The sequence below is a fragment of the Carex rostrata genome, chromosome 26 (genome assembly GCF_964058835.1).
Source record: "Carex rostrata chromosome 26, lpCarRost1.2, whole genome shotgun sequence".
NCBI lineage: Eukaryota > Viridiplantae > Streptophyta > Magnoliopsida > Poales > Cyperaceae > Carex > Carex rostrata.
In genome coordinates, this window is record NC_135943.1 from 6,658,300 (window position 1) to 6,730,388 (window position 72,089).

General features: G+C 36.2%; 2 protein-coding genes, 1 long non-coding RNA gene and 1 pseudogene across 4 annotated transcripts in view; 1 reads left to right on the top strand and 3 right to left on the bottom strand.

Moving 5' to 3' along the window:
• Positions 1-17,556: 17,556 nt before the first annotated feature.
• LOC144544279 (secreted RxLR effector protein 161 pseudogene) lies at positions 17,557-17,913 on the top strand (annotated as a pseudogene).
• Positions 17,914-19,992: 2,079 nt separating this feature from the next.
• On the bottom strand, positions 19,993-22,016 carry LOC144544280 (putative pectinesterase/pectinesterase inhibitor 58). Its single transcript, XM_078292737.1, has 4 exons — positions 21,640-22,016; positions 21,049-21,323; positions 20,531-20,827; positions 19,993-20,393 (listed from the first exon to the last, which is right to left on the bottom strand). Exons 1-4 carry the CDS (start codon positions 22,014-22,016, stop codon positions 19,993-19,995), a joined length of 1,350 nt encoding a protein of 449 aa, XP_078148863.1.
• Positions 22,017-43,241: 21,225 nt separating this feature from the next.
• On the bottom strand, positions 43,242-44,057 carry LOC144544327 (uncharacterized). The gene is made up of 3 exons (XR_013508203.1): positions 43,996-44,057; positions 43,420-43,498; positions 43,242-43,327 (listed from the first exon to the last, which is right to left on the bottom strand). It is a non-coding gene; the product is annotated as an uncharacterized LOC144544327 (long non-coding RNA).
• A 26,750-nt stretch (positions 44,058-70,807) lies between these two features.
• LOC144544249 (protein SLOW WALKER 2-like) overlaps positions 70,808-72,089 on the bottom strand; it is a 7,611-nt gene continuing 6,329 nt past the window's right edge. The window contains exons 16-18 of one of the 2 annotated variants that reach the window (XM_078292700.1): positions 71,811-72,089; positions 71,501-71,685; positions 70,808-71,389 (exon numbers count right to left, since the gene is read on the bottom strand). The exon at positions 71,811-72,089 is cut by the window's right edge and continues 38 nt beyond it. In XM_078292700.1, coding sequence (XP_078148826.1) covers positions 71,076-71,389; positions 71,501-71,685; positions 71,811-72,089 — 778 coding nt within the window. In that variant the 3' untranslated portion in view covers positions 70,808-71,075. Of the gene's footprint in view, positions 71,686-71,810 lie in introns of both variants that reach the window. The other variant, XM_078292699.1, reaches the window with a different exon arrangement.

The following is a 72,089-nucleotide window of genomic DNA, read 5'->3' on the forward strand; positions in this document are numbered from 1 at the left end:
GCCTATTGCGGATGAAATCCACCCGCAGTGCGGGTCAACCCATCCGCACTCGGGACTTAGCCAATTTTTCAGGAAATTCAGCTCAATATAGGAATTTATGAGTGCGGCTGGACCCATCCGCAGTGCGGGTCACTCACCCGCACTCAGCACTTAGTAAATTTTGACCAACACAGCATGAGTGCGGATGCACCCACCCGCAGTGCGGGTCAATCCCATCCGCACTCAGCCTATAAAGTTTCAAAATCTCGAAATTTCGACGCGGTTTCGATTCACACTTAACTTACTTATTTAGGGGAACCTTAATTAAGGTTTAAACTTCTATTTTGTTAACATGATTTATCGATTCCTTCTTTTAAATCATTTGAATTAAATTGTAAAAATTTTGTAACGTAACATTTCTCCCCCCCTTAAAATAGAGTTCAGTCCTCTGAACTAAATTGTGTACCTTAGTCGTTGAATAGTTCTGGGTACTTCTCACGAATGGTTTCCTCATGTTCCCACGTTGCTTCCTTCGTCGAATGGCGTCCCCATTTGACCAGGACAAGCTTAATCGTCTTGCTCCGAAGTTGCTGTTCTTTTCGGTCCAATATCTGCATTGGCTCTTCTTGATAGGACAAGTCACCTTGGACATGCAAGTCGGAGTGATCAATGCAGTGGGATGGATCTCGTACGTACCGGCGTAATTGTGACACATGAAACACCTGATGAACCCGGTCCAATGCTGGTGGCAATGCAAGCTCATATGCCACCGGTCCCATTCGTCTCAAAATCTGAAACGGTCCAATATATCTAGGACTCAACTTGCCTGATACGCCAAATCGGTGCACACCCCTGACGGGTGAAACTCGAAGCCACACGTGGTCCCCTTCTTGAAACTCCAACGGTCTTCGATGCACATCTGCATATTTCTTTTGTCGCTATTGGGCCGACTTAAGCCGACTCAAAACGACTTTCGTCTTTTCGGCAATCTCTTCTAACATCTGAGGCCCGGTAGGTGAATACGTACCTGCGGGTCCCCACCACAGCGGTGTGCGACACTGCTGTCCTGTAAGTGCCTCTTGTGGTGACATTCCGATGCTCGAATGGTAGCTACTGTTGTACGCAAACTCTACCAAGTACAAATGGTTGATCCAAGATTCTCGAAAACTTAAAGCACAGGATCGAAGCATGTCCTCCAATGTTTGTATGGTTCGTTCAGATTGACCGTCGGTTTGCGGATGATGGGCTGTACTGAATCTCAGTTTCGTGCCCATGGCTTCTTGAAAGCTTCCCCAAAAGTGAGATGTAAATCGAGTGTCTCGGTCGGAGACAATGTGCCGCGAACATCCATGGTATTTAAATTGGTATTGCAAGAACAGATCAGCCAACTCTCTTCCGGATGTCTCGATCCGAAGTGGAATGAAGTGTGCAATCTTCGTAAGCCTATCCACTATCACCCATATGGCATCGTATCGCCCAACGGTTCTCGGAAATCCAGTCACGAAGTCCATAGTGATCAACTCAAATTTTCTCATGGGTATCTCCAAAGGTCTTAGTAATCCCGCCTTCTTCCGTCTATCTGCTTTGACTTGCTGACAGACCTGACATTTCTCCACATAGTTTTGCACGTTCCTTTTCATCTTTGGCCACCAGAAATATCGCTTTAAATCTTGGTACATCTTGACTTCACCAGGGTGAATGGTATACCCCGAGTCGTGTGCTTCTGACAGAATCAGATTCTTCAGTTCTGAGTCATTCGGAACGCATATGCGGTCATAGAACCGCAGAATGCCATCTTCGTGGAGTCGGAATGGCGAGTCTGCATTTGACTCGAAATGTTGTCGGAATTTCTGGCACTTTGGGTCCTCTTGTTGTGCTGCTCGAATCTGCTCGTGTAACTCTGGTCGAACCTCGACCGCGGCCAAGATAATCGAGGCAACTGTAGATGTACCTGCACTATTGCTATCTCCAATCAATCGAGATGAGGTTTCCAATGCAAACTCACGGGATGCACCTACGTGCAGATTCATTCTTCTCATTTCCTCGAGAAGATGTGTCTCGCTGGTGATAATCGATGCCAGATTGATCTTACTCTTCCTGCTCAACGCATCAGCTACCACGTTTGCCTTTCCTGCACGATACTGGATATCCAGATCGTAGTCCTTCATCAGCTCCAACCACCTCCTCTGCCTCAAATTCAACTCCCGTTGAGTGAAGATATACTTCAAACTTTGGTGATCCGTAAAGATACGGCACCTTACTCCATACAGGTAATGCCGCCAAATCTTTAAAGCGAAGATCACTGTAGCTAGCTCCAGATCATGGGTCGGATAATTATGTTCGTGTGATCGTAACTGCCGAGAAGCATATGCTATAACATGGTCCTTCTGCATCAGTACACATCCCAAACCAAATCCGGATGCGTCGGTGTAGACGGTATACTCCTCGTCGGTGATGGGCATGGCAAGAACCGGTGCAGTTACCAACCGATTCTTCAACTCCTCAAAGCTTTGATCTTGAGTGGCACCCCACTCGAACTTCACACCTTTATGCAAAAGCTTCGTAAGGGGAGCAGCTAACTGTGAGAATCCAAGTACGAACCTTCTATAATAACCTGCTAGCCCCAGAAAACTACGAATCTCCGTAACTGTTTCTGGCCTCTTCCAATCGGTCACCGCCCGAATCTTTTCTGAATCCACTGCCAACCCTTCACCTGATATCACGTGACCAAGGAAGGCCACTTTCTCAAGCCAGAACTCACACTTCGAAAACTTTGCGAATAGTTGATGATCTCTCAATCTCTGCAACACTATCCGCAGATGTACCTCATGCTCCTCACGTGACCTTGAATATACCAGGATGTCATCGATGAACACCACCACAGTTGAATCTAGCAGGTCATGAAACACTCGCTGCATCATATCCATAAATGCAGCCGGAGCGTTCGTTAGCCCGAATGGCATAACTAGATATTCATAGTGCCCATAGCGCGTTCGGAAGGCTGTCTTTTCCACATCAGTCGGACGTATTCTCAGCTGGTGGTACCCCGTTCTCAAGTCTATCTTGGAGTAGATCGAAGATCCTTGCAGCTGATCAAACAAGTCGTCGATTCGGGGTAACAGGTATCTATTCTTGACGGTCACCTTGTTCAGTTCGCGGTAGTCGATACATAACCGCAAGGTACCATCCTTCTTCTTCACAAACAGCACCGGAGCACCCCATGGAGATGTGCTCGGTCTAATAAACCCGCTTTCCAGCATCTCTTCTAATTGGGCCTTGAGTTCCTTCAATTCTGCAGGAGCCATACGATACAGACTCTTTGAAATTGGTGTCGTACCCGGTACCACTTCTATGCCAAACTCCACTTCTCGTTCCAGTGGTAATCCGACTATTTCCTCCGGAAACACATCCACGAACTCCGACACCACTGGAATCGTATTCATCTCAGGAACTTTCGTATTAGTGTACACTATTGCTGCCAGATATGCAGTTAACCCTGAATCGATCAGATGCCTAACTTCCATAGCCGAGATGCATGATATCAACCCTCCAACTTTTCTACAGTTCAGCATGCACGACATACCACCTTTTGCGGTCACAAAACAAATCCTGCGGTGCGGACAGTCGATTGTCGCGGCATGTCTTGTTAACCAATCCATCCCCAATAGAACGTCGTAACCCGTGATCTCCATAACCAACAGGTCTATCTCGAGATCCCTTCCATCAATTCTGACTTTTCGGTTTCGGCATATGGTTATTTTTCGGTCAGTCGAACCGAAAGGGGTTTGGACACTCAGGACTTGGTTATTGGTTTCAGTTGACCAGTTATACCTTTCTACCCAAGCCTTCGATACAATGGAATGGCTACACCCAGTATCTATCAAACAATAGGCACTCTCATCCGAGATAGAAAGTATACCTGTCATCACATCAGCTCGAGAATCAGACGGTTGCAAGCCTTCACCTTCCTCCAGAGTCCTCGTTGCGTCATATGCAACCTCTGCTATACCGAGTGCATGGGCAGCCACTCGACCTCCAATCCTGCCTCCGCTGGTCTGAGAAACACCTCGACCACGGAATGGTGGTCTACCAGCTCCACGTCCCATGGGCCCTCTGCCACCGTCGTCCCTCTGGAACCTTAGTGCCGCATTCGGACAATCTCTGGCCCAATGCCCCATACTGCCGCAGGTGTAACATGCTTGGTTGCGGCGTCTGCACTCGATCTCAGAGTGTGCCTGATCGCATGAACGGCACCACACTGAAACAAAACCCGGCCGGAGTACCGGTGCTGCTATCTGCCTCGGAGGGGGTCTAGGTGCGCCAAACTGTCTCAGGGGTGGTCTAGCTGTCGACGGTCCTCCCCTTGACCTAAACGATCAGTTTTGATCCTCCCTCTGCTTCACATTCCTCTCTGTCATCTCCGACCTCCTTCTCTTGCTGTGCAACTCCACTTGCTCAGCGTGATCCATCATGGCCTGCAGCTCAGTAGCCATAGGGGTATCCACAATCATCGATATCCCTCCATCCAGTCCATCCAGGTACTGCCTATGGTATCTCACCACATCAGTCTGCACATCAGTCGCGTACCTAGACAAGGCAAGGAACTCATTGTTATAGTCCGCCACTGCTCGCCCACTCTGCTTCAAGTCTAGGAATTTCCTCCGCAGCGCCTCTCGCTGGATGTTACTCAGAAACCGTCGAGTGAACTGTAAGTCGAACCACTCCCACGGAATCTTGGCCTCCTCCCCGACATAACTACGTCGGGCTCCATCCCACCAGAACCTCGCACCCTCCTCTAACCGCTGCTCTACCAGCTCCACCATATCTTGTTCTGGTGCTCTACACAGAACTAGCTTCGCACTCATGCTCGCGAGCCATTCTTCCGCAGCGGCATACTCGCCAGTGCCATTAAACCGAGGTGGATTAAGGTGCATGAAGGAGTCGTACAACCTCCTAAAATCTTCCGGACCTCCTCGGGGAGCCTCCGGTGCCACCTCACGTCTCTCTGCTTGGCGGCCTCTCTCGTAGGCCGCAATCAATCTATCGTCTAGATCTCGGTCCCGGTTCTGCGCACATCCAGGTCCAAGATCAACTCTCTGGACCTCAGGCCCTGCAGATCCGGCCTCGCTCGCATGACCGATCGGCTCGTTCAGTGGATCCTGAATGGGATCACGATTCCTGATTCTAGGTCGTCCCCTACTGCGACGTCCTTCCATAACTTAAATAAGAAGAAACAATTTATTAAGTTTGCATACACTTATCTCATATAACAAAACCAGTCGTTAGCCGTAACGATCCCAAGTATAACGTACCCCACTCACGTATCCTATCAGTCTGGTTAGGGTTTAAACCTTGAGCTCTGATACCACCGAAGAGAGCTGTCACACCCCGCAGCCACGGGTCGTAACAGTCTCCCGCCGTAAGCATACAACGCCGTGTATGCTTACAAGGCAATTAACAATTTAAACCAAACAACACGCAATTCAAAACAAGTTTCTAATATATAATCAGAGTACACAGTCTGGACCGTAAATAATACAACATAAGTATCTCATCCGGATACCAACCATGAGGCCTACCCTAAAACTATACACCAAAATATCTAGGGTCCTGAGATGGTAAGCTACTATGGCCTACTACTCGCGTGCCTCTCCGGAATCAGTCGCACCAGTACCTGTAAAATAACCGGGAGGGTGGGGGTGAGAATAAATTCCCAGTGCGAATTTGCCACAGATAGACTATTGGACTTGCAATCAAACTCCATATTCAACAATGAAACCCAAACAATAACAATGCAAACAGATATATATAATCATAAATAACAGAATGCCAATGCTCGACAACAATTTATCAACCTGAAACACAGTTTACGGAATTTCCAAGATGAATTTCAAACACAACATATATTTGGCTTAACTTGATTCATTAGGGCTTGTAGCAACTACAGATGTTCTTTCGAGCTGGACCGTTATCAAACCCACATCTGTAGGGTTACAGGCGCCTACAGATGGCCAACCAAGCTGGGCCCTTTTATCCGACACCCATCTGTAGCTGTTTGGCTTAACCATATCCTAAGGTCTGGTTACAAGTCACCTATACAGGTCAACTTGACACAAATGCAATCACACGGAATCAAAGTCAGCCATACCGCTCAACTTTGCAATTTCATTCAAATAAAATCACAATCAGCTATCAGCTTTGCACAATTCATTAAACAGGTCAACGGATAGGTCACCGTCACCTTATCCAGCCACCTAAACAGGTCGGTCTGGCAAATTCTAACATGTCAACGCATAAGTCAGCAGCGTCACCTTAATCCAGCCACCTAAACAGGTCGGTCTGGAAAATTCTAACAGGTCAACGCATAAGTTAGCAGCGTCACCTTAATCCAGCCACCTAAACAGGTCGGTCTGGCAAATTCATAAACACAGGTCAACGGATAGGTCACCGTCACCTTATCCAGCCACCTAAACAGGTCGGCCTGGCAGATTCATTCACATCAAGAACAAGTAATAGAACTAATCGAATAATAACCATACCAACATGCCAAGTAATCTTAACCGAACAATTCAATCATTCTCATTTATGCAAGAATCAATATACAGCATGAATTCCCAAAATATGCAACAAGTAATCATTCAACATGACAAACGAATAAACAGTTTAATTCCTGAAAATAAAGTATCAAACAAGTCCAAGAATCCCGCACCTTAGTATGACGAGCGTACCGGTTAATTTAAGGATCGGACGTCTCGTATTGCCTCGCTAAGTCTTGCTCAACTGAGCCTACACCTATATTATACGTATACTTGGTTTAATTTGGATTCAGTGGTCCATACGTTTACTTAGGGTTTGTACAGTCCTAAATCAATTCTTATGTCTTAGTATCGATTCTTTTCGGTTCCTTCTTTCTTATTAAAAATCTCATAGAACGGTGCACAATTGCATCTAGGCCCTCTAGCCATATACCCTTTCACTTTGGTAACCATCAATCACCGTTTCACTACTTTGGTTCTCGGATCAATTCGATTTACCGTTTGGTTAACCCTAATTTGGTCAAAACCTCAAATCAGTCGTTAAATGTTCTAAAAATTCACGATCAGGAAGCAACCCTACCGATTACAAGTCTAATTGGTTGGGTTAAGCAAATCAAATCACGATTATGCCAACTTTCATTTTTGGCACGAAACCCTAGAAATCAGATTTCACAAATCGGAAGAAATCGGGAAAAAAATTGACAAACAAACTAGTAAGGAGTGTAGAGGAACTAGTCCTCGAGTAATTCGAACACAAATCTCGAGTTTAAAACGAGAATCTGAGAAATCGAGAAAATTCGAGGTTTCGAAAGAAAGAAGGAGAGAAAGAAATACCAAATAGGAGAGTTCGGAGAGATCCTCGGCAGCTTACTCGGTTCCGATTTTGATTTCTCGCAACAATCGGAGGTTTGAAAGGAACGGAAAGTTCTCACGTTCTTTCTCTTCTATTTGGGGCGAAAATCACAAGAAATGGGGAATGGTGAAGAGAGAGAGAGAGAGAGAGAAGCTTTGATTTGGGTTTTAGGGTTAAAAATACCCTGAATGCGGATGCACCCATCCGCACTGCGGGTGGCTTGACCCGCACTCAACACTTAGTCGGTTTCCAGAAAATGAGCTTTAACACAGAAGTCATCCGCAGTGCGGGTCACCCATCCGCACTCGGGACTTAGGCAAATTTCAAAAAAAGTCCGAGCCTATTGCGGATGAAATCCACCCGCAGTGCGGGTCAACCCATCCGCACTCGGGACTTAGCCAATTTTTCAGGAAATTCAGCTCAATATAGGAATTTATGAGTGCGGCTGGACCCATCCGCAGTGCGGGTCACTCACCCGCACTCAGCACTTAGTAAATTTTAACCAACACAGAATTGCATGAGTGCGGATGCACCCACCCGCAGTGCGGGTCAATCCCATCCGCACTCAGCCTATAAAGTTTCAAAATCTCGAAATTTCGACGCGGTTTCGATTCACACTTAACTTACTTATTTAGGGGAACCTTAATTAAGGTTTAAACTTCTATTTTGTTAACATGATTTATCGATTCCTTCTTTTAAATCATTTGAATTAAATTGTAAAATTTTTGTAACGTAACAGTAACCCTACAGATGTGGGTTTGATGAAGGGTCCAGCTCGAAAGAACATCTGAAATTGCTACAAGCCCTAATGAATCGAGTTAAGCCAAATATATGTTGTGTTTGAAATTCATCTTGGAAATTCCGTGAACTGTGTTTTAGGTTGATTAATTGTTGTCGAGCATTGACATACTGTTATTTATGATTATATATATCTGTTTGCATTGTTATTGTTTGGGTTTCATTTTTGAATATGGAGTTTGATTGCAAGTCCAATAATCTAAACTATGACAAATTTCGCACTGAGAATTTATTCTCACCCGTACCTTTTGGGTTATTTTCAGGTTTATTACACGGATACAGCAGATGAGGATATTGATAATGCATATAAAAGATCCACTGCCTTGCGTATATATATATGTCTTAATAAACATACGCGGCAGGCTGTCAGACCCGAGATTTGGAGTGTGACACACGTCCTTTAACACAGCGATACAAATTAAATTAAACCAAAATTTGAAAAAAATAATTGTTATAACATAGACCATTTTCTTCTTTAAATCCTCCAAAATATTCTAGGAAGAATCATGCTATATGTTACAACTATTTTTTATTTGTTAATTAGTTCTACATGCTAAAGTTGATGTGACATCAAAGGATTGATCACTTTATAATTTATATTATCCATTTATACCACAAAACCGCATTTATTATGCGGCAAAAGAGTTTGGAACTAAAAGAACTTTAAAATACAATTGGAAACCCTTTAGTGCCACATTTCAAAGATCCTTTCTTTTTCTCACAAAGTAGTGATTTTTGTTTGGACCTAATTTATCCACGAGACATTCACATAAAAAAGCTCAAAACTTAAATATATTCAATATTACTGTGCATTTTTTGTGATTTTAGGTGATCTCTAAGTCAATCTGCGGCCCTCCATAAATGAGCCGCAGATTTTGCTGTTTGCCCGGATAAATATGGAAATTCTCAAAATCTAGAGTGTTTTGGTTTATCTTTTTTTTTTTTGTGCTACAAATAAAAATTTCGGTGAAAAAAGGAATGACAGCAAAATTCAAATACATATTAGAGTTTTTTAGAACATACATATAAAATTAAGAAGAAATTATTATACAGATATCAAGGACTAAATAGAAATTAAGTTAATTTTACTTTGTAAACTTATACACTCGTGTAATAAAAAATTATGAGAACCAATATGAATATTTAGAAAGCAATTTCAATAAAATATTTTTAAATTAGAAATTGTGCTACATCCTAAACATTGATAAATGGATGTCATATTTGCTTCACCTGCATAAGAACTATATAAAGAGGGATAATAAAATAAAACAGAAAATATAAAGGGAGAGAAAAAGACGATTTTGAGCGTGGAAAGATAGTACTTACTTTTGACTGAAAACTTTTTTTCCCATGATTTTATCTGATTTTTGTTTTCATAGGTTTTTTCAGTTGTTTTGCAGACTGCCAAACATATAAAGATGGATAATAAAATACCAAAAAAAAAAAAGATGATTTTGAGCGTGGAAAAATAGTACTTACTTTTGACTGAAAATATTTTTTTTCCCATGGTTTTATCTGATTTTTGTTTTCATATGTATTTTCAGTTGTTTTATAGACGGCCAAACATATAAAAGGGATAAAATACAAACGGAAAATACAAAGGGCGAGAAAAAAAAAACAAAGATGATTTTGAGCGTAGAAAAAATTTCAATGGTTTTCTATGATTTTTGTTTCCATAGGTTTTGTCAGTTGTTTTATAGACTGCCAAACATGTTATAAAACATATTTTTACACATTTGAACACGTCCTTTATTTCTTTAGTCGAGATAATTAGTAATATTATTAATGCCAATCGTTAATTTGATATACCGCATGAATTTACACAATCGTAAATTTCATTCAGAGGTAACGTTTATTTTTTTATATAAAAAAGATACTTGATTTTTCTTATATAAATGTACAATACTCGGAAAAATAGCTGATCTTTTGGATGGATATAATTTAAATTATTAGAGTCAAATATAAATGAGATCAATCATATTAAAATTTCTTGTGTAATTAAATGGGATAAATTTTACAATACTTATAGCATATTATTCAAAACTATATAGAAAATAAGATACAAATAAAAAGAAAAAAAAGTTGAAAAAAAAATGAGGAATTGATCCTATTATTTCTACATAACTCCACCATTGTTGTTAATTAAACTAACATGCAGACTAAAAAAAAAAAAAAAACTAATAATCATAATACAAAACTTTCCAAAAAGGATGCTTGTGGAATTTATAAATTTGAAAAGCTTAAACAGCAATTTTTTTTAAAACAACAGTATTAACCTCCTTTCCTTTTCGCAAGTAGTTTACTAAAATCATAATCGTTTACAATAGTGCTCTTTTAGAAAATAAAAAGATACCATTTTATGATAACTAAAAGTATTTCAATAATATCTTTGATATGAAAGATCACAGTTTAGAACTCAACATCAATAAAAATATATAAATTTTTGTAAATTTATATTAAAATTCAACATCAACAAAAAGGAAGAGTTAGGTTTTATTTTTATAAAAAAAAATTATAAAAATAAAACCGAACTCCTCCTTTTACTTGAAATAAAAAGGCAGAGAATATAGAGTATAAACTAGAGTAGAACAATTCTCTTTTTTGCTACCTCTTCCTTTCTGTAATTGGCATCTTTGCTCCCACAAGTTTGGGCAAAAAAAAAGTGCGGCTGATGAGTTCTGATTTGGCTAGATATCCTTACAATGATTTCCGAATCTCTGTGCGTTGGGAATTATTCTTTGGGTCTATCCTCCAGTCAAGTAATATGCCAAAGAGTAGGGATGCAAACGGATCGGATAATATCCGACCGTATCTGTGCATCCGTATCCGAAAATTAGATACGGATATCCGATATCTGAATATCCGTACGGATATAAATATAATTTTGAATTTTAATTATCCGTATCTGAATAATAGACATATACCATGTACTTTCTCATGATAAGTTATAAAAATGTTTATATATATATATATATATATAGAGAGAGATGCTAATATGCTTTCGGTAGCATATGGACCGAAGTCCTACCGGTCCAACTTCAATTTTTCCAAATCCAAACGGTCGATCTGAACCGTTCATCTTGTTCTCCATATTAATATGTGCTTGGAGACCAAATTTTACATTTTTCTGAATTTTTTTACTATTTATTAAGTATTTTACAAAATTGTTGATCCAACGGTGACTCAACAAAACAGTAAAATCAGCAGCCACCGTTGGATCAACAATTTTGTAAAATACTTAATAAATAGTACAAAAATTCAGAAAAATGTAAAATTTGGTCTCCAAGCACATATTAATATGGAGAACAAGATGAACGGTCCAGATCGACCGTATGAATTTTGAAAAATCAAATTTGGACCGGTAGCACTTCGGTCCATATGCTACCGAAAGCATATTAGCCACTCTCTCTCTCTCTCTCTCTATATATATAGAGGTAGGCTAATATACAATCAATTGTTCCTGAGGTCCCGTACAACCAAGTCATTTTCCGATTTTTAAAGTCCAAATGATCGATTCAAACCATTCATCTTGTTCTCCATATTAATATGTGCTTGGAGACCAAATTTTACATTTTTCTGAATTTTTTTACTATTTATTAAGCCACTTTGAAAACCGCTGATCCAACGGTGGCTTAACAAAACAGTAAAACCAGAAGCTACCGTTGGATCAACGATTTTCAAAGTGGCTTAATAAATAGTAAAACAATTCAGAAAAATGTAATATTTGGTCTCCAAGCACATATTAATATAGAGAACAAGATGAATGGTTTGGATCGATCATTTGGACTTTAAAAATCGAAAAAGAGAAATAGAACACTACCACATTAAATGGTAATAATGGCATGTTTCAATTTTGGCGATTTTTTGTTTTTCCAATTTTAGTTGCTAATTTCATTCCAATACGCCTTTTACTATGAAGTCCTAATTTTTTTTTTAACAAGTTTTCAGCTACAGAGTATGGAGATATTTGATCAAGTTATCCAATAAAAATGTATAATTTAGAGAATTTTAGTAATTTAATATTTTTAAATAATTAGGTGATATATGTTAATGACCATAGAAGTGTTTTCCTCATAGAAATGACAGTGCAGTACTGCAGTTTATGAATATTGTAAATACTAAATTTTAAAGAGTAATTTTGCAAATGAAAAAAGTAGATTTCATATGGAGTTCAGTCATGCTATAAAATAGCCCATAAAAATTTACACAAAAAATTGCGGCCCAAAAGCCCAACTTCTAAGGTGCAGTTTCATTCAACAGCACTGATAAATTTAGGAAGAATTTACGGTGTGCCCATGTAAACTTTAAATAGTTAATATTCTCATAAAAATATTATAATATTGAATTTCTCCATAAAAACGAACATTGTTTCACTTAACATATTATTAGTTATCTTAAAAATTAAATTGACAAATATATCCTTTCAGTCTGCTCTTCTTCTTTATCTCTTTTAAAAATTAAATTGACAAATTTCATACTGTCAAGTATGACATATAACTATAGAACAACAAAAATATTAGTATGAGATACATGTTGATGTCTTAATTGTGTTGGACTGTTTCACGGTGAACCATGTAGAAGCTTGTGCGTGGTGTACCATGCTCCGGGTTCAGTCGACATGAGGGGTCATTTGCGCTGAGTTAATCGCGCAGCGATATATCCCTTCTTCCGGGTGATATTGGCGTGCTATGAGCCAAGCCGCTGATGACTTGGCTTGCGCAGTTCTGGAGGGATGCATCGAGTCTATGGGGATTGAAGGGGTCGAGCAGTGCTAGGGTGCTGGGTTTTAACTCAGCCCGTCTTTTAATTGAGTCCGGTTTACCATGAACCTTTTCTCTGACCATCTTGGTTCACCAATCATAGCTTAGTGAATCGTGTCCAGCCATCCTGGGATTTTAGCGAAATTTCCTTTGTTTCACTGCCTTGTAGGTCCACGGTGTCAGGTCTTTGTTTGGACGCTCCAACTTGTACAAAGGTTGGCCAGTGTAATTGCTATGGGAACCCAGAGCCACGTGCCAACAATCAGAGCTTGCCATTTCGTTTAATTTCAAAATTCCACAAGTCTTCAACCATTTTGAGTTAGGAAATGCATGACATATCAAAATTTATGGTTATTTGAGTAGATTTTAACCATGGACTTCATTTTGTGATATTTGGCTCCCATCTTTTGGTTTGACATATTAATTGGCCTATTTTGGTTTAATTGAATGTCATTTTATCCAAATAATCAATTTCCAACTTTTTAGTGTTAAACAACATCATCAAGCGTGCACCACAACCTAACAAAATGAGCATCTGAGATCTCCAAAATTAACACTCAATGAAACAATTAATGGAAAAAACACAATTCATACACTGTTCATACTGCGTTTGTCCAATGTTGTATTCTTTAATATGCATCTTTGAGCCTAATTTGATACTTTTATCATTTAGTTTACAAAAAACAACATTTATTTAATCCTCATACAAACCTTATATTGGTTAATTAGTATTTCTCTCTAATATCTAAGGTTAGGGACAATTTCAAAATTCAAGTCCTTGATTCAATGATCAATAAATGATAAAACATAAGATACAATAGTCAAACTATTGACTTCTAGGTCACAACACTAACACATAATTGGGAGGAATGTCATTTCATTGTGCAGAAATGAGTAGTACTAGGACATGCGATTTCTGAAGAAGGTTCATAAGTGTTTAGGATGGTCCCATAATTCACATTCTAGGAGCACTACGAGAAGCATGTTATTTTCAAAAGGCTAGATTGAACTTGTTAGGCATTGTTTAGTCTAGAATACGCAAAACCTAATCTACCAATTACATTTGTGATAGAGTATTTCAAATTGTCACATATACAGTAAACGAGATTTTATTTATGCTTGAAACTATACCATAGGAGAGATGTGTTTTTGTTGTGATATAGAAAAAAGTTAGTAGATAAACAAATGTGGAAGAAAAAAAACTATCAGAGTACATGCACAATATATCTATTTGTGCTTCTTTTTATATAATATTCATTTGTTTTTTGTATACATAATTTTTTTTTTGTAGTACATATTACATAATCGATCAACAAAATTTATCATATATTACTTGGAACAAATCTCATGTTGGAGCTAATGTGTACAACCCAACCCACCTCACCAACTTACCTCAAACATAAGAAATTAGCTCAATTTTAAAAGTTTAATTCATAACAAAAAGAAAGAGATAATTGAAGGAGCTCATATGCATTTTTATGCTTCGTAGACAAAATTGAAGGGATGATTATGTCACAATAATTCGCGCAGGAGACCATTGAATCTAGAGCATCGCCGAGTGAAGATTTGGTATTATCCTTGTATTGTTTCGAAGGCTTCTTGGAAATTTGATGGAGAGCTTCAGATAGATAATTGAATGCTCTAGTGTACTCAATTTGACAGCAGCTGAGGCCTTCTTTGAGATGAGAATATGTCTTCTCCGCAAGTAGATATCTTACGTGTGACATTATATCTGTTGTATTTTTAATTGTAAGGTTTATGCTATTCTGAAGAAGACTTGTTAAGTTGGCTGATGAGCTTTTTGGGTCAACCTGTAAGGATGTCAAGCAAAAATCATGAGATACACTTAGTTGATGACTTACTCTACTACAAGTAGAGGACAGAGAAGCGTCGGTGAAACATGGAAGAGAAACAAACGATGTAAGAAGCAAGATAACAACTAAAGGAGAACGAAAATTCATGTTTGAAGCAATCATTTCGTGTAGTTTGTCGTTCAATATGAATAAATTAATGTTGTAGGTACTTTATTGTGTTTATATAGCAATATTCTATTTAACTGCTTACCTTCTTCTTTCTATTTTTGGCGGGTTTAGTGAACAAAATTAGGAGCTATTGAATAAGCCAACTATTTATCCATAAATATCTACACAAAATATGCATGTCCAATAGTTTTAAAATTTATACCAACGCATATTCTAAGAATACTTGTATGAGAATTTGTTGGGCCGCTAATTTTAGACAAAATTGTTTGTTCCAATATAATGGGCTGGCTTTAATGAATCTTATATTTTGAAGCAACAATTTGTTGCACTTAGAATTAGAATGGACTTGTTTTTGCACAACTAGTGTCCTATCTCTCATGATTTTTTATTAACAATATGTGACCAAGATATACATACATAAATTAATGTCAACCTCAATATAAGACTTTTAATTACGACATCTTAATTATTAATTCATTCATTTTATAAAAGTCAGCAATAAATGTAATTCGTTACTGATAGGGGTGAAATAAGTAGTGATTTTTTCTATCACTTGATCTAAAATATTGCCATTTATCGAATTACAATTGCTTATTTTTTATAGAATCAGATTCCTTTTTGTTATTTTACTTGATCATAAAGAATTGCATATTTTTGACGATATTTGAGCTAAAACAGGCATAAAAAAAGCAATTCTAACACTTAGTCTCAGGCGTGTGGATGCCCTCATCCGCATGTGACCCATAGTGATGCCACGTAGGAAGTTATGCCCTCCGTACGGTTTACACATGAACTGCATGCGACTCAGGCATCCACACACAGAAATTGCCAGATAGCAGTTACAGCTCTAATTTGCCAACCAAGGCCTATATATGCATCTGGATGCTTAGAGAACATATCTCTGGACTACCATTCATCATTCCATACTAGCGAGCATATAATATTAGGTTAGAACTAGGGTTTTCTCTCATGGAGGCTATGCAAAGGATATATTAGTAAAATAGCGAAGTCTCCATTAGAAGAGAAGGAAGAGGCAATATCTGAAGTCGGTGTGCATGAGAGAAGAGACATCATAGGTGTTCTCCTTCTATCTCTCTCTATTGCTCCCTTTCTTTATGTCTTTTGTCTCTTTTGTTGTTGAACCTGCCATGAGTGGCTAAGCAACCATTTTCTAGGGTAAAGACATGTAATCTTGAATTACTATGAGTTTAATCTAAGGTTTATTTATATTTGTCATTTGCTTATGATCTGAATTCTTTCTGAGATTTACTCTTTGTATTACTACTTAACTTGGTGCATATTAACTTCGGATACACATGGAGATGTACACTCCATGGTATGCATATGAGGTTGACCAATAGGAAAATGATACAATTATCTTCGATCCAAGTAGAATAGACGTAATTATTGACCGCTTGTGATCCGAACTTCAGTTAGAAACCTATTAGGATAGAGTTTAGTAGATGAATGTCTCACTTTATAACTGATAGTGGATGAATCTTAATTGTTACTAATATGAAAGACATATAGGAAGGACGTAGTTGTGAACTCGTACATATTCATGCTTCATTCCTTCCCTTAAATTCCCTGCTAATTTATACCCCGCTTTGTTCTTCCCTTAACATAGTACTTTATGTATATATCCTTCTTTGACCATTCTTGCATTATGAACCAGTACTTCCATCAAATTTGCTGGCACGCACATCCAAAGCTTGCTCAATCCAAAATTAAGTATCCTATTTGAGTCAACAACCTACAACCTCACTCTTCCCCTTTTCTTCCTTTCTATTCTTTACTTTCTCCTAATAACTTGTAGCTGAAGCATTAATTTACCAGTGGTTTCCACATACAGTAATCCATTATCAACTTTGTTGGAACCTTATTGTTACACCAAAGTAATTCGGCCACATAAACAGTTCAATTCAATATGTCACTATATTGATCTACCTATGCCAAAATGGCCATCATGCAAAATTCATCAATTCTTAGGGAGCAGACGCAATACCTGACTCAAGAAAAACTTCGTGCCGATGTTGAGGTTGATGCGTCGGCAACCTCCTTAGTGGTAGGATAAATCCTTCCAAAGCTACAAGACTGCCCTTGTGAGATCGTGTTCACAATTTCTTAATGATCTCACCTCTCTATTCTTTAATAGGGGAGAAGTAGAGAAGGCCACATAATTGACTAGATGACAGCTAGAAAATTCTTTAATTTTTCGTATATTCTTTTGTGCTTTGGGGATCAACCTATTTATAGAGATGTAGAGTCGGCATATTGCCAAACCCTAACCCTAAACAGATTTTCTAGCCACATGCCAACTTAAAAAAGGTATTTTGTGCAACTGCATCAAAAACCGTGCAGTCACATCAAAATCCATGCAGCAACTGGAGAATCGGTTTCCGTAATTGCAAATTTCAGAATCAGTCCATCAATGATTTGATATTTGCCTAAATTGTTCTACACATTTGTGGACCACATCCTAATAAATATATTGATTGTCTATTTCCTTATTTGATAACTTTAATTGACAACCATATATGACAGTAAACAATGCATAATTAGATTACATACATGCTCAATGTTGGCATTAAATCCAACGAAGTTGGCAATAAATCCAATGCCCGAAAAACAATTCTGAAAAGAAAGTAATGCTACAGTATCCATATGCCTCAGTCGTTGGGAGCATCATGTATGTGCAAGTGTGTACGTGTCCGGATATTGCGTTCATCACTGGCATGCTAGGGAGATACTTGTCAAATCCAGGTCCAGATCATTGGAAAGCTGCCAAGAGAGTCTTGAGGTACCTGAAGCGAACAAAAGACCATATACTCACGTATCGGAAATCAGAGAAGCTAGAGGTCATTGGCTATACCGACTCTGATTTTGGAGGATGTCAGGATAGCATGAAATCGATATCTGACTACATTTACATGTTAGTCGGAGGAGCCGTTTCATGGAAGAGTGCAAAACAATCCCTTGTTGCATCTTCCACCATGGCGGCATAATTTGTGGCATGCTATGAGGCATCAAATCATGGTGTTTGGCTACAGAATTTTATCACTGGACTTCGAGTGGTGGATTCTATTGAGAGACCACTACAATTGTTCTGTGACAACAATTCGGCAGTGCTGTATGCAAATAACAACCGAAGTTCGTCGAAGTCTAAGTACATCGACATCAAGTTCTTAGTTGTAAAGGAAATAGTACATAATGGTGAATTGAAAGTAGAACATGTAGGAACAGACTCTATGTTAGCAGATCCTCTTACTAAGGGATTGACACTGGCAAAATTTGTAGAGCATGTTGCTCATATGGGTGTAATCTCTATTGAGGATATTCAGTTTTCGTGGGAGTCTATGATTTATAATTTAATGTTCTATTTTTCATTGCAATTTTGGATATGTAACTTATGACATGTAACAAGTGTTATATATATTATGAAGTTTTGACATTCTGTTTCTCGTTTATGTTTGACCTCTAATTAAGTTAATTTATGAAATTCAGTTTCAAGATTTAAGTAGGAGACCAAGTTAGAAATAGGCATGTAAGATCACAATTGCATGTAATTTCTATGCTACACATCCACATCATGATTCATGTCATTCAGCTGTATTAGTGATGTGATTATTGAGGGTTTAGTTGCGAATAAATGCGACGGATGCCGCTTTAGTCCTTTGCTGATATAGTTGATGGACCGAATTGGTTTGGGAATATATAAGAAATGCAGTAAAGAAATGTGCGCACATAAGGAACGCAATGCATAATTAAAAAGTCATAACATATTGCTCAAGTGGGAGATTGTTGGATTTATTGCCAACCTCGTTGGATTTAATGCCAACATTGAGCATATATGTAATATAATTATGTATTGTTTACTGCCATATATGGTTGTCAATTAAAGTGATTAAATAAGGAATAGACAATTAATATATTCATTAGGATGTGGTCCACAAATGTGTAGAACAATTTAGGCAAAGATCAAATCATTGATGGACTGATTCTGAAATTTGCAATTAAGGAAATCGATTTTCCAGTAGTTGCACGAATTTTGATGTGACTGCACAGTTTTTGATGCAATAGCACAAAATACCTTTTTTAAGTTGGCATATGGCCAGAAAATTGGTTTAGGATTAGGGTTTGGCAATATGTCGACTCTACATCTCTATAAATAGGTTGGTCCCCAAAGCACAAGAATATACAAAAAGTTGCAGAATTTTCTAGTCGTCATCTAGTCAATTCTGTGGCCTTCTCTAATTCTCTCCATTAAATAATAGAGAGGTGAGATCATTAAGGAATTGTGAACACGATCTCACAAGGGCAGTCTTGTAGCTTTGGAAGGCTTTATCCTACCACTAAGAAGGCCGCCGACGCTTCAACCTCTACATCGACACGAAGTTTTTCTTGCCGCTGTCTTACAAGTTCATCAACCGCTTTTGAGAGAAGCTTTGCATAAATACACTAATGGAGTCAGGTATTGCGTTTGCTCCCTAAGAATTGATGAATTTTGCATGATGACTATTTTGGCATAGGTAGATCAATAGTGGCATATAGAATTGAACTGTTTATGTGTAACAATAAGGTTCCAACAAGATATGGGTAAGGCTAATTCTTAATGGGTATGGGTGTCAAAATGGTTCCACCCTATCCGTATCGTACCCATTGACACCTCTAGATGGAAGGCTGAGATCGTCTCTGGACAGATGCACCATTCAGTCCCTTTTATTTGAAGTTGCTATTATAGGATAATGATATATATATTGTGACATAATTATGTGTTATTTTAATCAAGCCAATTATATTTTGACGGCAATGAATAGGACTGATATGAAATTAATTAATTTGTATTTCCAATAATTATTAATATAAGATAAACCACTACGTACTGATCATCACAATGCAAATTAACAAACAAAAGCATACACACCATTACATTGATCGAACAAAACAAAGAAAAGAACACACCATGCTGTTACATGAAACAAACAAACAAACAAACAAAAGCACAAAACTTGAAATAACATAAAGCAAACACACAAATCAGATCGAGAAGCTAGCTAGCTAGCTAGCTATCTAAACTTAATAAATTAGATGGAAGTCTTAGCAAAGCCACGATAATATGGGATTTTTCTAGGATGTATCCACCGATTAACATGGATGAAATGTCCTGGTGTAAACTTGTGTGCTTGTTTTATGTCAATAGCATGTACCCCAGGAGATTTCACCCTATCATGTGTCCATGAACCCGGACCTCTGTTGTCATATTCCGCGTAGTACAAGGTACTTATTTTAGAATGGTTCCAATCAATTTTCCAACCTTTAGGATGGATGAAGCCATCCAGAAAGGATTCCATATATACTACACGAGAGTAATGTTTCCAAGGTCGTCCTAGAAACGTGTTTTGCTTCATGATGTTGAGATTTCCTGCTGCCATGATTCTACTATTCTGGATCACAAGTCCTGCTATATCATTCAAGGCTGATCGTGCTATTCAGATTATATATATAATTAGCTAGGATCGATGAATCATATATATATTTTTTTATCATTAATTAGTTCTCTGGCAAGTAATTAATTTGTAAAACAAATATTAATTAATTATGGATTAATTATTAATTACTTACCACCAGCCGTGATTACATTATTTTGTGTGTCAAATGGAGGTTTGACAATGATGTGACAATTTTGGAAAACTGCCATTGAGTCTCCCATGATGAAGTCCACTGTGCCACTGATATTGCACTCACGGAAAAATTGGGTACCATTTTGTACCCAAAGCGTGTCCTGGAAACTGTCGAAGCTGCACCTGAAAAATGCACCATACTCCCCATTTATACGGAAGGCCACCGCCTGCCCTTTCTCGGGTCCAGCAGTGTTTCTAAATCCCATATACGTTGCAGTGAAGTTGTTTGCCTCAACAGCTGCAGATCGAATAAGCCACGCACATGTACACACACATAGTTATACAAGGATTATGAAAAAATTAACTAATTAACTATGCTTGTATAGTTGTATTTTGGACTGACAAATCAATGTGAAAAAAATAAGTATATATTTGTGGTAGGTAGTGTAAGTGTGTAACTCTAATTAACCACATGCATATATATATATATATAGATCTGACAATGAGTAGACAACTTACAAAATGTTGGTGTCATGTCAGTTGAATAGTTTGCAGCATAGGATTTATTGCCAGTAATGATCGTTTTTTCTTCGCCATCACCGTATATGTACAAGTTATCCTTGCCAGACGGGACTCTCACCGTCTCAATGTAAATACCGGTCTTTACATAGATCACATAGAACTTAAGCTTGTTCATGTTCTGGTGTGTGGCCACTGGCATTTTTGCAATTGCATCATTTACTTTCGTGTAATGGCCACTTCCATCCTTTGCTACTACAACATCCGGCTTCATGCTGTTCCAAAAATTAATTTTACGTAGTCATATATACGTAATTAGTTAATTTCCCAAAACTTTAATATATATATATAATTATTTTTATAGTTAAATTTGGTTTGAATATATGTACCACCCGAGGAATATGCATGCAGTTAATTTATGCAGATCATATATATGTAATTGTAACTTTTGTTCGTATATCTGTATATACTAAAACCATATTTTTGTCAATGCTGATCAATGATCATCTATTAATTATATATATTATATAAGCTAGCTACATGCAAGTGGACATGACAACAAATGAAATTGTTAATGCTACAAGTACGTACCTGGAGGTGCAGTCTGTGGAGGATCTAATGGCATACGGAAAAATGATGCCGCACTTGCCAGGGAGGCGAGCTGCAGCAGTTGCATTGACAATGGTTCCCTTGGCAAGGTTCTTAAGGCAGTTGCACAGCGATTGGTGGTGCTGGTGGGCACCAGTACTGTACGTTGCTTCCATCAAATTCAGTCTCCTGATGCCGTTGCAACACTCCACAGTGGGGTTGCCATTGTCAACACCACCATACGACATGCATTGGACAAAAGCTGATGTAACCTTGTCACAAGTAACGGCTGCGTTTGCAGTACTGTTGGGTGTAGTTAGGAGGATGGTGATGGTTACGGCAGTGATGGTGGCACAGCTGATGATCATAAATTTAGCCATGAGTTTGAACTAGTCAATTAGTTTGGAATTGTTGTGGTTTCCAGTGGTGCACTGGGAGGGTTTATATAGTGTCCAAAAAAGAGTAAAAGCATCTTACTTACACGAGCAGCTAGGCAACCGAATGACTCGCCACAGCCTCCTAAGAAATTTAATTATTAAACAATTAGTAGAGTGAGAGTGGTCACAATTCTAAATGAATAATTTGGGTTTGGATCTGCTTATTTAATATCATATAGTTTTCATTGCAACAGTAGTAGTATAGTATTGAATAATTATTATTTTACTTGTTGATTAGCAACAAGTAAAATATGTTAGACAATTAACTTCTAAATTGTGAATAAGAAATTAAGTGAAATCGTTTTAAATTAATTAGAGGAAGCGACACTCCGACGTACAAACTGTCATTAATCATGTTTTGTTGGAATAATTAAGATACAACACATATACATATAATTAGTAATTAGTGGGACAGTACACATATACATATGACATAATTTTGTACTTAGCTTCAAGTATATTATCTAACATGCATATATATGGCTAGCTTGACCTTTAATTTTGACGTAAACACATCGTACATACAGCCATGCCATTCCTCTTCAACTTTAGAATTTTATATATAACTTTTCAAAATGAAGTACTTATTAATTAAGAGGCAATACAACGTAACCAAGCAAGGTAACATGATGTAATTAAATTCTCGTTAATTTTTATCTCCACTGCTAAAAAAATGTAGGTACGAAGCAAGCAACTACCTAGCTGTCCCTACTAGATATTTAGTCTTTTCTTTTTTTGCTTTGAATTCTGTTACATTGATCCCATCAGTTCAAATGGCAAAGCATATATATATATATCCACCTTTTTCGATTCTTATAGAGAAAAAGAAATGTACGTAGCAGACCTCTCAAAAGTTAATTAGCCATAATATAATATAATATAATATAATATAATATATACCCCATAGACAGTACTAGCTATTACTCGATCGTTACTTACAAAAGTCGAAGATTCAATTTGTAGAGTTTGATTAGATTCCACTAATTGGTCCATATTTGTACTTTTAGGAAGAATATATATTGGCATGGGCTTGTCTATGAATTAATTAACAGATCGGTCGAGACTTAAAAGTTAATATTTGAGGTGTTCTTGTTTAAAAATAAATTGCACTAGATTAATATTATATATATATATAGAGAGAGATAGGCTAATATGCTTTCGGTAGCATATGGACCGAAATACACACGGTCCAAATTTGAAATTTCAAAATTCAAAAAGTCGATCTGAACCATTCATCTTGTTCTCCATATTAATATGTGCTTGGAGACCAAATTTTACATTTTTCTGAGTTTTTTTTACTATTTATTAAGCCACTTTGAAAATTGCTGATCCAACGGTAGCTTAACAAAACAGTAAAACCGTTGGATTAGCGATTTTCAAAGTGGCTTAATAAATAGTAAAAAAATTCAGAAAAATGTAAAAGTTGGTCTCCAAGCACATATTAATATGGAGAACAAGATGAACGGTTCATATCGACTTTTTGAATTTTGAAATTTCAAATTTGGACCGTGTGTATTTCGGCCCATATGCTACCGAAAGCACATTAGCCTATATATATATATATATCAAGGTTCTAAATAGCGATTATAGCGGCATAGCGGGGAGACAAAAAAAAAAGCTATTGTGAATAGCGTAGCTATAGCGGAAGCTATCACACATAGCGATTTTCCCTTTTCAAACTTTATATTCTATATTTCTACTAATTATCAACATAATCAGTATTAGAGAATGGATGTAACAACTAAATGACAACTAATCTAAGTCTATACTTTTTATCAATTACGCAAATAAGAAGGAAAAAAAATCTAAAAAGTAACATTATTTAATAATTTATATTTCATGGTATTACATATGATAATAGACAAAGAGCAATTAATTTTATAAGGTAAATGAAGTCAATATACATATTTAAACATTTTATAATTATAATAATAATCAAAATCAGCTTTCAATTGAAACAAACGATAATAATTTTACAAATGAATACTATAAAAAGAGTAATCAAAATGAAGAATTAGTATTTGAATATTTCTCGATATAGAATGATAGAATAAATCACAAATAAAAATAGAAGCATATAGTTTGGTTTAGTATACTTATCATAGAAGACCATGTAGTATTAGAAATAAGAATAGAAGTACAGAAGTCCATATAAATTGCAAAAAAAAAACCATGTAGCATAGCGGTAGCTATAGCGGGTCTCATATAGCGGTAATAGCGGTCAGCTATTATAGCTATAGCGGTCATAGCTGAGTTAGCGCAATTTTATCTCATAGCTTAGCGTTTATGGTCCGGAAAAGCTATAGCGTAGCTATAGCGCCGCTATAGCTAGCTATTTAGAAGCCTGATATATATAGATAGGCTAATGTGCTTTCGGTAGCATATGGGTATCATATATATATATATAGATATATATGATAGGGCTATGTACACAAGGTCCTCAAAAGGCTAGACTTGGGTCAAGAATAATCTAATCTCGGACCACCATTAAAAGCCTGAGCCGGAACTAAGAATCGAATAAGACACATATCTCTAATATCGCGGAACAGCCTGCTACAGCCTAATATCCCGTCCAAAAACTATCTCGAGCTAACACAACGGACTTAAATCAGACCACACCCGAGAAACCCGTCTCGGCCCCGTGCTTACGGTCACCGCCCCTCATGTCCGCATAGGCAAGAGAGTGTTGGGTGATTGTACCTTATGCAAGCATCACCGCTCTTTATACAAACTCCCCTAGCTGCTCTGACAACGCGGAATGACAGTTAGGGGATCGCCTATATAAACCATAATGTCCCATTTAATAGGGGGCTGGACCTTTGGACAATAGAAGGTACAATAGGTTAGAGTCTGAATACCTCTACAATTATCCTCTGTTTAGAGGTTCATCCTAGTGAGACTCGGACCATTCACCGAGAGTGAGATGAGTCAAGCATTCCGACACAAGCCCAAGACATTACGATCTCGTCCTCCAGGACAAGTCCTGTATATATATATATAGAGAGAGATAGGCTAATGTGCTTTCGGTAACATATGGGTCGAAATATACACGGTCCAAATTTGAAATTTTAAAATTCAAAAAGTCGATCTAAACCGTTCATCTTGTTCTCCATATTAATATGTGGTTGGAGACCAAATTTTACATTTTTATGAATTTTTTTACTATTTATTAAGCCACTTGGAAAATTGTTGATCCAACGGTGGCTTAACAAAACAGTAAAACCGTTGGATCAGCAATTTTCAAAGTGACTTAATAAAAAGTAAAAAAATTCAGAAAAATGTAAAATTTGGTCTCCAAGCACATATTAATATGGAGAACAAGATGAACGGTTAAGATCGACTTGTTGAATTTTGAAATTTCAAATTTGGACCGTGTGTATTTCGGCCCATATGCTACCGAAAGCATATTAGCCTATCTCTCTCTCTCTCTCTCTCTATATATATATATATATATATATATATATATATATATATGAACCTGCTAGCATGCTACGCGTAGCATAGAGGGCCTCAGTGCAACGACTCAATATTCGACTTTTTAAATTCCTAACGGTCGATCCGAACCATTCATCTTGTTCTCTATATTAATATGTGTTTGGAGACCAAATTTTACATTTTTTGGAATTTTTTTACTATTTTTTTAGATTTATTGAAAATCGCTGTTTTTTTATGGTCCAAATTTGCTGAAAACATCGATTTTTCAATAAATCTAAAAAAATAGTAAACAAATTCTAAAAAATGTAAAATTTGGTCTCCAAACATATATTAATATGGAGAACAAGATGAAGGGTTCGGATCGACCGTTAGAATTTTGAAAAGTCGAATATTGAGCTGTTGCACGGAGGCCCTCTATGCTACGCATAACATATTAGCATATTCCTATATATATATATATATATATATACACACACACTATTAGAATAAACATAAAGATTAAATTATAGTACTATATATGAATTATTTTTTTGACATGTAGTGATATGACCTCTTCAATGAATTTTAGCTTATTAAATTAAAAATTTGTTGAATGTAATAAGATATAAATAACACGATTTATTCTATTGCTATCATAGATCGAATAAATAGAAATTAATCATGTACCCCGTCGAAAAATGCTAATATGCATACGTTATAGGGTATCAAATTTAGCAACAATTAAGATGAAAAATGTTGTTTATTGTGGATGTAACAACGCAATAATTAAAAAGAATTATGATTAGATGCTACTTGCTAATAAATGTGAATGAATCATGGTATCTCTAATATTTTTTTGTGGTTAGTCATGTGCTTCTTTTTCTTAATTATAAGTGATAGGGTAAAATAAGTAGTGATTTATCATATCACTTAACTTTAAAATGTCATTCATCGAATTATTTTTATCTATTTTCTAAAGAATCAAATTTCTTTTTGTTATTTAACTTGATTTTAGAGAATTGCAGAATATTAGCATTATTTGGGCTAAAAAGAGAAGAAAACACATCAAATTGGACACAAAGTCAGAGACCAGCCTAGGGCGACCCAGAGAGCGACCACATACGATTCATGCCAGCCGTGCGACCAAAAGGTGAACTATATGCGACTCAGGCATCCGCACAGAATAACTGTCAGAACAGCGGTTACAGCTCTAGGCCAGGGTTAAAGGCCTATAAGCACCAAATCGAATACTAATTGGTATCTGGAAGCACAACCCACCATTTCAGATCAGAGAACACCACTTTCCATGAATATTAGGATAGATTAGATCTAGGGTTTCTCTAAAGGAAGGCTATGCAATTTACAAAGGATAGACTAGTAAAATAGCAAGGTCTTCACTAGGAGAGAAAGAAGAGTCAAGAACAGAAGAGGGCGTACATGAGAAGACAGTATAGGTGTCAACCTTCCATCTTTCTTATTTGTCCTCTTTCTTCATGTCTTTTGTCTCTTTTGTTATTGAACCCGCCATAAGCGGCTAAGCAACCCTTTTCTAGGGTGAAGGCATGTAATCTTGAATTCTTATAAGTTAATCTAAAGTTTTTATTTATATTTATCATTTAGGCTTGATCTGAATTTTGCTTGAGTTTTATTCTTTATATCACTGCCTATTTTGGTGTGTTTTAACCTCGACATCATGGAGATGTACACTCTATGGTAGGCGTATAGGGTTGACCAGTATGAATGGGGTATAATTATCATAGATCCAATAAGAGAAATAGACGTAACAGTTGATCTCTTGTGGTTCGAACTTCAAGTAGAGACCTAATGGGAGTATTGATCTACATACGAATGTCGCGTTCGATAAACCAGTAGTGGGGTAATCTCAGTTGTTGTAACTACAGAAGGAATATAGGAAGAACGTAACTGTGAACTTAAAACCTTCTAGTATGGATAATTGACACTTATCATAGATCATTTATGCGAATGTTTTAAAGTAAGGCTATGGTACCATCCCCTTACCAGTCCTACTCAGTTAGGGTATTGTAACGTAATAGTGATTAACACTAGGACATGATTAGCAGCCCTCAGATTGCATTTGATACCAGTATCAGGCATGTACGGTTCTGGCCAAACCGTGTGTGACTCCGACTGGAAGTGAGAACCAACACTGTACGGTTTGCGCAGTAGCATGCGGATGGTGATAGAACCACATGCGATTGTACACTTAACCATAATTAGATTAAAATCGTTTGAATAATAGAATGTCCTATCCCTAGAAATCTAATCTCTTATCTACTAATCAATCAACCTTCAATCTATTGTAACTGAACATTACAACACAACACAACTCAATCAATCAAACAAATAACCAAATCAAATCTAAAAGACCATTAACCTAGACTTGATTTTGCGATTAGATCTCTTAATACACCATCCCTGTGGATCGACACCCCGATCTGTACTAGACGATAGATTTATGCGCTTGTAAATCAATTGTAAAGTAGACAATTATGGTTATAAATATTATTAGCTCTGATTTTGACCCATTAATCAGCACGATGGAATATGCTAAAAATGAGATTGAAGATAACAGGAGGAGAGGGGGGACATAGAGAGAAAATAGGTATTTGGTGTAAAAAGAAGTAAAATAGGTATTCATCATTCATAGGGTTTAAATTAATATAGGCCATTTAATTTAAAATTGTGGTCAATGTTATATTGGTCATGAGAAAGAAACATTATGATATCCAATATAGGTTTAAAATAGGCATTCCAATATCTCATAGTTTATATGATTAATTAATGTTTAACATTTTTTTGAGTAAAAATAAGAATCTAGGTCCTTATTTGTTCTATTGATGGTTTAAAGATTTTTTTAGGTTTCGATATGAAATCTATTACATGTTTTGCAAAATGTACTCAATCATGTTGAGTATTTAATGAAAAAAATCAAATTTTTTTTAAAACTAATACATGATTTTAAGATTTTTAATTAAATTAAAACTCTTCTAAATGCTCTTTAAGCACTATTTTATAAAATTCTCCATTGATGCAGTACATCTTCTGCCAATTCATCTACTTCCTTTACTTCTTCTCTGAATATTCTTGTGCATCTCTCCCTCAAGCAGACAAATATTGTCCAACTAGTTGCCTCTTTAATAGCGAACTCTTCCCCCCAATTTCTTTGTTGAATTCTTGAAATATTTGCCACTTTTCCATATAAGTCCATCGCATATTGACAATTTGAAAACATATGATTGATAGTTTCATCACTAGTTCAACACATGACACACATGCTTAAGAGATTCCACCCTCTTTTTGTAGATTCTCCGATGTCAATATCTTTTTGTAATATGCCAACAATAAGAAAACTTTCATTCTTAGAGGTACCTTCATCTTCCATACCCTGTGAATCAAGGTTTGCACTTCTGATTCATTTTTTAATTCCTTATATGCACTGTTCACTGTAAATTCCTTTGATGTGGTCAAATTCTACCCCACCTCATCTTGGTTCTGAGGCAGTGATGCCTGACCACCAATTATTGTGAATAATTGTCTAAATTGATCAAGACTGTCCCGCGAGTCCAAGGGTTGAAAAAGTGATGCCATGGATTGTGACTGTAATACTTGCTTGACCATTTCTTGCTAATTTGGAGCTAATACATATAAGTCTAGCAGTTTTGACTAAGGCATCCATGCCCCCAGTCATGATGCTAGAATTTAGTCCTCTCTCCATTACCTATTCTCCTTTTGAGATGAATTTCAATCTCTCATGATGATTTAGAACCCATCTGCTTCTTTAAGGGTGACCTTAAAAAACTTGCAATTTGGCAATTGCCTTTCATCATCAATGTTGTAAGTCTTCCAGAGGTGCATCTCAGACTTTTGCCATTGCCAGTACCATTTTGCCAGTAGGGCTGTATTGAAGACTCTCAAGTCTATTACTCCTAATCCTCCCAATTTTTTTTGTTTTGCATACTAATTCCCATTTTTCCAGAGGAATTCCCCTCCCCTCCAATGTATTCCTCTTCCATAAAAATTTCTTTCTCATGTTGTTTATGTCCTCAATTACCCAGACTGGTAATTTGAAAACAATCATGAAATAAGTTTGGATTGAAGAAAGCACTGAGTTTATTAGTATCAATCTTCCTGCAATTGATAATTGTTTTGCAGCCCAACCTTGTAGCCTTTTGTTGACCTTTTGTATCAGGGGTATATATGCATTTTTTGACAGTGTTTTGTCAGACAATGGCAGTCCTAAGTATATGAATGGATAATGACCCCTTTTACATCCCAGAACATCCAGCAATTGTTGGTAATTGTGATGAAATTTTGAAAATAGTAATTCAAACTTTTCCATGCTTACTGATAATCCTGACACCTATTGAAATTTAATGTCTGTATCTGCCTCATTTCAGGCTTTAGAAAGAAAAGGGAATCATCTGCAAACAGCAAACAAGGTCTCATGTTATTAAAGGGTAATTGCCAGGTGCCATTTTGCTATCCATCTATCTATAAAGTCCATTGCAAGTATGAATAATAATGGGGATAAAGGGTCTCCTTGCCTAACACCTCTTGATAAGGTGGAAATCAATGCTAATAATATTTATAACCCTAATTTCTACTTACTGTCGATTCACAAGCGCATGAATCTACCGTGTAGTATAGATTGGGGTGTCGATCCGCAGGGATGGTGTATTAAGAGATCTAAGATGTAAACTAAGGTCTAGGTTATCGGTTCCTTTAGGTTAGTTAAATGTGTTTTGGTTGATTGGTCGTTGGTTGCTCGGTTGTAATATTGTTATTACAATATAGAAGTAGTAGTAAATTAAGTGTTTAGAAGATGGCCTTCTAGGGAATCAGACATTCTATCATTCAAACTCGTTTAATCTAGGTTCTGGTTGTCACTAACAATAGCACACGGTTTGTCACCAACCGCATGCTATTGCCAAATACCTGTCAGTTGCAAAGTTACTCAATAGCATGCGGCTCTGTCACCATCTGCACACGCTTGGGTAAACCGTACAAGGTCTGTTTACAACTCCAGTCGGAATCGCACACGGTCTGGCCAAAACCGTACACGCCCTATACTAGTATCTATGCGATCTGAGAGCTACTAATCCTATTTTAGTGCTGATCTCTGGGTCGGACTCGCAAGTACCCGTTGAGTACTTTGTAAGGCTCAGTTGCATTAAGATTAATGATAAGTCCCAATTACTAATATCTCACGATGTCAATAATCAAGATTACCCCACTATTAGTCATGGAATGCGACATTCGTTTGCTAAACCATGTCCTAATAGGTCCCTTAACTGTGGTTCGAATACAAGCGATCAACTGGTCAGTCTATTCTACTTGTACTTAGGATAACTTATGTTCTTCAGATATTGGTTAACCCCAATCAGGTGTGAATGGATTGTGCACTCCATTAATACAAGGTCACTTTAATCACACAATAAACAAGATCATAAGGCATAAAATCTCAGTAAGAATTCAGATCATAGTGCAGAGATAATGATAAATGAACAACTAGATTAAACTCATAAGAATTCAAGATTACATGTCTTCGCCCTAGAATAGGGTTGCCTAGCCGCTCATGGTGGGTTCAACAACAAAAGGAACAAAATACATAAAGAAGGAGAGAAATTAAGAGAGATGGAGGGAGAACACCTATGTTGCTCTTTATCTCATGCACGCCGTCTTCACGCCTTGTTCATTCCTCCTCTTCTAGAATTAAGTTATTAACCTTTATCTCATTGATGTATGCATGTATGCATGAATGCACTAAAATTAAGTTATTAACCTTCTAATTTTGACCGATTGACTTTATAATAAACTAATTCGAATGTTTAAAAATTTCACATGTAGACACATCACACATAAGATAGGCAGGTTCCAACGGTTCGGATTCGTCATTTGAAACTAATTTGATAGGTTTTGGAGTTAAGCTCACTAAACACTTTGGTGAACTTAAGAACACCCTAGTTCTACTCATATATATATATATATATATATATATATATATATATATATATATATATATATATATATATAGTAAGGCTATGCTACTTCGCGAATTAAACGAGCTGTTTTAGTTCGGGCTCATATCTCTAGTTTCGAAGTCCAAATAGCCGATCCAAACCGTTAGATGTTTAATCTATATTAAAATGTGCTTGGAGGCCAAATTTTATATTTTTTGGAATTTTTTTACTATTTAATAAGATGGTTTAAAAATTGTTGTTTTTATTAAAATTATGCACCATTAAAAAACAACGATTTTCAAACCATCTTAATAAATAGTAGAAAATTCCAAAAAATATAAAATTTGGTCTCCAAGCACATTTTAATATAGATTACACATCTAATAGTTTGGATTGGCTATTTAGACTTCGAAACTATAGATATGAGCGCGAATTAAAATAGCCCATTTAATTCGCGAAGTAGCGTAGCCTTGCTCTCTCTCTCTCTCTCTCTCTCTCTATATATATATATATATGAGGAGGGATCAAGTTACAATAATTTTTGAGTTGCAACAAGTTACCACAATCATTTTCTACATTTTCAAAGTTCAAATCGTTGATCCAAATCGTTAGATGTGATCTCTACAATAAAATGTGCCTCGAGACCAAGTTTTACATTTTTTGGATTTTTTTTTACTATTTATTAAGATGGTACAAAATTCAATGGTCTGAATTTGACTAGTTTTTGTACCCATTTTAATAAATAGTAAAAAAATTCCAAAAAATGTAAAATTTGGTCTCCAAACATATTTTAATGTAGAGATCACATCTAACGGTTTGGATCGACGATTTGGACTTTAAAAATGTAGAAAATTATTGTGGTAACTTGTTGTAACTCAAAATTTGTTGTAACTTGATCCCTCCTCTCTCTATATATATATATATATATATGAGAAGGGATCCAATTACACCCTTTTTTGGTGACACCAAATTACACTCTCCATTTCAAAGTTTTCAAAGTCCAAACAATCGATCCAAACCGTTCAACATGATGGATATGTTAAAATGTGCTTGGAGATAATATTTTACGTTTTTTGGAATTTTTTTACTATTTATTAAGTATTTAACAAAATCGCTATATTTAGACCATTGAATTTTGTACCCATCTTAATAAATAGTAAAAAAAATCAGAAAAATGTAAAATTTGATCCGCAAGCACATTTTAACATATCCATCATGTTGAATGGTTTGGATCGATTGTTTGGACTTTGAAAACATTGGGTGTAATCCGGTGTCACCAAAAAAGAGTGTAATTGGATCCCTCCTCTATATATATATATATATATATATATATATCGGCTAATATGCTTTCGGTAGCATATGGGCCGAAATACACATGGTCCAAATTTGAAATTTCAAAATCCATAAAGTCGATCTAAACCGTTCATCTTGTTCTCCACATTAATATGTGCTTGGAGACCAAATTTTACATTTTTCTGATTTTTTTTACTATTTATTAAGCCACTTTGAAAATCGCTAATCCAACGGTGCCGTTGTAACAACAATTTTCAAAGTGGCTTAATAAATAGTAAAAAAATTCAGAAAAATGTAAAATTTGGTCTCCAAGCACATATTAATGTGGAGAACAAGATGAACGGTTTAGATCGACTTTATGGATTTTGAAATTTCAAATTTGGACCGTGTGTATTTCGGCCCATATGGTATTGAAAGCACATTAGCCTATCTCTCTCTCTCTCTCTCTCTCTATATATATATATATATATTAAAAGGTAATCAGAAATGAGAGAGGTAAGTCTAGAGAGAGAGAGAGAGAGAGAGATTGATTATGAATGATTGTATTTCATTAGCTTGTCAATTGTTACAATCATCTAGTATTTATAACCAGCGGGATACAATACTTAGAAGCATAATAGAAAGGTAATATCTAACTAACTTGTAGTTTTTATTAATTACAATTTTGTCCCTATACAATTTCTAGACATATGTAGGCACTGCTTTTTGGCGAGTTACCGAAAAATCACCCCAGATTTGAGAACTGGACGCTTCTCACTATTTCCCTCTGTTCTTATTCACATTTGGACATGCAAGCTTGGATCTTCGAGAGTTGTCCAAATTTGATCAAGCTTACAGTGGTACAACATCAGTTTTGTGTAAGTTTTTTTTTTCCAAATACATAGCTAGCTTCTCATCATTTTTAATTTGATGTTTCAAAGGTTTTTTTTAAAGAAAGTTTAAAGTAAAGATCTAGTTATCAATGGAGAAATTATTTGTTGCAGTTTTGTTATCAGGATTATCAACCATCAGGGCAAAATGCTAAAGTTCCAGTCCAGCTGGTTGAAGCATCTGACACAAGAAGCCTCAAGATGGTTGGTTGAGGTTAAATTTACGAAGTTTGATACCATCGTAAAACGAGTGATACAGTATCTCATGTTTGGTAACAGGGAACTGAGAAACTGTAGGAACTACGAAACATATCTGGAAACTGCTAATCGTCATAATGTACACTGATGTTTTCAATACTGGAAGTGGGTATTTTCGATCGGGATTAGATATTTCTAAACATGCTATTTGGTAGATATTCCTATTTGGGTTATTGGAAGACTTTGCAATTCCACCTGTAGAGCACTCTTCCAGCTATAGCTAGTTTATATATGGATGTGTATGGATGTTCTTGATGTTTTGGATGTTTAATTTGGATATGGATGTTTTGTAATATAACCTGTGGATCTATTTAATTTGGATGTGTATGGATGTAGCTAGTTTATAACCTGTATTGATATAGCTAGTTTATATATAGATGTGTATGGATGTTCTTGATGTTTTGGATGTTTAATTTGGATATGGATGTTATGAATGTTTTGTAATATAACCTGTGGATCTATTTAATTTGGATGTGTATGGATGTAGCTAGTTTATAACCTGTATTGATATAGCTAGTTTATATATGGATGTGTATGGATCTTCTTGATGTTTTGGATGTTTAATTTGGATATGGATGTTATGAATGTTTTGTAATATAACCTGTGGATCTATTTAATTTGGATGTGTATGGATGTAGCTAGTGTATAACATGTATGGATATAGCTAGTTTATATATAGATGTGTATGGATGTTCTTGATATTTTGGATGTTTAATTTGGATATGGATGTTATGAATGTTATGGATGTTTTGTAATATAACATGTGGATCTATTTAATTTGGATGCTAATTTGGTAAAATTAATTAATACCAATAGCTAGGTCCAAATACATAGCTTCTCTTCATTTTTAATTTCTTGTTTGAAGTTTTTTTAAGAAAGTTTAAAGTATAAAGATCAAGTTATCAATTGATCAATTTTTTGTTGCAATTTTGTGCCGATGATATGATGAATGGCAAATAACTATAGTTCTAGTCCCGCTGGTTGAAGCATCTGACAGAAGAAATCTCGAGATGGTTGAGGTTCAATGTTGGAGGTTTGATATCATGGTACAACGAGTGATACGGTATCTCATGTTTGGTAAAAGGAAATTTGAGAAATTTTAGGTACTTTATTATATCGACCACTTGTTCTGATCTGTATAGTAGAATGATAACTCCAACAACAGAATTGGGCTATAGCGATCGGGATTGGCTATTTATATATGCGATGCTTGGTCGATATAAATGTTGTTGTCTGAAGACTTTGGAATTTTACTGGTTGGATGGTTGTCTCAGATGCTTGATGTTTTGTGCATTTATGGTTGTTTTGGATGTTTTGTAGTACCTATTGAGATATATTTTGGATGTTAATTAATTTGGTAATATTAATTATTATACCACTAGGTGCATTCCTTAATTGGATCTATTTTAATTTAACTTTTTATGTACATAGTAACCTATTTGTTTTTAATTATATGTATGAACTTATGATAACAATGGGTATTTATTGATTATGAACTAATTGGTACTTTAATTAATCTTTGTAACAATGAGTATTTTTAATCTTAATCTTGATTATAAACTTATGATAACAATGAGTATCTATTGTTTTTAATTTAGCTAGTGATATTTTAATCTTGGTACTTTAATTATGAATTTTTTATGTTAACAAATTATAACAAAAATTTCAGGAGCCCGTACGTTAATCCTTATTATTTAATTAGATATTTTTGAGTTGATATTATATATGTATGTTAGTAAATAATTATCTCATTATAGTTGCCGAGTATAGCTCCAAACTTAGTGACACAACATCATAAGGAACACAGTTGAGAACATTGTCATCCGTTCAACAAGGAATGCAATTGGTATTGATCAAACTAATGCTGGCGGCTCATCTACATCACGGATGGTAAATATCACCAAATCTACATCATCAGATTAATAGCCCAACCGATGTGGAAGAGTCAATCAAAATCAACGGTTGAGTAAAAAATAGCTAATAGACAAGAGGAGGTCGTTAGCGCCATCGGATTTTTAAACGCCAACTGATGGTAAAAAGTTCAACGTAATTACAGCGCTGCTACTTGTGACGTACACCATCTGTGCGGAAGCACATGTACATCCGATGGTAAAGAGGCGATGGGAAAAATATTTTTTGTAGTAGTGATATATAGAGTAGTTCAGAGTTTAGATTTTTAGAGTTTAGTTTAGGTTTTGATTTTTAGAGTATATTGCTTAGGGTATTATATATATAGCTTAGTGCAAACTAGCTACGAATCTTTTTCTTAGTTTCTTCGTAATTAAGTACCATACAATTAATGCTCCTTTTTTTTATATGCCTCCACAATACTGAAACATGTGTTAACATCACACAGTGCATATATGTAATTTGTGTTTAATTCTTGGTTGAGTTAATCTTGTTTGATTAGTGCAAAATGTCTAGAGAAAAAGAAAATGTGCAAATTTTATAAGTGTACATAGATAGTTTAGTTGATAAATCTATTCTTAATAAATATTTCTCTGTTTGTGATTTTTTTTCCCTTGAATGGAAGAATTCAAAAGTTGGATATCAAAGCTAAGGTTCTAACAATTAATCACGCTGGTAATTATTTATAAACGTACGTACTAGATACTCAATCATTCAGTTGAATGTGTAAATTATATAATGCTTAATTAGCAAATCATGATTTGAACTTGGTATCACAGAGCCTTATCATCCCCAATAAAATAATAGCACTTATTAGAGAGAGAAACCAAACAAACTAACATATCTATTCACAAATTAACCTTTTTCTTCTTATTGTTGTGAGGTACTACATACTGGAAACAACGCTAGCTAGCTAGCTTGTTTCGTTGTTACATCCACTATATATATATATATATATATACACAACACTTTCTATCTTAATTGCTGCTCCTTAATTCCACACACTATACATATTAAATATATAATAGCATTTTTTAGCGTGGTGCATGATCCATATATATGTGTTAATTGGAGTAGAACTAGGGTGTTCCTAAGTTTACCAAGCCCTCTTGTGAACTCAACTCTAAAACCTATCGAATTGGTTTCAAACAGCGAATCCAAACCATTGAAATCATTCTACCTTACGAGTGATGCATCTACATGCAAACATTTTAAAATTTCGAATTAATTTTGTATAGAGTCAAGTGGTCAAAAGACGTCCAAAAAATGAATGCATTAAAATTAATTTATAAACTTTTCTAATTTTGACCACTTGACTCTATACAAAATTAATTCAAAATTTTAAAATTTTCACATATATACGCATCACTCGTAAAGTAGAAGGATTTTAACGGTTTGGATTCGTCGTTTGAAGGCAATTCAAACGATTTTAGAGTTGAGTTCACAAGAGAGCTTGGTGAACTTAGGAACACCCTAGATCTACTCGTGTTAATTGTACTTGCGCTATAAAATAAGGAATAGAAGAATCAATCATGCATGATTTTACTCTACGAAGGAAAAATGATAAATCATGTTGTGTATAGATTATCCCAAGTCTATTAGAATAGATAGTGTAATAGGATACATATAGTATAGCAAAATTCGAAATTTTGATACAAAAATGTTAATAACTTTTCAAAAGTAATATTGCTCATTTTATGATTAGTCCTCTTTGACTATGCATGTGACATAATTTCTTCCTGTCACATCAATTGTTAAAAATCTTCTATGGTTAATTTGCAATGTAAAAAATATGTGGTGAACTCATGATGGATTTAAAAAAATATCATAAGACAAATTTATCATTATCATGTAATTTTTTTTTTTTTATTAAAATTTCTAGCAAGCCGCCACTCAATTTATCATGACATATAAGGAGCTATATAGAGAGAGAGAGAAAGAGGAGGGATTCAATTACACTATTTTTTGGTGACACTGGATTACATTCTATATTTTTAAAGTCAAAATAGTCGATTCAAACCGTTCAACATGATGGATATATTAAAATGTGTTTGCAGATCAAATTTTACATTTTTTTTTGAACTTTTTTACTATTTATTAAGATGGGTACAAAAATTCAATGGTCTGTATATAGCGATTTTGTTAAATACTTAATAAATAATAAAATAAATTTGAAAAAATGTAAAATTTAATCTACAAGCACATTTTAATATATCCATTATGTTGAACGGTTTGAATCAACTATTTGAATTTTGAAAACTTTATAAATAGAGAGTGCACCAAAAAAGTGTAATTGAATCACTCCTCATATATATATATATATAGAGGAGGGTTCAAATGCACTCAAATTTTTGTGCATCCAAATGCACCCTATCTTTCAAATCCTTTTTCTCCGTTTTTAAAGTCCAAATAGTAAATCCGAACCGTTAGATGCGAACTATATATTAAGATGTACTTGGAGACCAAATTTTACATTTTTTGGAATTTTTTTACTATTTATTAAGCCACTTTGAAAATCGCTGATTTTATATTTTCTGGACCATTGGATCAGCGATTTTCAAAGTGGCTTAATAAATAGTAAAAAAAATTCAAAAAAAATGTAAAATTTGGTCTCCAAGCACATCTTAATATATAGATCGCATCTAACTGTTTGGATTTACTATTCGGACTTTGAAAATGGAGAAAAAGGATAGGGTGCATTTGGATGCACAAAAATTTGGGTGCATTTGAACCTTCCTCATATATATATATATATATAGGACTTGGCTACGGTGCTATGGGTAGCTAAGAGGCCTCCCGTGCTACGGCTCAATATTCAAGTTTTCAAATCCTAACGGTCGATCCGAACCGTTCATCTTATTCTCCATATTAATATGTGCTTGGAGACCAAATTTTACATTTTTTGGAAATTTTTTACTATTTTTTTAGATTTATTGAAAATCGCTGTTTTTCAGACAAATCTGGACCATAAAAACAGCGATATTCAATAAATCTAAAAAAATAGTAAAAAATTTACAAAAAATGTAAAATTTGGTCTCCAAACACATATTAATATGGAGAACAAGATGAACGGTTCGGATCGACCGTTAGGATTTTGAAAAGTCGAATATTGAGCCGTAGCACGGGAGGCCTCTTAGCTACCCATAGCATATTAGCCAAATCCTATATATATATATATATATATATATATATATTATACATTAACGTCATAACAGAATAATTAATCTATAACCGTTTGTATAGCTAGTTCCTGCGTACCTTCACCTCTTAATGAACAATTAATTCAGTTTTTGTGATATATTTAAAACCTACTCAAGAACAAACATTAAGGGCCTTCGGCCGTCTAAAGGGAACGGCAATGGAAATTTTTGAATGGACGAAATACTATGCGTGTGGACTGATTTTCGCGAAGTTTGAGTGATTTTTTTTCCTACACACACAGTAAACGACCAAACAGACTCTAAGTCTAGTGACAAAAAAAAAATGTCTCTGTTGTGAGAGATCATGCATTGGAAAACCGAATAGGAGAAATCTTTCATTATAATTACAGATGTATATAGAAGTTAGTAGGTTAGACCTCCATCCTATATATCTATATAAAAAGAATACTAAAATCTACTCCAGTTCAATTAATATTACTTTTTCTATTGCATAAATTAGAAAAAAAAAATGAAATTTCACGTGTTGTTAAGATTGAGTTTATGTGTAATATGTATAATAAAACAGCTTACGTAGGATGACACATGCATGTGAAATCTTTTAGATTCACCTCTCTCTTTCTCTATGTGTGTGTGTGTAATTATTGTACATATAGATTGACTGAAAATAGAGAAGGAATATGTACGACTTTTGCTTTGCTCATAGAGTCATCCTACTTTTTTCATTTAATAATCGATTGTGAGAAGAATGTACCATATATCTTGAGATCGATATAGTGTGGGTCATCTAATACGTACTACCTCAATTGCCTCAATAAAAAGAAACTAAAATTTGATTTCTCTCTCTAATAATATACAAGTACTATACAGTTGGATCTTTGGGAATGGCAAGGCTATAGCTCTATATATTATATGATGCAAATTAAGTTGAAACCACATGATATTTGTTTGGTTCCATATATATATGATGCAATATTGAGATATTATTGAGAGCATAACATGTCATTTTTTTCAATATGGTGATAATTAAGCAAATAATTCATAATTTACATTGCTTGCATTTATTAGTTTAGTTTATTTTACAGATTAATAAACCGGCGGCATGCACTTTGAGAAAATTATCGAAGAACAAATTAAATAAATTGCAAGCATGGATGTATTATGAAAAATATTCGTTTTATGCCATATATATGCTCAGTTGACAAACATCATGATTAATTTTTGCATATTATACATGCAATTAATATAAATTCGTTTTAATTGATACTAACTCAATGAATTTATTTATCGGGTGCTTTCCAAGAGTCTCCATGGTAATAATTAAAATGCATGTGTTTGGTGTTGTGTATGTTTGCAGACATCGTACGGGTATAGAACCCATAACATGCATCATTATTAATTCTTTGGTCTAGTTATAGACAAGATGCATTCTTTCTTGGATGTATATTATATCTACTAGCTAGAGCTTAATATATAATCTTGAACAAAACATACATGTGATTCAAAGCATTACTTAGAAAAGATAAAAAAATCTTTCTCCATCTCACAGCCACTTAACTATCAAATTCTCTCTCCATTAATATATCATTTCCCAATGAGACTGAGCCCATTGGCAATCTCAACCTTTTTAAACTTAGCATATATATGGGCTTCTCATTCCTTTCTGAAGGTCGACTGCGACTGAGTCCGACCAGCATCGATCATCCTAAGATCTAAGATTGATATATCATCCGACAAATTAAATGAATAAAATAGCTAGGTTTCTAAATGATTAATTATCTCTAACCCAACCTTGAAATCCACAAAACATTTCAATTGAAGCTCTATGTTGTACACTACTACAAAAAAATCCTTTTATATCGGTTGAAATCTGCGTTCCGCCATCGGGTTTCGAACTGATGTATATCGCTCCAATAGAAAATGTGTACCCATACGCCAACGGTTCGAGCCGATGGCGTTAAGCTCCAACGCAATCGGTTAGAAATTAGGGACCGACGGAAATATTAGATTCTCGGCCATTAATTATGCCGTTAAAATGGAAACTCCATCATCTCTGGGTGTTATTATCCATTAGCAAAAGTGTATTAACACCATCGGATGTGTATAAGTTGGCGTTTGGATATTGTAGTTTGCCATCTGTTATTACACTGGACCGTTGGTGATTTTTTTTTATATATTTAATTATATATGCATGTATTAGGGGAAAACCTCCATTTATATATATATATATGAGGAGGGTTCAAATGCACCCAAATTTTTGTGCACCCAAATGCACCCTATCTTTCAAATCCTTTTTCTCCGTTTTCAAAGTCCGAATAGTCAATCCGAACCATTAGATGCGATCTATATATTAAGATGTGCTTGGAGACCAAATTTTACATTTTTTGGAATTTTTTTACTATTTATTAAGCCATTTTGAAAATCGCTGATTTTACATTTTCTGGACTATTGGATCAGCGATTTTCAAAGTGGCCTAATAAATAGTAAAAAAATTTCAAAAAATGTAAAATTTGGTCTCCAAGCACATATTAATATATAGATCGCATCTAACGGTTCGGATTTACTATTTGGACTTTGCGAACGGAGAAAAAGAATAGGGTGCATTTGGGTGCACAAAAATTTGGGTGCATTTGAACCCTCCTCTATATATATATATATAGAGTTAGGCTGGGGTGCTATGGATAGCATAGTGGCCTCTATGCTACGGCTCAATATTCGAGTTTTCAAAATTCAAACGGTCGATCCGAACCGTTCATCTTATTCTCCATATTAATATCTGCTTGGAGACCAAATTTTATATTTTTCTGAATTTTTTTACTATTTATTAAGCCACTTTGAAAATCGCTAATCCAACGGTTTTACTGTTTTGTGCAGCCACCGTTGGATCAACAATTTTGTAAAATACTTAATAAATAGTAAAAAAATTCAGAAAAATGTAAAATTTGGTCTCCAAGCAGATATTAATATGTAGAATAAGATGAACGGTTCGGATCGACCGTTTGGATTTTGAAAACTCGAATATTGAGCCGTAGCATAGAGGGCACTATGCTATCCATAGCACCCCAGCCTAACTCTATATATATATATATATAGGAACCTGCTAGCATGCTATGCGTAGCATTGATGGTCTCCATGCAAACGGTCCAAATTTGAAATTTCAAAATCCAAAATGTCGATCCAAATCATTTATCTTGTTCTGCATATTAATATGTGTTTGGAGACCAAATTTTATATTTTTTGTAATTTTTTTAGATTTATTGAAAATCACTGTTTTTTTATGGTCCAGATTTGCTCAAAACAACGATTTTCAATAAATCTAAAAAAATAGTAAAAAAATTCCAAAAAATGTAAAATTTGGTCTCCAAACACATATTAATATAGAGAACAAGATGAACGGTTCAGATCGACCGTTAGGGTTTTGAAAAGTCAAATATTGAGCCGTTGCACGGAGGCCCTCTATACTACGCATAACATATTAGCAATTTCCTATATATATATAGATATATCTATATATATATAGAGAGAGAGAGAGTGACTAATGTGCATTCGTATGCATATGGCCCGATATGCAAACGGTCCAAATTTGAAATTTCAAAATCCAAAATGTCGATTCGAACCGTTCATCTTGTTCTCCATATTAATATGTGCTTGGAGACCAAATTTTATATTTTTCTGAATTTTTTTACTATTTATTAAGCGACTTTGAAAATTACTGATCCAACGGTGGCTGCTGATTTTACTGTTTTGTTAAGCCACCGTTGGATCACCAATTTTTAAAGTGGCTTAATAAATAGGAAAAAAATTCAGAAAAATGTAAAATTTGGTGTCCAAGCACATATTAATATGGAGAACAAGATGAACGGTTCGGATCGACGTTTTAGATTTTGAAATTTCAAATTTGGACCGTATGCATATCGGGCCATATGCTTACGAATTCACATTAGTCACACTCTCTCTCTATATATATATATATATAATCTCTCTCTAGATCTACATATATAGCACCAAATTGAATACAAATAACATGAAGCAAATTAAGCAAGATAATTAATATAAAAGACCAACAAACATATATAGTGAACAGTACAACACTAAATTAACCCAAGTACCATCATTTATTAACACATCTGTTTTGTTGCAACAAATTAAGACAACCCCGAGGACATACCAAATGGATCTTTCAAAACACAACCATTAATAGTTCTAGCTAACTAGTACCCACAAAAATGTACATCATATATATGTACCCAAAGTTTTTATAAATATATATCCTCCCCATAAAATGGAAGTTGCCATTCCAAGAAGCACCTGCACCATCGGACACAAACCTCGTGCAATTCTACATAAATGTATGAAATGTGTGGTAGCGAAGACTGCATATTTAAACGAAAACATATTAATAACAGTGCATTTATAATTAATTAAGAACTTAAAATCAGTGCAAGATATAAACTAATTGACATACCTCTTGAAAATCACTTGCGATTTCACGGATGATGTAATCTATATTCTTCATCACGTAGTATCCACACTTGCTGTGGGCCCTGAAAAAAAAGTTGGAAAACAAAATTCTATTTTACTATTGCAATTATGTTTGATCTTATTTTTCTTTTTTGAAAAGGGCCGAGGCCCGTTCTATTCATCATGAAACCATAATTACGGGATGAGTTATACGAAAGCATATAAGTTTAGATATGCAGTACCAAAAAACAACCAGCATGTCATTTATAATTAAAAACCACCAAAGTAACTACATAATAAGCACAGCAACCAAGCTATAAACCAAGCTTCTGTGAGTCTAAACTCCAAAAGTACATATAATAAGGTAGCAATAACTAAGCCACACAATAAGGGGCTAATGATGTAAACTAAGTACACCACAATTTTCATTGGCATGCATGTACTGGTCAAGGGGTATGGCATTTACAAATATAGCTATCTAGTGTTCAACTACTTTCTGTAGTGGTGGTTCCTTAATGTTTCATTTATGTTTGAACTTAAAATAAATTAAAATGAAATACTCCATATAATTTTTTAATACCTGAAACATTGACCATTGACAAGTTCTTCTCCTCCCCGATTGCTGTCCACTCCGCTGTAGATATTGGACATAAGCCCTACAATTAATAAAGGTCAGTGTGGTACTTATCTTAGGAATTTATCACATAGATCAGATTATTAATTGGTGTATTACATTACAAGAATTTTGCTCACTTTCGCAAATGAGATTCAATTGCGAAAACCCCGCCCTACATAATATGAGAGTCGATGCAAAGGACCACATCCTTACTTGGAAGTATGACAAGCAGTACCCAATGATCCCTACAAGTACAGTAATAGTAATAAATCAATAAGGACTTGTGATTTAAGGAAAAAATATATGAGTGTGACCTCTATGGTATTACTTCTCGTGGTATGGTGCAAAGATCATTTTCTTCTCCCTGGACCTCAGCAAGGTTTCGGTGTAGTACTCCAGTGATAGTCGGTTATCGTGTTTAATCGTCGTTGTGCATATCATATCAACATCCATATGTCCAATGGACGTGTTGTCTTTCTCACCAGGAGGAACAATAGTCATGCAATAGCTGAAAATAATGATTGTCAGACTAGAGGAGGAAGGAGTGAACTGTTAAGAGAATAAATATGTTTAAATAAAAATAAAGACTCACAGCGAATAGAATTGGATAATAGACAAGTCCAATGGCCGCCAAGTCATGAAATCCCTCAGTTCCCTAAACCCCAATGAGACTAGGAAGCCCTCAATCCTAGTTTGCTCTTGCATGATATGGAATATCCAACTATCTCCATTTATTAAGGGGGTCCGAAGATATTCCTCATGGAGCTCTATAAACGCATCTCCAAGCTGTTCCAACACTTCCACGGTGACCAACGGTAATCGTCGTCCATTAGCACCTACCATCCATTCCTACAAGAACCGATTACGTACATAGTTAAACAAATGAAAAGTGTGATCACGTTAATAAGAATATTTAGTAAATAATTTATTAATTTGACCTCTACAAGACTGATCCCCAACTTGGGCCATTGGATTTCAACTCCGACAGCATCCCTGGTAGGGGCGCATCACCAGAACATGATTGACCCTCAGTGAGGGAAAAAACAAGCCCTTTTGCAACAACGACTGGTCCCTGACCATAGTTTATGCTGACAGTGCATCTCCTAATCTCCTGCATGCAGATGTAATGAAGCAGAAAATATTTAATTAAATCAGAAGTCCATTGAACCAAATAAGAATTAGTTGAATTGTAAAGTAACGTGGACTTACCTCAATCAAGTCCAAGGGATGTTGACTTGGTGCTTTTGACTGAGCTACTTTTGACTTTGGTGATTTGGACTTTGCAACTACATGATCTCTTGAATTGATAGAAATCTTGAAACAATATATATTCCGGTGAGGCAAAGTATTGCTTGCATATATATTTCACGTTACAGAATAGAGGAGGGATCCACTTACAACATGTGAAAGTTACAACATCTTACCACAACTTTGTTTTGCGATATTTAAAGTCCAAACAGTCGATCCAAACCATTAAACATGTAATCTTTATTAAAATGTGCTTCAAAATCAAATGTTATATTTTTATGAATTTTTTTTACTATTTATTAAGTAATTTACAAAACTGCTACTTTTAGATAATTCTGGATCACTAAAAAACAACAATTTTATTAAATAGTAAAATAATCAAGTGGGATCCCTCTACAGAATAATTAAATCTCAAAAAAAAATTTACCAAAAACCCTAGCTAACTAATAGGGGTCAAATAAGTCATTATTGTCCCTATCACTTAGCCTAAATTATTGTCATTTATCGAGTTACAATTGCTTATTTTATAGAGAATCATATTTTTTTTGTTATTTCACTTAATTTTAGAGAATTGCAGATTTTCAATGATATTGGAGCAAAAACAGCCATAAAACACGTAATTCTGACATCTCAGCCTCACCCGCACGGATGCCTCCATCCGCATGCTACCTAGAAAAGCTATCGCAGATGGTTAAAACGCCCATGCAAATCTCAGCCAAACTGCATTCTATTCAGGCATCCGCACGCAGAAACTGCCAGAACAACAGTTACAGATCTAACTTGCCAATCAAGACCTATTTAAGCAAATGGACGCATGGGAAAGATCTCTCTCTCGAATCATAGAAGAATACACACATCTGAGAGCACTTAGAACTAGGGTTTCACTCTAGTGGAGGCTATGCAAAGGAGAAATAAATAAGGAATAACAAAGTCTTCATTAGAAAAGGAAGAAGAGACGATACGTAAAGACGGCGTACATGAGATAAGGGGCAGCATAGGTGTTTCTCCCTCCATCTCTCTTTATTGCTCTCTTCCTTTATGTATTTTGTCTATTTTGTTGTTGAACCCGCCATGAGAGGCTAAGCAACATTTTTCTAGGATGAAGACATGTAATCTTGAATTCTTATGAGTTTAATCTAGTTGTTCATTTATAATTATCTTTGAACTACGATCTGAATTCTTACTGAGATTTTATGCCTTATTGATGAGAACCAATTATGTATACTTTTGCCTAGGGTTTTATATCAATAACTTGACCAATTTTCATGCATTTATGTTAATTTAGTTTAGAATTATACCAGGAATCAAGTTACTGCCAAAGTCTATTTAAATTATAGGAAATAGAGCAAATTATAGATCTTCTCGCAAGCTTTCCGAAAAGTAGTAGAACATTGAAAACAGAGTTACAAATAATGAGTTATGCCCATTCGAAGTTTAGCTCACAGCAGAAACAGAGGCAGCACGCGGGCCGCGCAGACTCCACGCGGGCCGCGTAGAAAGCAGACAGCACAAATATGGAAATTCCAACTTTTGACATCTTTTCGTATTTTTGCCATATCTTGGTCATACGAACTCCGTTTTAGGTAAATAAAAGCTTGTTGGAAAGAGGATAACGAGATCTACAATTCTAGGAAGGTTATAAATCAGAATTTATAATGTGCAAGTCATAGGAACCTTTTTAGTAAGGCATCAGCTGAAATTTATTGCCATATCTCATGAGATCTTCATTGATTCACCTTCCATCCTTGGTTGCTTGCTCCCCAAGTAAAAAAAATAGCTATAAATGAGAGGAAGGCAACAGGAGGAAGGCTATCTTTCCTTTTGGAGGAGAGCCTTTGGGGAGGCCATCTCTGAGAGACCACCATTCTTCTCCACTTTGATTCGAGGGCTGGGAAAGAAAAGGCTCAGCTTGGAACTTGTCTTCTTAGAGTTTTATCATTTCTTTCTTCTTTCTATTTTGTTTTGCTTTCTCTTTATCTATGTTAGTTTAGAATTTTTAGTTTCTAGGGTTATGATGTAGTCGAATACTCTGTTTTATATGCAAGTTGTTTGAATCTGTGTTAAAGTTTGTGTTTTGCTTGCTTGTGTAGTATTTTAATTGCTTAGTTCAAATTATTTGAATTATTCTTGATTTACTGTTAGATGAACTTAAGTATCTTTATTGTATTTTGTCCTTGATCTTTTTCTCAACCAGACTAAGTATATGAGGTTGGTTTGTGAGCTGAGAGGCGAGACCAATTAGTAACTGAGAGGCGAACTTTCCATACATCGAGAGATGGTGGATACCTTTAGTAAACCGGACAAATAACTTAGGTAGAATACCAATAAACGAGAGTTGAGGTTTAGAAACCTAAGAGGGCAATTCCGTTACCGAGTTTATTAAGCCAACAAATGAGAGTTGAGGTTTAGGAACATCAGGTACGGTCAATAGAACCCTACGCATAGCTTTTGACACAGAAACATACAGTTGTTGTATTAACTCAAGGGCCACGCGCCTCACGTATGAGAATACACGGCCCGCGTCAGGTACCGAGAGGCAGAATTGAAGATGAAATCAGAAACCCTGGAAATGCCTTTTTATTATTAAATTAAAACCAAATTTAAATCTACTTTATGTTTTTAATCATTGTCATTGAATTGTTAGGAATATAGATATCCCAAATCAATCTCTTCAAACTTCAGGTTTTTAATTAATTTAGGTAGAGTCCAGTTTAGATTTGAACCGTCCCTGTGATCGATACCTGATAATATACTACACAATAGGATTGTGCACTTGCAATCTGACTCGAAAGTGTATTTAAGGTTAAAAGGTATAGTTTACTGTACTGAAACTTTGTGCATACATTTTTGTGTAAACAATTTTTTGGCGCCGTTGCCAGGGACGGCATCATTTATTTTATGGATTTTTGCTTACTTTATTTAAATTCTAGATTTTAATTTGTATCTTACTTTTTCTTATTTTCACAGGAAACACATTGGCGAAAATGAGGCAATTGCCCTCGCCAATCATCCCCCGCCTCACCCCTCGCTCCATGTCTTGTAAGTTTCCATATTTTCTTCTATTTTCTTTTTTCTTGTATGAATTCAAGCCTTGAGGACAATGCTTCATTCAGGCTTGGGGGGTGGAATAGAAGAAAATTGTATCTGCATTTAGGACATATTTATTTTATTTTTTTGTTTATTTTTCAAACTTTTTAGAATTTATAACCTTGATTTTTACTTGACCTTGAATAGAATTTGTGATTTTGAACTTAATTGCTTGAGATTGCAAATTTGTCAAGATGTTTTACGAGGTTATGAAAAATAGAGTCTTGCATAATTGGACTTCATTGTCTGAAAATGCATAAAGTATAAAACTCATGTTTATATTATTTTTATTTTATTTTTAAATTTGCATTTTTAGGTGATCAATTTGTGTGATTGCTAGGATTAAGGACTTGTTTGAAAAAATTTGGTTGTGATTTGGATGATTTTGAAAAATTAGAATTAACCCCGTGTTTAATCATAGAATTGTATATGATGAGATGTTTTGAGATTTTGAAAAAAAATGAAAAATTGAATTTTATTGAAAAAGCATTTTGAAACCAACTTATGTCTTTTAAAATAGGGAATTGGCATTTCAAATAAAAGAAAGATTGGGATATCCATTGGTATGAAAGAATACCATTGGATGTGTGTATTCATGATATATGCAAATGAATAAAAATGATGAAACAAATGAAAAGATGGAGAAAATAAGAGTACTGGCAATAAGTCCTACTGGGCGCCTTTGAGCTCGTCTCCCAAAATAAATAAAAAATAAAAAAAGAGTACTGGCACAATTCGACGGGATGCCTTTGAGCTCGAAAACTTTCCAAAACTTTTGCATATATCAACACATGAAGTATGCGACTTTCTAACCTAAGCCGATTTCAAGCTTGGGGGGGACGAGAAAAGGAAAATCACCACAAAATGAGGGCATAATTTTGGTAGAAGAATGAAATATTTATAAGTTCAAATGATTAGCTTTCGCATTTAGGAATTTAAATGGAACTTTGGTAAGTCTAGATACTGACCCGATGCCTAGGTTTGGATTTCGCTTGGGGACAAGCAAGGTTTAAGCTTGGGAGAATTTGATGAGCACCAATTATATATACTTTTGCCTAGGGTTTTATATCAATAACTTAACCAATTTTCATGCATTTAGGTTAATTTAGTTTAATTTAGTTTAGAATTATACCAAGAATCAAGTTACTCCCGAAGTCTATTTAAATTACAGGAAATGGAGCAAATTATAGATCTTCTCGCCAGCTTTCCGAAACAGAGTTACAGATAATGAGTTATGTCTATTTGAAGTTTGACTCACAGTAGAAACAGAGGCAGCACGAGGGCCGCGTAGAAAGCAGACAGCGCAAATATGGAAATTCCAGCTTTCGATATCTTTTTGTATTTTTGCCATATCTTGGTCATACGAACTCCGTTTTAGGTAAATAAAAGCTTGTTGGAAAGAGGATAACGAGATCTACAATTCTAGGAAGGTTATAAATCAGAATTTATAATGTGCAAGTCACAGAAACCTTTTTAGTAAGGCATCAGCTGAAATTTATTGCCATATCTCATGAGATCTTCATTGATTCACCTTCCATCCTTGGTTGCTTGCTCCCCAAGTAAAAAAATAACTATAAATGAGAGGAAGGCAGCAGGAGGAAGGTTATCTTTCCTTTTGGGGGATCTCCCCTTTGGGGAGGCCACCTCTGAGAGACCACCATTCTTCTCCACTTTGATTCGAGGGCTGGGAAAGAAGAGGCTCGGCTTGGAACTTCTCTTTATCTATGTTAGTTTAGATAATTGGGCATTTACAACCCTCGTACAACATTCCAATTGTAAGTGTTTGGAGCACTCTAGTAGTGTCTCCAAATTACAAGATAATAGGGTATTTACAACCCTAAGACAACACTCCAATTGAAGGTGTTTGGAGCACTCTAGTAGGGTCTCCAGATGGCAAGATAATAGGGCATTTACAACCCTAATACAACACTCCAAATTAAGGTGTTTATAGCACTCTTGTGGGGTCTCCAGATGGCAAGATAATTGGGCGTTTACAACCCTTATACAACACTCCAATTGTTGGTGTTTGGAGTACTCCTGTCGTGTCTCTATATGGCAAGAAAATACAGCATTTACAACCCTAATACAACACTCCAATTGAATATTTTTGGAGCACTCTAGTAGTCTCTTCAAATGGTAAGATAATAGGGCATTTACAACCCTAATACAACACTCCAACTGAAGGTGTTTGGGGCACACTAATAGTGCATCTATTTGGCAAGATAATATAGCATTTACAACCGAAATACAACAATTGATGGAGTTTAGAGCATTCTAGTAGTGTCCCTACATGGTAAGATAATAGGGCCTTTAGAACCCAAATACAACATTCCAATTGAAGGTGTTTAGAGCACCCTAGTAGTGTCCCCAAATGACCTGATAAAAGGGCATTTACAAGCAAAATACAACACTCCAATTGAACGTCCTTGGAGCACTCTATTAGTGTTTCTCGATAGCAAGATAATATGGCATTTACAACACTAATACAACACTCCAATTGAAGTTGTTTGGAGCACACTAGTAGTGTCTCTATATGGCAAGATAATATGGCATTTACAACCCTAATACAACATTCCAATTGAAGATGTTTGGAGCACTCTTGTAGTATCTCTATATGGCAACAAAATATGGCATTCACAACCCTAATACACTCCAATTGAATGTTTTTGGAGCACTCTAGTAGTGTCCCTATATGGCAAGAAAATATGGCATTTACAACCGAAAAACCACACACCAATTTATGGTGTTTGGAGCACTCTAGTCATGTCACTATATGGCAAGATAATAAAGTCTTTCCAACCCAATTACAACACTCCAATTGAAGATGTTTGGAGCACTCTAGTAGTGTCTTCAGATTGCAAGATAATTGGGCATTTACAACCTTAATACAACACACCAATTGAAGGTGTTTGGAGCAATCTAGTAGTCTCTCCAGATGGCAAGATAATTGGGCATCTACAACCCTAATACAAAAACGTGTTTGGAGCACTCTAGTAGTGTCTCCATATGGCAAGATAACAAGGAATTTACATCCCTAATACAACTTTCTAATTGAAGGCGTTTGGAGCACTCTAGTTGTGTATCCAGATGACATGATAATAGGACACTTATAACCCTAATACAACACTCCAATTGAAGGAGTTTGGAGCACTCTAGTAGTGTCTCCATATGACAAGATAACAGGGCACTTACAACTCTAATACAACACTCCAATTAAAGGTGGTTGGAGCATTTTAGTAGTGTCTCCAGATGGCAAGATTATAGGTCATTTACTACCATAATACAACACTCCAATTGATGGTGTTTGGAACAACCTAATACAACACTCCAATTAAAGGTGTTTGGAGCATCCTATTGTTGTCTCTATATGGCATGATAATTGGGCATGTACATCCCTAATACAATACTCCAATTGAAGGTGTTTCGAGCAACCTAGTAGTGTCTCCAAATGACAAGATAATATGGCATTTACAACGCTAATACAACACTACAAATGAAGGTGTTTGGAGCACTCCAGTAGTTTCTCTATATGGCAAGATAATAGGGCATTTACAACCCTAATAAATATGTCCAAATGAAGGTGTATGGAGCACCCTATTGTTGTCTCTATATGGCATGATGGGCATGTACATCCCTAATACAATACTCCAATTGAAAGTGTTTCGAGCACCCTAGTAGTGTCTCCAGATGACAAGACAATATGGTATTTACTAATACAACACTCCAAATGAAGGTGTTTGGAGCACTCCAGTAGTTTCTCTATATGGCAAGATAATAGGGCATTTACAACCCTAATACAACACTCCAATTGAAGGTTTTTGGTGCACTCTAGTAATGTCTCCAGATGGAGAGATAATAGTATATTTACAACCGTGATACAACACTCCAATTAAAGGTGTTTGGAGCACTCTTAGTAGTCTCTGCACATGACAAGATAATAGGGCATTTACAACCCTAATAAAAAACTCCAATTGATGGTGTTTGAGGCACTCTAGTAATGTCTCCATACATCAAGATAATAGGTCAATTACAACTCTAACACAACTCTCCAATTGAAAGTATTTTGAGCACTCTAGTAGTGTCTCTATATTGCAAGTTAATAGGGCATTTACAACCCTAATGCAACACTCCAATTGAAGCTGTTTGAAGCACTCTGGTAGTGCCTCTAGCCTGCAAGATAACATGGCATTAACAACCCTTATACAACACTCCAACTCAAGGAGTTTGGAGCACTCTAGTAGTATCTCTATATTGCAAGATAATAGAGCATTTACAACCCTAACACAACTCTTCAATTGAAGTTGTTTGGAGCATTCTGGTACTGTCTCTATATGGCAAGATAATATGGCTTTTACAACCCTAATACAACACTCAAATTGAAGCTATTTGGAGCACTCTAGTAGTGTCTCCAAATGACAAGATAATAGGACATTTATAACCCTAATACTACACTCCAATTGCACATGTTTGGAGCACTCTAGTAGTGTCTCGAGATAGCAAGATATTATGACATTTATAACCCTAATACAACACACCAATTGAAATTGTTTGGAGCACTCTAGTAGTGTATATATATGGCAAGATAACAAGGCATTTACAACCCTAATACAACACTTCAATTGAAGGTCTTTGGAGCACTCTGGTAGTGCATCCAGATTGCAAGATAATAGGTCATTAACAACCCCAATACAACACTCCAATTGAAGGTGTTTGGGGAACTCTAGTAGGGTCTCCAGATGAGAAGATAATAGGGTATTTACAACCCTAATACAACACTCTAAATGAACGTATTTAGAGCACTCTAGTGGGGTCTCCAGATAGCAAGATAATCAGGCATTTACAACGCTTATACAACACTCTAATTGTAGGTGTTTGGAGCACTCCTATAGTGTCTCTATATGCCAAGAAAATACAACATTTACAACCCTAATACAACACTCCAATTGAATGTTTTTAGAACACTCTAGTAGTCTCCCTATATGGAAGGAAAATATGGCATTTACCACGGAAATTGATGGTGTTTGGAGCACTCTAGTAGTGTCCCTATAAGGCATGATAATAGAGCCTTTACAACCCAAATACAACACTCTAATTGAAGCCACTCTAGTAGTGTCTCTAGACAGCAAAATAATAGGGCATTTACAACCCTACTACAACACTCCAATTGAAGGTGTTTGGAGCACTCCAGCAGTGTCTCTATATGGCAAGATAATACAGCATTTACAACCCTACAACACTCCAACTGAAGGTGTTTCAAGCACTCTAGTACTGCCTCCAGATGGCAAGATAATGGGGCATTTATAACCCTAATACAACACTCCATTTGAAGGTGTTTGGAGCACTCCAGTAGTGTCTCTATATGGCTCGATAATAGGACATTTACAACCCTAATACAACACTCCAATTGAAAGTTTTTGGAGCACTCCAGTAGTGTCTCCTGATGGCAAGACAATAGGGCATTTAAAATCCCAATACAACACTCCAATTGATGGTGTTTGGAGCACTCTAGTAGTGTCTCCATATAGCAACATAATAAAGCATTTACAACCCTAACACAAAAACGTGTTTGGAGCAATCTAGTAGTGTCTCTATATGGCATGATAATAGGGCATTAACAACCCTAATAAAACACTCTAATTGAAAGTGTTTGGAGCACTATAGTAGTGTCTCCAGATTGCAAGATAATATGACATTTACAACCCTAATACAACACCCCAATTGAAGGTGTTTGGAGCACTTTAGTAATGTGTCCAAATTGCAAGATAATAAGGAATTTACATCCCTAATACAACTCTCCAATTGAAGGTGTTTGGAGATCTCTAAAAGTGTCTCCATATGGCAAGATAATAATGCATTTACAACCCTAATACAACAATTGAAGGAGGTTGGAGCACTCTAGCAGTGTCTCTATACGACCAGATAATAGGGCATTTACAACCCTAATACAACTCTCCAATTGAAGGTGTTTGGAGCACTCGAGTAGTGTCTCCAGATTGCACGATAATAGGGAATTCACATCCCTAATACAACTCTCCAATTGAAGATGTTTGGAGCGCTCTAGTAGTGTCTCTATATGGCAAGATAATAGGGCATTTACAACCATAATACAACACTCCAATTGAAGTTGTCTAGAGCACCCTATTAGTGTCTCTATATGGTTAGATAATAGGGACTCCAATTGAAGGATTTCGGAGCACTTAAGTAGTGTCTCCCGATGTCAAGATAACAGGGCATTTAAAATCCCAATACAACGCTCCAATTGATGGTGTTTCGAGCACTCTAGTAGTGTCTCCAGATTGCAAGATAATAAGGCATTGACAACCCTAATAAAACACTCCAATTGAAGGTGTTTGGAGGACTCTAGTAGTGTCTCTATATAGCAAGATAATAGGCCATTTACAACCCTAATACAACTCTCCTATTCAAGGTGTTTGGAGCTCTCTAGTAGTGTCTCCAGATTGCAAGATAATAGGGCATTTACATCCCTAATACAACTCTCCAATTGAAGGTGTTTGGAGCTCTCCAGAAGTGTCTCTATATGGCAAGATAATAGGGCATTTACAACCCTAATAAATATGTCCAAATGAAGGTGCTTGAAGCAGTCTTGTAGTGTTTCCATCTGGCAAGATAATTGGGCATTTACAACCGTAATACAACAATCCAGATGAAGGTCTTTGGAGCACTTCAGTCATGTCACTATATGGCAACATAATTGGGCATTACAACACTAATACAACACTCCAATTGAAGGTGTTTGGAGCACTCTAGTAGTGTCTCCATATGACACGATAATAGGGCATTTACAACCCTAGTACAACACTCCAATTGAATATTTTTGGAGCACTCTAGTAGTGTCTCCAGATTGCAAGATAATAGGGTATTTACAACCCTAATACAACTCTTCAATTGAAATTGTTTGCAGCACCCTAGTAGTCTATATGACAGGTAAATAAGGAATTTACAACCATAATACAACTTTCTAATTGAAGGCATTTGGAGCATTCTAGTTGTCTCCAGATGGCAAGATAATAGAGCACTTATAACCCTAGTACAGCACTCCAATTGAAGGTGTTTACAGCAGTTTAGTAGGGTCTCTATATGGCAAGATAGTAGGGCATTTACAACCTTAATACAACACTACAAATGAAGGTGTTTAGAGCACTGTAGTTGGGTCTCCAGATGGCAAGATAATTGGGCATTTACAACCCATATTTAACACTCCAATTGTAGGTTTTTGGAGCACTCCTGTAGTGTGTCTATATGGCAAGAAAATAGGGCATTTACAACCCTAACACAACACTCCAATTGAATGTTTTTGGAGCACTCTAGTAGTATCCCTATATGGCAATAAAATAAGGCATTTACGACTGATACAAATATTTTTGGAGCACTCTAGTAGTGTCCCTATATGTCCCTATATGTCTTCAAATGGCAAGATAATAGGGTATTTACAACCCTAATACAACATTCCAATTGATGGTGTTCGGAGCACTCTAATAGTGTCCCTATAAGGCAAGATAATAGAGCATTTACAACCCAAATACAACACTTCAATTGAAGATGTTTGGAGCACTCAAGTAGTGTCCCCAGATGGCAAGATAATAGAGCATTTACAACCCTAATACAACACTTCAAATGAAGGTGTGTGGAGCACTCGAGTAGTGCCTCAAGATGGAAAGATAATTGGGCATTCACAACCCTAATACAACACTCAATTGATGGTGTTTGGAGCACTCTAGTAGTGTCTCCATATTGCAACATAATAGAGCATTTACAACCCTAATAAATTCCTCCAATTGAAGGTGTTTGGAGCACTCTAGTAGTGTCTCTACATGGCAAGATAACAGGGCATTAACAACCCTAATGCAAGACTCCATTGAAGGTGTTTGGAGCACTCTTGTAGAGTCTCTATATGGCAAGATAAGAGGGCATTCACAACCCTAATACAACACTCCAATTAAAGGTGTTTGCAGCACTCTAGTAGTGTCTCCAGTTGGCAAGATAATATGGCATTTACAACCCTAATACAACACTCCAATTGAAGGTATTTGGAGCAATCCTGTAGTGTCTCTATAGCATGATAAATGAGAATTTACAACCCTAATACTATAGTCCAATTGGAGGTTTCCGGAACACCCTAGTAGTGTTTCCATATGGCAAGACAATATGGCATTTGTAACGCGAATACAAAACTCCAAATGAAGGTGTTTGGACCACTCAAGTAGTGTCCCTATATGGCAAGATAATAGGGCATTTACAACCCTAATACAACACTCCAATTAAAGATTTTTGGAGCACTCGAGTAGTGCATCCAGATGGAAAGATAATAAGATATTTACAACCCTCATACAACACTCCAATTGAAGGTGTTTGGAGCACTCCAGTAGTGTCTCCATATGACAAGATAATAGGGCATTTACAACCCTAATACAACAATCCAATTGAAGATGTTTGGAGCAATCCATTGATGGTGTTTGGAGTACTCTTGTAGTGTCTTCAGATGACAAGATAATAGGGCATTTACAACACTAATACAACACTCCAATTGAATGTTTTGGAGCACTCTAGTAGTGTCTCCAGATTGCAAGATAATAGGGAATTTACAACCCTAATACAACTCTTCAATTGAAATTGTTTGCAGCACTCTAATAGTGTGTCTCTATATGAGAGGTAAATAGGGAATTTACAACCATAATACAACTTTCTAATTGAAGGCGTTTGAAGCACTCTAGTTGTGTCTCCAGGTGGCAAGATAATAGAGCACTTATAACCCTAATACAACACTCTAATTTAAGGTGTTTGGAGCACTCTAGTAGTGTCTCCATATTGCAAGATAATGGAGCATTTACAACCCTAGTACAACACTGCAAATGAAGGTGTTTGGAACACTCGAGTAGTGCCCTCAATTGGCAAGATAATAAGGCATTTAGCACCCTTATACAACACTCCAACTCAAGGAGTTTCGAGCACTCTAGTAGTGTCTTTATATTGCAAGATAATAGGCTATTTACAACCCTAACACAACTCTTCAATTGAAGTTGTTCGGAGCACTCTGGTACTGTCTTTATATGGCAAGATAATATGGCTTTTACAACCCTAATACAACACTCCAATTGAAGCTATTTGGAGCACTCTAGTAGTGTCTACAAATGACAGGATAATAGGACATTTGTAACCCTAATACAACACTCCAATTGCACATGTTTGGAACACTCTAGTAGTGTCTCGAGATAGCAAGATATTATGACATTTATAACCCTAATACAACACTCCAATTAAAATTGTTTGGAGCACTCTAGTAGTGTATCTATATGGCAAGATAACAAGGCATTTACAACCCTAATACAACACTTCAATTGAAGGTCTTTCGAGCACTATGGTAGTGCATCCAGATTGCAAGATAATAGATCATTAACAACCCCAATACAACACTCCAATTGAAAGTGTTTGGGGAACTCTAGTAGGGTCTCCAGATAGGAAGATAATCAGGCATTTACAACGCTTATACAACACTCTAATTGTAGGTGTTTGGAGCACTCATATAGTGTCTCTATATGGCAAGAAAATACGACATTTACAACCCTAATACAACACTCTAAATGAACGTATTTAGAGCACTCTAGTGGGGTCTCCAGATAGCAAGATAATCAGGCATTTACAACGCTCATACAACACTCTAATTGTAGGTGTTTGGAGCACTCATATAGTGTCTCTATATGGCAAGAAAATACGACATTTACAACCCTAATACAATACTCCAATTGAATGTTTTTAGAGCACTTTAGTAGTGTGCCTATATGGAAGGAAAATATGGCATTTACAATGGAAATACCAAACTCCAATTGATGGTATTTGGAGCACTCTAGTAGTGTGCCTATAAGGCATGATAATAGAGTCTTTACAACCCAAATACAACACTCTAATTGAAGCTGTTTGGAGCACTCTAGTAGTGTCTCCACATTGCAAAATAATGTGGCATTTACAACCCTAATACAAAACTCCAATTGAAGGTGTTTGGAGCACTAGAGTAGGGTCTCCAGATGGCAGGATCATAGGGCTTTTACAAGCCTTATACAACACTCAAATTGAAGGTGGCTGGAGCACTCAAGTAGGGACTCATATGGCAAGATAATACGGCATTTTTGACCCTATTACAACACTTCAATTGAAGGTTTTTGGAGCACTCCAGTAGTGTCTTCAAATGGCAACATAATAGGGATTTTACAACCATAGTACAACACTCCAATTGATGGTGTTTGGAGCACTCTAGTAGTGTCTCCAGATTGCAAGATAAGAGGGCATTGACAATCCTAATAAAACACTCCAATTGAAGGTGTTTGGACGACTCTAGTAGTGTCTCTATATAGCAAGATAATAGACCATTTACAACCCTAATAAAACACTCCAATTTAAGGTGTTTGGAGCACTCAAGTAGGTTCTCCAGATGGCAAGATAATAGGTTATTCACAAACCTAAGAAATATCTTCAAATGAAGGTGCTTGAAGCACTCTTGTAGTGTTTCTATATGGCAAGATAAGTGGGCATTTACAACCGTAATACAACAGTCCAGATGAAGGTGTTTGGAACACTTCAGTCATGTCACTATATGGCAACATAATTGAGTAGTGCCTCAAGATAATAGAGCATTTACAACCCTAATACAACACTTCAAATGAAGGTGTGTGGAGCACTCGAGTAGTGCCTCAAAATGGAAAGATTTGGGCATTCACAACCCTAATACAACACTCCATTGATGGTGTTTGGAGCACTCTAGTAGTGTCTCCATATTGCAACATAATAGAGCATTTACAACCCTAATAAACACTCCAATTGAAGGTAGTGTCTCTATATAGAAAGATAATAAGGCATGTACAACCCTTATACAAAACTCGAATAGAAACCTAATGCAACACTCCATCGAAGGTGTTTGGAGCACTCTAATAGAGTCTCCATATGGCAAGATAATAGGCTATTTAGAACCCTAATACAACACTCCAATTGAAGAAGTTTGGAGCATTCTAGTAGTGTCTCCATATTGCAAGATACTAGGGCATTTACAATCCTAATACAACTCTCCAATTGAAGGTGTTTGGAGCACTCTAGTAGTGTCTCTAGATGGCAAGATAACAGGGCATTAACAACCCTAATGCAACACTCCATTGAAGATGTTTGGAGCACTCTTGTAGAGTCTCTATATGGCAAGATAAAAGGGCATTTATAACCCTAATACAACACTCCAATTGAAGGTGTTTGCAGCACTCTAGTAGTGTCTCCAGTTGGCAAGATAATATGGCATTTACAACCCTAATACAACACTCCAATTGAAGGTATTTGGAGCACTCCTGTAGTGTCTCTATAGCATGATAAATGAGAATTTACAACCCTAATACTATAGTCCAATTGGAGGTTTCCGGAACACCCTAGTAGTGTTTCCAGATGGCAAGACAATATGGCATTTGTAACGCGGATACAAAACTCCAAATGAAGGTGTTTGGAGCACTCAAGTAGTGTCCCTATATGGCTAGATAATAGGGCATTTACAACCCTAATAAAACACTCCAATTAAAGGTTTTTGGAGCACTCTAGTAGTGCATCCAGATGGAAAGATAATAAGATATTTACAACCCTCATACAACACTCCAATTGAAGGTGTTTGGAGCACTCTAGTAGTGTCTCCATATAACACGATAATAGGGCATTTACAACCCTAATACAACAATCCAATTGAAGATGTTTGGAGCAATCCATTGAAGGTGTTTGGAGGACTCTAGTAGTGTCTCTATATAGCAAGATAATAGGCCATTTACAACCCTAATACAACTCTCCTATTCAAGGTGTTTGGAGCTCTCTAGTAGTGTCTCCAGATTGCAAGATAATAGGGCATTTACATCCCTAATACAACTCTCCAATTGAAGGTGTTTGGAACTCTCTAATAGTGTGTCTCTATATGGCAAGTAAATAAGGAATTTACAACCATAATACAACTTTCTAATTGAAGGCGTTTGGAGCACTCTAGTTGTCTCCAGGTGGCAAGATAATAGAGCACTTATAACCTAATACAACACTCTAATTTAAGGTGTTTGGAGCACTCTAGTAGTGTCTCCATATTGCAAGATAATGGAGCATTTACAACCCTAGTACAACACTGCAAATGAAGGTGTTTGGGGCACTCGAGTAGTGCCTCCTTGGAGCACTCTAGTAGTGTCTCTATATTGCAAGATAATAGCCATTTACAAGCCTAACACAACTCTTCAATTGAAGTTGTTCGGAGCACTCTGGTACTGTCTTTATATGGCAAGATAATTTGGCTTTTACAACCCTAATACAACACTCCAATTGAAGCTATTTGGAGCACTCTAGTAGTGTCTCCACATGACAGGATAATATGACATTTGTAACCCTAATACAACACTCCAATTGCACATGTTTGGAGCACTCTAGTAGTGTCTCGAGATAGCAAGATATTATGACATTTATAACCCTAATACAACACTCCAATTGAAATTGTTTGGAGCACTCTAGTAGTGTATCTATATGGCAAGATAACAAGGCATTTACAACCCTAATACAACACTTCAATTGAAGGTCTTTGGAGCACTCTGGTAGTGCATCCAGATTGCAAGATTATAGGTCGTTAACAACCCCAATACAACACTCCAATTGAAGGTGTTTGGGGAACTCAAGTAGGGTCTCCAGATTGGAAGATAATCAGGCATTTACAACACTTATACAACACTCTAATTGTAGGTGTTTGGAGCACTCATATAGTGTCTCTATATGGCAAGAAAATACGACATTTACATCCCTAATACAACACTCCAATTGAATGTTTTTAGAGCACTTTAGTAGTGTCCCTATATGGAAGAAAATATGGCATTTACAACGGAAATACCAAACTCCAATTGATGGTGTTTGGAGCACCCTAGTAGTGTGCCTATAAGGCATGATAATAGAGTCTTTACAACCCAAATACAACACTCTAATTGAAGCTGTTTGGAGCAATCTAGTAGTGTCTCCAGGTGGCAAAATAATAGGGCATTTACAACCCTAATACAACACTCCAAATGAAGGTGGTTGGAGTACTCTAGTAGTGTCTCCATATTGCAAAATAATAGGGCATTTACAACCCTAATAGAACACTCCAATTGAAGGTGTTTGGAGCACTCCAGTAGTGTCTCTATATGGCTAGATAATTGGGCATTTACAACACTAATACAAAAACATGTTTGGAGCTATCTAGTAGTGTCTCTTTATTGCATGATAATAGGGCATTTACAACCCTAATAAAACACTCCAATTGAAGGTGTTTGGAGCACTTTAGTAGTGTCTCCAGATTGCAAGATAATATGGCCATTACAACCCTAATACAAAACTCTAAATGAAGGTGTTTGGAGAACTCTAGTACTGCCTCCAGATGGCAAGATAATTGAGTATTTACAACCCTAATACAACACTCCAATTGAAGGTGTTTGGAGCACTCCAGCAGTGTCTCTATATGGCTAGATAATACGGCATTTACAACCCTAATACAACACTCCAAATGAAGGTGTTTCGAGCACTCTATTACTGCCTCCAGATGGCAAGATAATGGGGCATTTACAACCCTAATACAACACTCCATTTGAATGTGTTTGGAGCACTCCGGTAGTGTCTCTATATGGCTCGATAATAGGACATTTACAACCCTAATACAACACTCCAATTGAAGGTGTTTGGAGCACTCTAGTAGTGTCTCCCGATGGCAAGATAACAGGGCATTTAAAATCCCAATACAATACTCCAATTGATGGTGTTTGGAGCACTCTAGTAGTGTATCCATATTGCAACATAATAAAGCATTTACAACCCTAATACAAAAACGTGTTTGGAGCAATCTAGTAGTGTCTCTATATGGCAAGATAATAAGGCATTAACAACCCTAATAAAACACTCCAATTGAAGGTGTTTGAAGCACTATAGTAGTGTCTCCAGATTGCAAGATAATATGGCATTTACAACCCTAATACAACACCCCAATTGAAGGTGTTTGGAGCACTTTAGTAATGTGTCCAAATTGCAAGATAATAAGGAATTTACATCCCTAATACAACTCTCCAATTGAAGGTGTTTGGAGATCTCTAAAATGTCTCCATATGGCAAGATAATAAGGCATTTACAACCCTAATACAACAATTGAAGGGAGCACTCTAGCAGTGTCTCTATACGACCAGATAATAGGGTATTTACAACCCTAATACAACTCTCCAATTGAAGGTGTTTGGAGCACTCGAGTAGTGTCTCCAGATTGCACGATAATAGGGAATTCATATACCTAATACAACTCTCCAATTGAAGGTGTTAGGAGCACTCTAGTAGTGTCTCTATATGGCAAGATAATAGGGCATTTACAACCATAATACAACACTCCAATTGAAGGTGTCTGGAGCACCCTATTAGTGTCTCTATATGGTTAGATAATAGGGACTCCAATTGAAGGAGTTCGGAGCACTTAAGTAGTGTCTCCCGATGGCAAGATAACAGGGCATTTAAAATCCCAATACAACACTCCAATTGATGGTGTTTGGAGCACTCTAGTAGTGTCTCCAGATTGCAAGATAATAGGGCATTGACAACCCTAATAAAACACTCCAATTGAAGGTGTTTGGAGGACTCTAGTAGTGTCTCTATATAGCAAGATAATAGGTCATTTACAACCCTAATACAACTCTCCTATTCAAGGTGTTTGGAGCTCTCTAGTAGTGTCTCCAGATTGCAAGATAATAGGGCATTTACATCCCTAATACAACTCTCCAATTGAAGGTGTTCAGAGCTCTCCAGAAGTGTCTCTATATGGCAAGATAATAGGGCATTTACAACCCTAATAAATATCTCCAAATGAAGGTGCTTGAAGCAGTCTTGTAGTGTTTCCATATGGCAAGATAATTGGGCATTTACAACCGCAATACAACAGTCCAGATGAAGGTGTTTGGAGCACTTCAGTCATGTCACTATATGGCATCATAATAGGGCATTACAACACTAATACAACACTCCAATTGATGGTTTTTACAGTACTCTAGTAGAGTCTCCAGATGACAAGATAATAGGGCATTTACAACCCTAATACAACACTCCAATTGAAAGTTTTTGGAGCACTCTAGTAGTGTCTCCAGATTGCAAGATAATAGGGCATTTACAACCCTAATACAACTCTTCAATTGAAATTGTTTGCAGCACTCTAGTAGTGTCTCTATATGGCAGGTAAATAGGGAATTTACAACCATAATACAACTTTCTAATTGAAGGCGTTTGGAGTACTCTAGTTGTGTCTCCGGATGGCAAGATAATAGAGCACTTATAACCCTAGTACAACACTCCAATTGAAGGTGTTTAGAGCAGTTTAGTAGGGTCTCCAGATGGCAAGATAGTAGGGCATTTACAACCCTAATACAACACTCCAAATGAAGGTGTTTAGAGCTCTCCTGTAGTGTCTCGATATGGCAAGATAATACGGCATTTGCAACCCTAATACAACACTCCAATTGAAGGTTTTTTGGACTGTAGTAGTGTCTTCAAATGGCAAGAGAATAGGGCATTTGCAACCGTAATACTCTAATTGAAGGTGTTTGGAACACTCTAGTAGTGCCCCTATTTGGCAAGATAATATGGCATTTACAACCAAAATACAACTCTCCAATTGATGGAGTTTGCAGCACTCTAGTGGTGTCCCTATATGGCAAGATAATAGGGCCTTTAGGACCCAAATATAACACTCCAATTGAAGGTGTTTGAAGCACTCTAGTAGTGTCTCCAGATGGCAAAATAATAGGGGATTTACTACCATAATACAACACTCCAATTGAAGGTGTTTGTAGCACCCTAGTATGGTCTTTATATGGCAAGATAAAAGGGTTGTTGTAACCCTAATAAAACACTCTAATTGAAGGTGTTTGAAGCGCTCGAGTAGTGTCATTAGATGGTAAGATAACAGGGCATTTACAACCCTAATATTGGACCACGTGCGGTCCAAATCATACCAGACTTAGAAAAAATATGAAAAGGTTCAGGAAATGAACTCGCATACGAGTACATGTTATGTAGTACACGGTATAGGACCAAGTCAAAAATCAGAAAATAGGCATGCCAAATTTAGCACCGCACGTAGCGCGGCTGTACGTGATGGTCGTAGGAAGCCTGATTTGGCTTGATTTCTATATTTTAGAGCTAAAATTAATTTTTCAGGTATTGTTGAAATTTTGTGCGGATCATGGGTGACTGTCACTGCTTCCATTCGACCATCTATTTTCTAATCTGCCTCACCCTTATAAAAGGACCACCTTGGCCTCTCTCATTTCCTTGCAACCTTTCCAAATTGTCAAGTTCTTTCTTCCTCATCAGTAGTCCTCAGGATTCCTGCCGAAGAATTTTCCAAGTCCGGGCTGCAGACAATAGCAGTACGCGACCTCCGAAGCCACATGCAACAACCGTAAGCGACCTCCGAAGCTGCACAACTACTATTTAGGCCATCCGAAGAAGAGTTCCATGACTGATTCAAGTCCCGTTGATGCACAACCACTGTCACCTTACAACAAGCCATCCTCAATGATCTTTCATTTCAAACTTCATCGAGAACGTTTCCATGTTCTTCAAGAGCACTCCATGGAAGTTTCTAAAGGTCCTTGTTGTCATACTCTCAATAGATTGAAGATCTTTAATAAGGTTAATAGGTTTCTATCCTCTATCAACCTATGAAATTTGGCATACAAGTTGGAGCAAACACAAACCTATGCTCGCTTGACCTTGGAATTCATAGCGACTCTACAAGATGGAGATAGGAAAGTTAGCTTCCACCTCAACAACTCTACATACACCCTGACAACGGTACAAGTCAATGAAGCTCTAGGCCTACATTTTGGAGGACATGAGTCTCATGGCACTAAGGTTGATAGGGACAAATTTTGGGAGAAGCATTCCATTCGCGATCCAAGCGAAAATAGACCAAGGCTCTACATCTATGATACGAGATTTGCCTACATTATTCTAGCGAACTCCATATTCTCGACGGGAGAATTCAATGTAGAGGTGAACTATCGCGATGTACTCTTCTTAGCCCAAATGAAGGGTCTACATAAGATGTGGAAGCCTAACCTAGGTTTCTTCATTTTGAGACATCTTAAAGAAGTGGCCTTAGAGATGCGTAAGGAATTTGATATACCTATAGGTGCCTATGTCACACTTTTCGCCAAGTACCTAAAAGCAGACATATACGAGGAGAAGGTTCAAGGCAACACATTCATCAACCTAACATATCTAGTGGAGAAGCATCAATTATTTACGGCTTGGTACAAGAATAAGATGATAATTCATGTGTACATCCACATGGGAGATAAATTGCTTGGGTTCTTATGTTCGAAAACCATAATGCCAACTCCAAGTGAAGACGCAACATCATGGAAAGGAATTCGATGAAGGAACTCGAGGAGGTTCACCATCCCATCATAGAAGGTGAGCCAATAAAAGAACTAGAGGAGGACCTCCAAGCCAACTAAGTCGTTACACGAAGCATCTCAAGAGCAAGAGAAAAGAGGCAAGGAATATCGGAACTGCGAATCTGAATCAAGTGTAGGAGCACCCCATATGAGTCGCTGAATTAGGTACTGGCCATACCTGAGACGGTATTCACGGTGACCACACGAGATCAAGAGCAACCTGAGCACGAGGCTCTTGTCCATCTAGCACCCCATACAGCCACGCCAAGGCCGTATGCAACCTCGTCTGTGCCGCAAGTAGACATCAGGTCCATACAGGCCAAAGTGATCTGCACGGAGGAGCCGTATGCGACATTAGCTCAGGCCGTAGGGCCTCCAACCATCGTCACACTGACTATTTCCTACCAAAGGGAGCAAATCAGACCTGCCACCAACATAGGACCAGGCACTTCCTCCAGTCAAGATCAACCTCATCGATGGCTGGCTGTGGAAAAGCTTGTGGAAATCAAGAAAAGGCTTGATAACCTCGAGTTCCATAGTGCTTTCATGGACAATGCAAGCGAATTCTTCAGGACCTACAACGCCAAAGAATGACCACCCTTCAGCGGCATGCCTCGTCGGTTTTGACTGTAAGTTTGACCTTGGGTTCGATTTCTTCTTCGAAGATTTTGTCATTGGGACAATGCAAGGTTTAAGCTTGGGGGAGGGGATTGACCCTTATATCTTAGGTTATGTCAAAAAAAAATTCATTTTTACTTTATAACTTTAGGATTTTTACCTAAACACGAATAGGATTTGCATGACTTAACTTAATTGATTGAGATTGAAAGCTTATTAGGATGTTTACTTAGGTTATATAAATAGTCTTGCATGACTTAACTTAATTGTTTAAGAATGCATAAAGTGTAGGTTAGATAGAGTCCACACAACGAAAAACACACATTTTTTTTTTGAAATTTTTCAAAGCATGAAGCTTTGCAAATCTTTGTTGAATCAATTTCTACATAAAAAAGTAGCATAGTCTCCAAGACACTTATTTGAAATTTTAGACATGGAAAGACTAAGGCTAATGACAAATTGATTAAAAAAGAAATATTTTTGAAAGATGATTTTTCTTATTTTTATTATGTAAAAATTTCTTAAGGTTTGAAAATTTCAAGAATAAATCTCTTTTAAAATCTAGACTAAGTTATTAAAAGATTTCAAAAATAAATCTCTTTTTAAACTAAAGATTTCAAGAATAAATCTCTTTTTAGTTTTTGTATGTATATTAGTAAAATACAACTAAGTTATTAAAAGATGACATAATAATAAGTCCCAACAAAAATCCAAAAATAGTAATTATTAAAAGAGGATGTAAGATTAGGTCCCACCATCATATTTCGGATTGGGATTCGATGAAATCTTTAGGTGCATTCAGAACGCATAACATCTCGTTTGCATATATGCGATAGAAGAATCACCCGATGAAATCCTTAGGTGCATTTGGAACGCATAACATCTTGTTTGTATTTATGCGATAGAAGGGTAAAACCAATTAGAGTATGGTGTATTTGTTTTTTACATTTTTTATTTTTGTTGCATTTTTACTATTTGCATACTTAGACTACAAATCTTTATATTCGAATAAGATATTGAAGTTTAGAAGGAATGAAAATTCGAGTATTATTAGATTTTAAGATTTATTTTACCATAATGATTTTAAGAGAAGATCATCTTCGAAATTATTTCAATTGAAATCGAAATGTTGGTAATGCAAAGGTTTTCATTGTCTATAAATTCATCAAGTACAAATATTAAGAATTGTGTAGACATTTTTGTATTTAGTTAATGCTTAGGAATTTTCAATTATTTCTAAATCATGTTGTGAGAGGACATTTTTAGTAAACCTAAACTTGGTTCCAGGATGAACAAAAGTTTAAGCTTAGGGGTGTGATAACGCTAATTTATATAGCGAAAATCATTACTTTTAAGTACAGAAAATGACGAAAAAAGTATGCAAAGTAGCCATTTTCCCTAATTATTTACCACAGATGTGTTTTTAGGCTATTTTGTAGGTTTTGAGAGAGTTGTGTATTTAGGCCGAAAACGGAGCAAAAATATCATATTTAGGCAAATTCTGAAAGAAGCATCAAAATAGGGCATCACATGAAACATGCAACACCTCACACGAAGTGCACCACATGCAACATGGTGAAAACACAGAAAAATCGACTAAGTCAGGTGCCATGAGGATTGGAGTAGGCTATATGCAGGCTCAGTGCCTAGGCCGCACGGGCACACGAATTGGATCTGTGGACTATCTTGGTTGGATTAAATCTCGGTTGTTGAGCAACAACCTTCTAGAAGGATGAACCTACGTACAGTCGTGGCAGGCTTGCTATGATGGGAAGTTTATATATGGCAATGTTATTTATAGTATTTGAGGCTAAAAATAACCTCGAAATGCTAAAGATAGCCTCCATGACCTTTATGGCTACACCCTTAGGATTGCTATATAAATCCCTCATCTAATAAGATTTAGTGTGCTTGTTTTAGTTGTGTAAGTCCAGAAATTAGAGTAGAATAGTGTGCAAATTCTGGAGTTGGAGAAGGGAAAGTTCTTGAAGTCCAAGGCGGGAGAAGAAGGCATCATCTAAGTAAGAAGGGTCTTCAATCTTCACGGGTTGTGGTTATGTCTTTCTTATTTTATTCATTTTATTTTGTCATGGCTTTGAGTAGCTAAACTTCTCTTTTTTAGGGTTTGGATGTATTGAATTATATGTTATTTATTTATATATTTATTTTTCTCTTATGTCTATTTGAGATTTCATTATTCTTTGAATGTATTGAAATATATCATTGCATACATATTTTTGTCATATATACTATATGCCAGTGTCCTCCACATATCAATAGGTGTAAGGTCATCATATATGGTAACAAACGTATATGAGTAAGTACTAAGCACTTCGGCTAACGAGGCTTGACAGCGGTTCAAAGACTTCGTAATAAGTAGGGTTTAGGGTTATTACTTAGCGAGTAATAAGGGAATGTGATTAATTTGATTAGTGTGAGTGGTTTAATTATATTACATCCTGTGACAATCTGAATTGTTCCCCACAAGCCGACCTTAGAGTCGGAGAACCTTTTAAATACGCATAGGATCGAACCCTGATATCCATGGAAAATTATAGTACCGGATGCGGCTCTATCTGCGGAGTGTTTTATACCGTATGTGAGTTAATGATAGCGCCGTATACGAGTAAACATGAGTGTCATAAATATATTTTGAATTAATTAAAATGATATCATCTAAAACCATAGAGGCTCCCTATTTTCTGGTTTACAACAATTAGCATCTCCACCTCAAACCTAGTCAGAGTAAACTGTAAAATCAACCTATACTTATTATACTTATTATTATTACTATTAGCACGCAAACAAACCGAAGAACCTAAACTATTAGACATTGTTAATCATTCTAAGATATATCCCTGTGAATCGACACCCGACACTACTACACGGTAGGATTATACGCTTGTAATCTAACAGAGTAGAATTAGAGTAACTAAATATATTTTTATATACTAAAAGTTAGTAGTCTCATTTTAAGTCATCAATAATCCGGATATAAAGTCTGACAGTAACTTAGTTGAATGATATGAAATTTTATTAGTTGGCTGTCGATTGGTAATATAATATTGCGATAACATTTTATCTAATGAGGGTTGAGGAGGGTTCTAATACAACAATTTTTTTATGTCATTAATTGTCAGAAGAGGAGGGTTCAAATGCCTCTATTTTTGGTGCCTCCATCATGCCTCCATTTTTTAAAATCTAATAACTCAAAATTTAAAACTTAAAAGTCAAAATAAAACCGTTGGATATGATCTACATCATTTTATTTATGCACTTGTAAAATATTATGACATTTCAACTTTGTTTTGGTTGCCATCAAGAGCTTGTAAGAACGCACTAATGTGGATAATTTCTAGATGTTGATTTTTCAGCTAATTGATTCACATAAAAAGAATACCAAAATGTAATAAAAAAATTTGAGCACAGAGATATAATAGTATAGATCACATCTAACGGTTTTATTTTGAAATTTATGATTTAAATTTTGAGTTATTAACGTTTTAAAAAATGGAGGCATGGTGGAAGCACAAAAAATAGAGGCATTTGAACCCTCCTCTTGTCATAAACACTCTTTTATATTTATATCATAAAATTTAGAACTCAGATGTCGAACATATACTGTTGATCTTATATATGTTTTTACGAGTGTTGTGTCCGCATTAATTTATAATTATTGAGGTTAATTTTATAATATTTAAAAAATAAATGAATCTAGTCAATAATGATGAATTATGTTAGAGCATTCACCTTTTGACCTCATCTTCTAGTATAAGATAGTTTGAAAAAAATATAAAAAAAAAAAATTACGTAGATCCATCACTTGTACAAAAATATACCAGTGATTTAAATTCAACATCTAAATTTCAAATGATAAAAAAATAAATATAAAAAACATGTAGCAATTTTTAGAATTTGTCAGTCCAAACCATCCCAGGAAACAGACTCAGACCAACGATAAATGTCAGGTGACACTAAAGACAGCAACAAAATTTAAACTTCGAATCATTCCATGAAAAACAGGAAATTCAAGTTGAACACTTGTAACAGGTACTCCATCTGTTCATCACTAAAATTTCCGTATAAATAGTTAGCACCTTAAAAAGTGGAAATAAATCTGCTGCGATTCCAAATTCCCTGCAATCCCTGCGATTTCAAATCCCTCCCTCCATTTGTTTAGAGATTTGTACATAAAAGGTAACTCCTCCTTGAGGTTTGTGCATTTTAGAATCTCTAAACAAATGAAGGGATTTAGAATCGCAGGGATTGCAGGGAATTTGGAATCGCAGCAGATTTATTTCCTTAAAAAGTCTCATACACTCACATGAAACAAAGGAGAAAAGGGGCGCCTGAGCTGGAATAACGAAAAATCTCTATGACAGCAAAAAAATTCTTGTCATAAATTACAACTGGCAGACCCACCTGCAGCTCATGTACTAAGTAACATTAAAATAACAAATAATATTATCAAATAATCACAACAAAAATGCAACTACCACTACAAAATTGGAAAATTGCCTGGAATAGCATGGCCGAATTACCAACTTACCCAAAAAAATTGGATAATTATTACCTATCCCAATCTCTTACCCCGTCGTGACTAACTCGTTATAACAGAACATCTCAATTAGACTTCTTCCTCTTCTTACTTCTATCATTCTTCGTACCCTTATTTTTATTCCTGGTTTTCTCTTTAGCACTCAATTTCTTGCTTATCGCAATCTCAGCCCCATCATCTTTCATCAGATGCTCATAGTCCTCTAAGCTAGCAAATGGCGAGCCTCTAACCCCACCGCCATGTTTCCTATTTTTATCTTTACCCTTCAATTTCTTGCTTTTCGCAATCTCAGCCCCATCATCATTCATCAGATGCTCATAATCCTCTAACCTTGCAAATGGCGAAGCTCCAACCCCACCACCATGTTTCCTATTTTTATCTTTACCCTTCAATTTCTTGCTTTTTGCAATTCCAGCCCCATCATCATTCATCAGGTGTTCATAATCCTCTAAGCTAGCAAATGGCGAACCGCCATGTTTCCTCTTCTTACCTTTACCACCTACTTTAGTAGACCCACCATCATCATCAACAACAACATGAACTTCATTGGCGTCACCACCAGACCAATCGTCATCATCATTACCATCATCACTTTCTATGTCTATATCCTCAACATCAACATCATCATCATCACCAGCATTTCCAAGTAATTCATCGTCATCATCACCGCCAATCCTAAAGAAAGAAAGAAGGGATTTTGTAAAACTAAACAACACAAGAAAAAAAAAAAAAATAGCCAAAACTATCTGAATTTACCAGTACATAAATTAACAGTGTTATCTCACAATACCGAACATTACCTGTCAAGATCATCATAATCATACTCCTCTTGATCTGACATAACAGATGTGCCCAACATCTCATCAACCTCAGAATCCTCTTCTTCAATCTCAGCATCCTCTATTTCATCCTCCTCACTGTCTCCAGCAGCATCAACATCCAATAGAAGGCCACCATCTGTCCCATCCTCATCATCAGCCATAGCCTTCTTAGATTTGCGGTTTCTCGAGCCACCTTTGTTCATGTAGTACTGGTGGAAGAACAGATCTTCCGGTGGTACCTCATCGTCGGCTAGTTTT

Excerpts from the sequence above, each read along its gene's own strand:
- LOC144544280 (XM_078292737.1), bottom strand. The coding sequence starts at position 22,016 with ATGGCTAAATTTATGATCATCAGCTGTGCCACCATCACTGCCGTAACC. Across the intron at positions 21,324-21,639 it reads TCCACAGACTGCACCTCCAG|CATGAAGCCGGATGTTGTAG; the intron begins GTACGTACTTGT and ends TTTTTGGAACAG. Across the intron at positions 20,828-21,048 it reads TGACATGACACCAACATTTT|CTGTTGAGGCAAACAACTTC; the intron begins GTAAGTTGTCTA and ends TTCGATCTGCAG.